The sequence below is a fragment of the Medicago sativa genome, chromosome 1 (assembly GCF_051527215.1).
Source record: "Medicago sativa cultivar Bolivia chromosome 1, Bolivia_mono, whole genome shotgun sequence".
Lineage (NCBI taxonomy): Eukaryota > Viridiplantae > Streptophyta > Magnoliopsida > Fabales > Fabaceae > Medicago > Medicago sativa.
In genome coordinates this window covers 30470453-30522985 of record NC_140749.1, presented here as the reverse complement: position 1 = coordinate 30522985, position 52533 = coordinate 30470453, and the positions used below count along the sequence as shown (strand labels likewise).

Here is a 52533-nt window from a genome sequence, read left to right as displayed (position 1 = left end):
TTTTTGTTCAATTTTATTATATTAAAATTACAAGAAATTAAATTAATTTTCTTGATGCATAGTGCACAAGATTTTACTCATTTCACAAGAATAGGATTTAATTACATTAATAGTGTCGGATGACATATACCGGAAAATATTTATTGGATCACTAAAGGTCTAATTACCTTTTTAGATCAATTGGAGTCAAAATATTGGTATATTTATAAGGACCAACGATAATTTTAATAAAACATTTTAGGCCATCGTTGAGCCTGCATGTGGATCTATAGTGTTAGTTTTGGAACAATGATGGTAAATATGCATTGTCACTGACCAATTATTATTATTATTATTATTATTATTATTATTATTATTATTATTATTATTATACATTGGATGCATGTGAGTGAATAATATGCACACTTGTGATAGATCAATTATTTGATCGATTGTTTTCACTATATATGTTCATCGTCCTTATCAAAAAAAAAAATTTTTTGCATTCTTCCTGCTATTACTCTAAGTGGGTTAATTTATTTTTGTTCAAGAACAACGTTTTACAATTAACGATTAGTCATGTGACCAATTTTAGCAACATTGGATGAGATGTTTAAAGGAAAGACAAGAAAATGGAGTTTTAAGACAGTTTACGTAAAAGATGTTGTAAGTGTATTTATTATTCCAATTTTTTACTTTAAGAATTATGTTCTTTAATTATTTTATATTAATAATCTCTTTGCATGTATTTTTTTTTTTTGGTTCACAACCTTATGGTGAGATAGATCCCCTATTTGTTTATAGTTTTGGTCAAGAACTTTTTAAAAATTGGTTGGTTTACAATGGTACTCATGAACATGTCTTGGTTTGGAATAGATCCATGGATAAACCACTTATAACAGATGGTTGAAGTGAGATTCAAGAATTTTATAATCTATCATACAAACATCATGAGATTGAGTTGAAATATTATGAGGATAGTAAGTTTATTTTGAAGGTTGATGTTGAGTGTGAAATGGATAGGAGGTTATTCCCAGATTATCATAGTGTTTCAATCCTCGATCATGATCCACTTACATTTCGTGTTGTTGTATTCGGTCTTGCTTCCGAAGATTCACGATTGACATTGATAGAAGATTTTAATTTATTAATTTTATTAATTTTAATTTTAATGTTTTTGATATTGATTATGATTCGATGTTGTTTGTATTGTTTATGCAGAAAATTCAGCCTTGGTATGGGGAGTTTATCTCTAAATATGAAAATGAATATTTAATCCTCTTTGGACCAAGCGATGAACAGTATAGACTACCCATAAGGCAGTCTGAATCATGCAAGGGAGCTGTTGAGTGTGAAATGGACAGGAGGTTATTCCTAGATTATCATAGTGTTTCAATCCCCGATCATGATCCACTTACATTTCGTGTTGTTGTATTCGGTCTTGCTTCCGAAGATTCACGTTTGACATTGATAGAAGATTTTAATTTATTAATTTTAATTTTAATGTTTTTGATATTGATTATGATTCGATGTTGTTTGTATTGTTTATGCAGAAAATCCAGCCTTGGTATGGGGAGTTTATCTCTAAATATGAAAATGAATATTTAATCCTCTTTAGACCAAGCGATGAACAGTATAGACTACCCATAAGGCAGTCTGAATCATGCAAGGGAGCTGTTGAGTTGACCATGCGATGGAGAACATTTTGTATTGGTAACAAATTTGCTGATGGAGATATACTTGAATTCACATTTAGAAACATTAGGAATAGTGGATGGGTTGACGCGGAAAAGGTTCACCGACCAAAAAAACCTTTTCACTTTTTATCTTCATTTTACCCCCTGCAATCTTAATTGATTTTTTTTTCTTCTAATAAATACTCATTTCCTTATGTCATTTCATATTTATTGGCTAATTCAACCACTAATTTTATCAAACACTACAAATTCAATCAGCTAGCATATCTGCTATCGACTATAAGTTCATCTGCTACAAGTTAGTTTAGCAGCCATCCTTTATTTTTCCCTTAATTTCATTCTTGCAACTTTATCCACGATTATTATGACTCGATTCACAAGGTCTTTTACTTTGATTTCTTTGAAACTATAGTTTCACACTTTATTTTCGAATTTATGGACTCAAAATTAGTATTTTTCATGTATCTTACGTTGATGATGCATGGGAAAAAATGTGACTCTTCATGGGTTCAAGAAAAGCTAACGGAAGTTTTTTGATGGATAAAAATGATCATGCAAAAAATTGTAGAGTAAAAATTTATTCTGGATTTTATTTTGTAAGGATTATTTACATAATTAATTAGATATTTAATATTTATTTGATAATATTGGATGATAATGTATAATTAAATTGCAAATTTTTAGGATATTCTACATCATTTTATAACGATGTACGCAACGGTTTGTAATTAGTATAAAGTCAACAATGTTATAAAACAGTAATTATACAGAATTTTAAAATTATTCGAACGTTTTAACAACGATCATGAATAGTATCTCAACAATAACAATAACGGTAACAATAACGGACATTTTACAAAATCTACTCTATATATATTCCACATTTAATTGTAATCTTCACATCACCCCCTCAAAATTTATCCATAAATTTAAAATGCCTAAATCTTTTCTTCTTTGCATCATCTTACTTGTCTTGATTTTGTTACTTATTGATTTTAATTTTGAAGAATTGAAAAATCTTTATATAGGAGTAATTATGTTGTTTGTTTTTCCATTACTAGGCTTTGCCTGGATGACTACTTTTTGTTGGTTTTGGAAAAATTAAATGATCGAGGGTTCTAAAATCTTTGTTGTCACTAGATACATTCGTTTTTTTTTTTTTGGTAAAGTGACAAAAGAAAAAGAAAAAAGAGAAAAAAAACCCTAAAAACAGGGCTCAGCCGGGGGCATCAAGCCTCAAGACTGACTTCAACTCCGATGGGGGAGCATGCCAAAAAGTCACACCTAATCTTGAAGAGCGCCCGAGCTTGGCCAAGAAATCTGCACAATGATTGCCCTCTCGAAGCACATGTTGGAAAGAAATGTTACGAATATGCTCCTTTAACCTAAAAATCTTCACCAACAAAGAGGCGTACACATGCATATGAGAGTGATCTGGATCTTGAAGAAGACGGAAGACTTCTAAAGAATCTGTTTCGTAAATAACTCGTTGAATAGAGTTGCTGATTACCAACATCAAACCATGGTAAACCCCAAATAGCTCAGCAAAAAACGCATCCCCTTGCCCATCATTAGAAGAGAATCTAGCTATCCAATTTCCCTTGTTATCACGAAGTAAACCTCCAGAACCGATATCACCAGAAGCACCACAACTTCCATCAATATTCAACTTAACACATCCATCTGGAGGTGGGGTCCAATTAACCATGTGACGATTAGTGTGGTGCTCAGAGGAGTGAATATTGATAGAAGTTAGGTCGGTACGCATAATGTTTATAAAATGAATGACATGTTGGGTTTTCCATTGTTTGTCACCAAGAATATGATTATTCCTGAAGCGCCAGATCCACCAAATAGTTATTGCAAACATTTACCAAACGCTCCTTTAGACATAGTTTGTAACCATGTTTTCCAGGATGTGAAGCTGAACAAATATTCGTTTTTAAATAAGTAATTAAATAATCTCTCAGTATTTATTTACGTAATTACTAGCGTCCAGACGGGCACTCCCGTGCCCGTCTGTCCGCTTTTTCTACTGCACTAAAGTGTGTAACTCATAAACAATATGATTTTATATAATGTTGGTTTACTTATATATTGGCAAAAATTATTAGAATTAAACGAAATATTTAACATGTAGTTGATATAAAAAATTGAACTTGATCAAAAAGAAGATATGATGTAGTAATCAAATATTGAATTTGATTAATCAACACTAAAAATAATTGTGACTGTCAAAAAAAATTATCAATGAAAATTTTATGTTGTCATAACTCAATAATTGTTAAATATTGATTAATCGTGCTTGTCAAGCACGATTAATCAATATATAAGCATGACAATGTTCATCTGCACGTTTGTGTTGTAGTAATGTTAATCATACTTTTGCTGCCATACCAGATTGTGTCATAATACTTATCATGAAAACTGCAATTATTGAGTTAACGAACTTAAAAACCTTTAATACATAGAGCAAGAGGAAGAAAATTAGTTACAAATAGATTTAAGATTGACTAAAAAAAATATGTTTGAAAGTAGAGGAATATAACTATGTTTTCAGAAGAAATTAAATATTGTGGTACCATTAAATCTTGGGAAGTTGCATTGAAAACAATAAGTAAATCCCTATCTCGGTCTCTGGTGGAACTCTTCCCCCTCCCTCATCTCGTATTGTTGCCATGGGATTTTACGTTTCGACTATCGTTAGAGGATGGCCTCGACGGTTATATATTTTCTTACCATTTTCCTTTCTTCTTCTCTTACCTTCCCTCCAATTGCTTATGACATGAATTTTGTCACGGTGGTTATCACTCACATCTTTCTCTACACTAACGTGGTCGCATCGTCTACTCTCCTCCCCCGCGGCTACGTCTTGATGTTATGTTACCATCACCATTGTAGCCCATTCACTCATCTCTTTTTTCTTAATTTCTCTCACAATTCTTCCATTTCCTTTATATTTCATCGGCGACGCATGAAAAACACCGTCCACACCTTGAAACAAATAGAAAAGAGGAGCAAAACTAATTCAAAATAAATCAAATTGATTAAACAATATATAAGTTTAATTTGTTTTTGAATAACCATGCGTAATTAGAAACAACAACAAAATGCACACAATTCTCCCATATTCAATCACTAAAAACAAAAGGCACAAATGCTTATCTATATACCCGTTATCCTTACTTTTTTTTTTCTGTAACCAAAATTTTGAAAATGCACCAATAGTAAAATGAGAGGAATTCTCAGTCCACTTTGTTTTTATTTTTTGTAACCACTGCCTTTGTTCTGTGAAATAGTGAAAATAGTGAAATAAAAGTTTATAAAACTGACATTTAAGGAAGGTTAACAGTGGAAACATAATAAAACCCCCACAAAAGGAACAAACTCCTGGGATTGAAGCCAATGAACCTTACAGGCAAACGCAATAACAAAAAGAATCATGGATTGCCTTTTCTTTGTCCCTAAAGATTTGACATTTGAATGAGTTGCTCTCCATTTTCTGTATAAATGACAAAAACAAATTAAAAACATACAAATTAGAATAGAAATGAATAAACCGTTGATCCTTTACAACCATTGAGTTACTAAGGTTGCATCGACTTTCGTCTACATCCTTTTTTCTTGTTTCTATTGCTGATGAATAGAGTAAATCAAACATGAGATAACAATAACATCATTGCTAAAACATGAGACAATGTCAATGTTTACAAACTTACCGTTAAGATAACATGAGATCCTTACAACCATTGTTATATCAGTTCCTCCCGTAACATTGAATCACACATGGAGGCTGCCTTTTCAGAATGGGTAAATCAACTTTTCCTTTCAATTTGAGCATTTTTTGTCTCCTCTTTTAATATCCTCCTCCTCTTTCATATTTGTGGCTTCTAAGATAAAAAGATACTGCAAGGTATCAAAAGAAAAAGAAAAAGAAAAAGAAAACTGCAAGGAAGTTATGGAATTGGCATGGGTGAGGATTAAACTATATAGGAAGTTGGTAACTGATAAGGGTAAAGTTGGAAGGTAAAAAAGGCTAATAAAAGTATAATTAGATGTTGCACACACCAAGTTTATAGTGGCAATAAAATTCGTAGAAGTATGTTTGGAGTAATATTAGTTTTACATTTTTCTTACCCAATAATTATCGTAGCAATACTTTACCTTATGATTATCAATTAAACTTCAAAAAGTGCACGACATTTGTGGTTAGTAAATGATGAAAGTCCTTTTCATTACGGAATGTTGTTTTTTGGATTTCCAAACTGTTAAATTTGAATTTCCAAATTCTATCATCTACCGAAGTTGTTACTAGGTTGAGTCACGACCAGGTCGCTCTCTTTAAGACGTTTCGTGGCACTACCCAAAGTTGTGCAAGGTAGACTATCAACCACGCCGCCTCCAGGATAAAACAAGCCCAGCTACAACTGTTCGATTAACTACTGCACTGTAGAAAAATCGTTCGAGAATTACACCCTCAAAATATGGCTCAATCGTTTGATCGAAGCCACTCGATACGGTACGTAACCGCTCTATTCGAAACCGTTCAAATTAATATGGTATTATTACCATTCTATTATGGTGCTGAGACCACTCAAATATGGTGTTACCACCATTCTAACTTCTCCAAAACATGAATATGGCACTACGACCACTCAAATATGGTGATACCACCATTTCTCTTTAAAATAATATATATATACTGTTAAGATCATTCTTTAATATGATCTTAATAGTACTCTATATTCCGAAGAATCATATATTATCGAAGGGACTATGAACTTAAGACCAAGGGACTATGGTCTTAAGAACACTCTTAATACCGAAGGGACAGAAAGGAGTAGAAGCAGAAGAAACTTGTTAAAAACAAGTCGGAGGGAGAAGAGAGGAAAAAAACACAGGAAGCATCGACTGTGAATTTTCGGTGTGAAGAATCAAATGGGGCGAGCTCTCCTTTTATAGGGAGAGTTTGTAACAAAAAACGAGTGACTTGGGGATTAAGTCTGCTTAATCCTTAAGCAAACGCGTTTTGTTTCTTAATTGGATATATCCGGAAGTTTCTGGATATGCTTTTAGATCGGGTCGGATCGTAAAAAATTTATTTGTTACGCGTAGCGCTTACGGATAATGATTAAATTAATTAATTAATTAATTTAACATTTTCAAGTGACAAAAAAATATATATCAATTTTTTTAAGCGTTCACCCGTTCACAAAATTGGGTACCCCAAGGGCACACCCTTGGAGGTCACTTTTCCCATATATAAACACTTACTAGTTGGGGTGACCCTCCAATGTGGGACATTTTTAAGTCACGCCTACACACTAGTTCTTTCATAGTGTTTTTCTTTCCAATTTTCTTCACTAGATTTAACTAGTGTTCCAACAATCCCCCACTTGACTTCAAAATGGTTTCATAAACTTTTCAATAAGATTTGCTAATTTACAAAGGTGTCGCCAACAACTTGAACCTTTGTATAGTGGAAGGTATTCTGATTTAACAAGAGTTGCTTACAGCATTGAACTCTATCTCAGACATAGAATCCACACACAAACCTTTTCATAGGTGTATTCTAAAAGCCCGTGCGTTTTAAGGCCCTGCACGTGTATCCCGGTTTTAACGAATGCTCTAGGAATTCTGCCTCGAAATTCCATAGGACCGGCCTAAGTTCCACATTCGTATAGGTGAGTCTATCAAGGGTACTCCTGTAGCTGTGTACCCCACTCAACATAGAGTATAGATCTCATTAAGAGTTACTATTACCTCATCCTTATTTCGCTGCAGGATCATGCTTTCTAAATTCTTTCTCTCATAGCATGTTCTACCACTTCATGACTTGTTTTTACCCATTGAACCTATTTCTTGGGATCTCCAGTCATGTAGGTCGGGTTACCATCACTTGTGGGCTATAGGCATTAGTCCCATCCTACTGTATGTTTCTTGGACTTTCTCTCTATTAAGTCCTTTCGTCAAAGGATCAGCTAAGTTTTCATTCGTACGTACAAAATCAACTCTAACCGCTCCATTTAGAGATACACTCTCTAATCGTGCTGTGTTTTCGCCATATCTGTCGTCTCTTACCATTGTAATAGCGATTCTTAATCTTTGCAATAGCCGCGGTACTATCGCAATGAATTAACACAGTAGGTAACGGTTTTTCCTATAGAGGGATCTCAGCTAGCAAGGATCTTAGCCAACTTGCTTCTTCACTAGTTTTCTCTAGTGTTCTCATCTCAGATTCATTCCATAGTGGACTGAGTCAATATCATTTGTTTTAACAAATAACTCCTCTAGTGATGCTCAATGTGCAAACACTAGTCGCTAAATATTCATCTGAAAGATGTTCTATTTTATATCTTGTACCATTTAAGTACAATATGTTACTCCTAGTGAAGTAATCTTAGAGTCATAGTCTTCTTAAGACACCTCATGACTCTTTCTATAGCATGGCAATGCTTCCCATCCGTCTACTAGTAAACTTGCACAAGAGTTTCACGACATCGACAATGTCAGATCTAATACATTCAGTGGCATACCTAAGTGCTGCCAATGATGCTCGTATATTCTGTTTTTCCATCTCAAGTGTTCTTACACTTGGATCATAATATGTGATTGCAAGTTTATGGTGAAATAATTACATTTCTTTAAGATCTTCTCAACTTTGTGAGATTTATCAAATAAGTTATCTTTTATGATCTAGTAATCTTGAAACCAAGAATTACTTCAATTTTTGTTTTGTTTTGGTCTTTCTTATCAATGTTGTTGATAAACAATGATTTCGCATAATTCATAACATGAATCTTTAAATCAAATATGAGCAAGTCGTCTTCATAGAGACATATGATCGTGCAAATATTATTTGTCACTTTCATTCACTTTATACTCATTCGATAACATTAGAATGTCAAATTTTTCATGCCATTCCTCAGGAGTTTATTTTAGACCATTCAAATAATTATCTAACTTACAGACCTTGTTTTCTTGTCCATGAATTGCAAACTTTTTCAGGTTGTTCCATATAGACTTGTTCTTCTAGTTCACCATAAAAAGGCAACTTTCACATCCATTTGGAGTACTTTCGAGTTATAAACGGCGGCTAAAGGGTCTGGTACTCTTATGGATATGATTTTCGTGACTGGTGAATGAATGTCGAAGAAGTGTATATTTTTCTCTTTGTTTAAAACCTTTGACTACAAGGAAAGCCTTGTATTCATCAACCGTACCATCAGGTTTTAGTTCCTTTTTTCAAAAATCCAAATACAACCGATTGGTTTTGCAACTATGAGACAAGTCAACCAAGTGTCATGTTTTGTTAGACTCTAGAAAATCCATTTCATCGTTTATTGTTTCTTGCCATAATTCAGCATCCAATGAGGATGTAACTTCTTTAAGCCTTAATGAATCTTCTTCCAATGTATAAACCAAGTTCATACTCTTTAGCAATTTTAGCTTTCTTACCTCCTTGAGGTTCTATAACATCTCGTATGATGTTTTCATAACTATTTCATAACTATTTCTGATGACATGAATGTGATAAGATTTAGTGCCCCCACTAGTTCTTAATTTTTAAAAGGGAAATTTAATTTGCCCCCACTAATGTCGTGCTCCCATTAGAGCCCCCACTAGTGCCCCCACTATTCTTTAGTTAAAGGGGTATATATTTACATAGAATTCGACATCTTTTAAATTCTATGATCACTTTAACATTTAGGTCATAAAACCTATATGTTTCGTTATTTATCGCATACCTGATGAATACATATTCATAGGCTCTACTAGTGAGTTCAACTCTCTTGGGGTCCAGGATCTAAATATAGTCCAGACAATCCCAAGTTCAAAAATAAGACAAATTGGATTGTCTTTTCTTCAAAAATTTCTTAATTAGAATTTTTGTTCTTAGACTTGGGTACTCTATAAATTTCAATTTTCGTTATAAAAAATTGAACATTCAAGCATATCAATTTTATTTTTCAAAGCTCACAGTCATCAATAAATATGATAAAAATATCATTTTATCATTTCTAATTTATGTGTCATCAAATTAACACATATCATTATGTTTAGAGATTCATATCCTCTAAGTTCTAATTTATATGAACTTTTGATTCATATATCTTGACTGCAATAAATAAAATTGTTTAATTATATAACTTTGGAATTAAGTCCAAGTTACTCAAGTTTAAAATTAAAGGCTTGTTCACATATTAAAATCACACAACTAGTAAAATAGAAGGAGGATTTTAATTTTGAATCTACCATTAAAGGTGCAATCTTTTTCCACAAGGATGCATAGAGTACAAGTCACTAGACCTGTTCTTATAGGATCAAAATCCTAAAATAATTGAGTGCTCAAATTTATATACGTCTACCCAAAATTGATGCTTCAGCTTATAGTTATATCAAATACGTATTCTTGCATTAATTTACCAAAATATTTAATTCATGTGTGCTGAACCGAATCAATTTTTGATAGCGCAGGCATACTGTTACGTGGTACACTCAACTTTCCATTATAACCTTAGCATCCTTTTTGTCATTGCATTCTACAAAAATTTTCAATACTTGACAATTTAATATTATCCTACTCGATCAGCTCTTTGTTATGCCGAATTGTCTTTGTCAATTGTCAAGGGTCAAAGTAGAAAATAAAAGACGATGCAGCAACACTTGAAGGTTATATTTACTTAACGGTTAAGAGTTTATTTATTCACGCTGCAGTTTTAATTTTTTGAAAATAAATTTCAAAGTCGCATATGTGAATTTCATAGTGTTGTTGTTTACAACAAACACTTCGTCGTGTTCAGTCATAAGATGTAATTCTATAACATGATTTATCCTTGTTGTATTTAGGGACAATTAAACCTCAATAAAGTAACTTCTTCGGTAGACATAGCAAATCGAAACGTCTTAAAATTGTTGTTTTTTGGATTTCCAAACTGTTAAATTTGAATTTCCAAATTCTATCATCTACCGAAGTTGTTACTAGGTTGAGTCACGACCAGGTCGCTCTCTTTAAGATGTTTCGTGGCACTACCCAAAGTTGTGCAAGGTAGACTATCAACCACGCCGCCTCCAGGATAAAACAAGCCCAGCTACAACTGTTCGATTAACTACTGCACTGTAGAAAAATCGTTCGAGAATTACACCCTCAAAATATGGCTCAATCGTTTGATCGAAGCCACTCGATACGGTACGTAACCGCTCTATTCGAAACCGTTCAAATTAATATGGTATTATTATCATTCTATTATGGTGCTGAGACCACTCAAATATGGTGTTACCACCATTCTAACTTCTCCAAAACATGAATATGGCACTACGACCACTCAAATATGGTGATACCACCATTTCTCTTTAAAATAATATATATATACTGTTAAGATCATTCTTTAATATGATCTTAATAGTACTCTATATTCCGAAGAATCATATATTATCGAAGGGACTATGAACTTAAGACCAAGGGACTATGGTCTTAAGAACACTCTTAATACCGAAGGGACAGAAAGGAGTAGAAGCAGAAGAAACTTGTTAAAAACAAGTCGGAGGGAGAAGAGAGGAAAAAACACAGGAAGCATCGACTGTGAATTTTCGGTGTGAAGAATCAAATGGGGCGAGCTCTCCTTTTATAGGGAGAGTTTGTAACAAAAAACGAGTGACTTGGGGATTAAGTCTGCTTAATCCTTAAGCAAACGCGTTTTGTTTCTTAATTGGATATATCCGGAAGTTTCTGGATATGCTTTTGGATCGGGTCGGATCGTAACAAATTTATTTGTTACGCGTAGTGCTTACGGATAATGATTAAATTAATTAATTAATTAATTTAACATTTTCAAGTGACAAAAAAATATATATCAATTTTTTTAAGCGTTCACCCGTTCACAAAATTGGGTACCCCAAGGGCACACCCTTGGAGGTCACTTTTCCCATATATAAACACTTACTAGTTGGGGTGACCCTCCAATGTGGGACATTTTTAAGTCACACCTACACACTAGTTCTTTCATAGTGTTTTTCTTTCCAATTTTCTTCACTAGAATTAACTAGTGTTCCAACACGGAAAAAATAGAAAATTGAAAGTGTGGGATGAATTCAGACACCATTGCGTCTGATAAGAATGCACAACTCCATCTATCATTTTCTGCATGAACAAATTGAAAGTTTAAACCAAATAAAGCCATTCTTTAAAGGATATTTCATTTCCTCTTGCCATACATCATCTGAGTTTTTTTAAGATACTTGAACAATCAATATAAATAGGATCAATGGTAAAACATTTGACAAAAGCCAACATGCGAAATATGAAAGAAACACCTTTATCCTTTCCTTTGCCTTTGCTTGGTTCACTTATGTCAAAGAATATAAAAAGAACCATAAAAACTCCCTCCCAAAAAAAAGAACCATAAAAACTAATTAAAATGAAAGAGAAAAGAGAAATAAAAAGGAAGATGTAATGCAATTGTTGTCCACTTTCACAAAGCACAAACCGTAGAAACTAAAACAACCTTGCGGTTATTGTTTCTAGAGGGCTAGAATGTAACAAAATATAAGAAATAATTACTCCTTTTTTTTACGGGAAAGAGAAAGGTAACAGTTATGTTTTTGTGAGTGTGATTAGTGGGTAAGTCAGATTTTTTTCAAAGAGAAAGCATGCGGTTATGTTTTGGTGTGTGGTAAGCCAGATTTTTTCTTTAATAAATAAATGCCACTGTGTGTGTTATTATTAGTGGGGAAGACATATTTTTTCTTTAATAACTGCCATCAAGTAAGGGTATTTTGGGATTTTTAAAAAAGGCTACACCAAAAAATAGAATTGCCTTTATTAATAGTTATAGATGTTATTATGCATTGTCGTAATGTATTATATGTTGTATGCTAAATTAACTCCATCCACGCATTTATTCAATAAATTAATACTGGATTGAGTAATAATTATTATATCATGGGTTAAATATGTTTTTGGTCCCTATAAATATGTCAACTATTCGTTTTAGTCCCTCTAATTTTTTTTTTCAACTTTAAGTCCCTAAATTTTTTTTCACCTTCACTTTTGGTTTCTCCTTTAAAGTAAACTCATATGTAGAAATCATATTTTTGAATAAAATTTTGCAGAAAAATTCATAATATTATAAGAATCTCTCCCAAAAAAATTAGAATTTTTTAACATAACATGAATTTAAATATTTATTACAGTTAAAAAATCATATTTAATTTATGTTTTGTTACAAAATTCTAATTTTTTTTTTGGCAATTCTTGTTCAAATTTTTTTTTTGGCAATTATTTTTGAAATATTCTACACATTTCATTAAAAAAATACAAAAATTAACTTAAAAATAGGGACCGAAAGTAGTGATTCAAAATTCTATAGGGACTAAAAGTTGAAGAAATTTTTTAGAGGGATTAAAACGAAAAGTCGGTATATTTATAGGGACCAAAAACATATTTAACCCTTATATTATTTATACTAATTTATCCCCATCCTAAAATAATCTTCTATATGTGTCTTTGCATGCTCTCCCGTGGCTTCTTCGTCAAATTTAAAAGGTATTGTTCTTGATCAAATTGTCCATGTATACTTTTCTCAATTATTTTTGATCCAATTGTAAATTCCATAAGGAATAATTTCTGTTCAGAAGAATTTGAAGATGTTAATAGAGAATATAAGTTGTGTTATATGAATCTAGAACTCATATTCTGTTTGCTTTTGTAGAGATGAAAAATGTTGCTCAGCAAAGATCAACAAGTTATTGGTTTTTTTTTATCGTTCTTACGAAGGATACGAAGGACCATAGGAAATTCCGATGTAGCTTCATATTATTTTTATGATGGTGGGGTTGTACTGGAAGAATACGTTGTTATTGATTTTCAGTCTCATATTCGTATAAGTGTTGATGAAGATTGTGTGTCATGTGAATGTATTGGTCATAAACACAGTCATAAAGTGGGAAGTATTAGGAATCTTATGTACGAAGAAGATTTTAAAAGTGTTTAATATTGGAAATGTTTTAGTTGTAGTTAGTAAGAAAGTCTTAGTGTTGTGAATTTGATGTTCCTCACTTTTGTTGAAAGTTTTGAAGCTCCATAGTTTTTTTTCCTTAATGATTAATTTCAATAGTAATTACTTTGAATATTTATGAATTATTTTATATTATGTATTTGTTGGGACGTGCTTCATCCGAAAATTGAGATGCGAATGCACGTTGTCAAGCATCGTGGTAAAATTGTACGTTATTCTGACTTGCGTTGTCCGAAGATAATTTTGCCCGTGCGTCTGTGCACGGGTCGCATACTAGTTATAATACAGTTATTAGTTAGGAAATTTGCAATTTTTTTTACGGAAATTTTATACACTTATTATAAATAAATACTCTACAAATTAACAATTATTTCCCTCTAAAAAAAACTAACAATTATTTCAACCTTTATTATATCATCACCAATACAATACAATACAATTAAAAAAATTTAGTTACATACAATTAAAATATTTGAAGTTTAATAAACAAATAAATAATTTCAAAAACAAAATGTATCTCACGCATAACACAAGTACACACTAGTTAGGCAACATAGTACATTGGATTTGGGAGTTTGAATGTCCTTCTAGGGCTTGGAATCCCCTCAATGCTGCTATATTGGTCCCCAAGAATGCCCCAAATGCGATAACCACCGTTCATTAGCTCTTTTCTTACATTCGACTTGTACTTTTCCACTGATACAAATTCATTAGCTATATCTCTGCAAATGAAAAAAATTATATTACAAGAAATAAAAATGGAACAAATTAGGACACATCTCTTTTGATCAAAATAAGTTGACGAATGTCTCGTGACCTTAACTCAGTTAGTAAGGACAATGCATAATATATGCACAGTCCAGGGTTCAAATCCCAAACACAAAAAAAAAAAAAAGTTGACGAAATAAAAAAGACATATTTAAAGTTTCTCTAAAAACATAGAACCAACTAAATAGACGTAAAAAAAAAAAACTAAAATAGATATTTTTGTCCATACCTTCAATTGCATATCAAAGGATATACTGAATGAAAGAGATAAATTATAGAGAAATTATTCTACTTACCTAAAGAAAATTTTAGTCCACCCATAATAACCAACATTGACAAGATTGTCAATTGTGGCTGATCTGAGATGTTCCCTCCTTGCAGTGATCAATATGATTTGAATACCTCTTGACTTAAGTTCATTGAAGAGCTTCAATGAGTGATCAAGAGCAGGTGCTTTACCCTTTCTCATCCATTCCTCAACAGATGTCACATTCAATTTATTTCCCCTATAGTCAATAAAAAAATCCATCATCATTCTTTAACTATTATTAGTAATCACAAGGTGGTCAAGATAGGAATTAAAAACCATATAAAGTTTCTAGACACTTTTTTTCGTGTAAATCGGGTATTTTATGTGAGCCAGAGACTAATCACTCAATCTGGTAGACCACAACGAACGACAAAACTCCGCCTCAAGTTTTAACGTTTTTGTATTATCAAGGTTTGATTCAAACTCAAAATTTAAAGTTAAAACGAAAGAGATCTGAATCATCTCATCCAACGATCTGGACGTAAATACTTAAGTTTAACCAAATAATTAACACATTATTAAAGAGTGAATTTATGATTTACCCGTATTGATTGTTCTTGTAGTAAGGAACAGTTGAAAGTAGAGTATCATCAATGTCAAAAATCCAAGCATCTCTTCCATCTTTCTTCAAATTGCAACTTGTGCTAAGATAAACCAAACATTCTTCAGTTGCCCTTTCTGAGTCCACTTTATATTGTGTAGACTTCATATATTTTCCAATGGATTCAATGCATTCTTCAGGCACAACTTCAAAATCTATAATGTTGTGTAACTCAACATTCATTCTCCAACTTTCACAATAGTTCTTTAAGCTAATCTTCAATCCATTACGTGATAGCTTCAATATGTTCCAATCTGCAACTACTAATGGAATTAAAAGGCATGTGCAAACCAAACACCACCCAAGTGCTTTCCTCATCTTTTTTCTTTTGGCAAAAGGAAATTGAAACGTGGGTAGTTATAGGTAGATATAGGATATAATGGAACCAACTACTTAATTTTATATGAAAATGACTAAGAAATTAAAGTCACATGGGTCTGATAGCTAGCCACAAACCTTGACATGCACCACACTCACATGATATATGGTTGTCAAAATAGTAAACAACTAGCGAAATGTCAATTATGAGGGGAAACGTGCCTACATGATTTCTGTGACTCTGTGAGGATCTTAAATTTTCACACAAGACAAAGAATATATGCTTGGTCTTACATTTGACAAATGGGGTTTATCACTTGATCATATACTCAGTTCCATATGACTCCTTTGATATAGTTTCTCATTCGTGAATTGCACGGTTATTTTAAAAATTAATTTTGGATATAAAATAAAACAAACGTATTTCTTGGGGTATACTAATTGTTGTTTTACATTATTTAAACCATAAAATATCAAAACATGTATGGTTAGGGAAGAAATAAAATTACAACTACTCAAATCAAAACATTTTCAAAATTACTAGCAACTCACTATAAAATCTCTATCTTGTTTTCAAATGCATAGAAATAAACTCCAAAACATAGCTAAAAACATCACATCATGAGACGTCATCAACCCATCAGTTTATGTAGGGACGAAGCTAGAAGGGGGCCAACAGAGATCACGATTCCCCACATTTAAATTTCTATAATGAATTTTTTCTTCGAATCAATATATTGGGTCTTAAACACTTAAATTTTTAGATTTAATTACTCTAATCCATAAAAGACACAAAGAATTTGAGATTTTGTCAGCAATTTACAAAAGTATCATAATGCTTAATGAGAATCTTGTTTTAGAATTTTTCGTTGCAATTTTGCTTTAAAATTTTGACTCATTGTATGTCATTATGATTGTGCATTCTCAGCCACCCCAAAGGATTCATTGCTCGCAATTTCATAGGGAATTCATTCTCATACGTTTGCATTTTTTTGTTGTTTCGGATTTTCTTCCTATGCTATTCAAAAATTACTTTAGTTATTCATTCTCAAAGAAAGCCTCGAGATACTCATCATTCTCATATTCTTGAAATTTCTTATAATTTTGAGTGTATTTTTACTTTGAATATATCTTATAATTTCTAATTAAATTGCTTATGTTGTGCATTTGAAAATTTATTTTTTCTTTACCAAATTATACTTTGAACATGCCCCCTTATAATTTCTAATTAAATTGCTTATGTTGTGCATTTGAAAATTTCTTTTTTTTTTACCAACTTATACTTTGAACATGCCCTCCCTAAGCGTAATTCCTGGTTCCGTCCCTGAGTTATGTAATGTGACGCATAAGTTGGTATCTAAAGTGCTTGTTAATCACATACGATCTATATGCTCAGTGATACCATCTCTCCCTTGTAAAGTAGTTCTATCCCTGCAGGGCCGTCTTAACAAATTCATAGGCTCAGTTTTAGTTTTACAAGGGATGCAAAAAAAAAGTTAAATTCTGGGCCCCAAAATAAATAAATAACTCATTTTAAAAAAAATCATTAAAAATCACACTTTGGTGAGGGTTGAACACATGACCTCTCTCTACAAAAACAAGGCGCACCGCTGAAGCAAGCTGAACGGATTGTATTTAATTGCTTTGAATAGCTATATAACCATTAATTATGTGTCTTGCATATAAAAAAAAATATTTTGGGCCCCAAAAAAATTGAGGCCCGGTGCCATAGCCCAGCCTCGACGGGCTATGGGCCGGCCCTGTATCCCTGGTCACATCACAATGGATAATGCTATCATTCTCCAAGAATTTATTTACCATATGCAGATTTCGAAGAAGAACAGTGATGATTTGATATACAAGCTAGATCTTGAGAAAGACGATGACAAAGTGGATTCTTATTTCCTACGGGGAACCCTATATTACTATGCCTTCCCGAGTTCTATGATTTCTTTGATCATGAGTATTAATTCAGCAACCTTTAAGGAATGGTACTAAAACATAACATTTTCATCCCCTCTGCGGTCTTCGTCAAAGTGATCCTCTCTCACCATATCTATTTGTTCTCTGCATGGATCATTTTGTTGACATGATCAAAAATCTATTAAAATCACTTATGAATTTATGATGGGTCAAAGAACTCCCATCATTGGTTGTGCTTTATGAACCTCTCCCAAGTCTCTCCTCCTTGATTTTGGCTGAAGCATTTGATGACTACTTTTTTTTAGATCTTTTTTTTTTTCGTGAACTGGATATCAGCTGCGTAACAAAACAAGAAGTTTTCTCTTTTGTCCCCCTATAATTCCTCAGTCTTTCAATTTGTATCTCTTGAACCTTGTTTTTTGTGTTTAAAAATGCTTCAATAAATAAATAACCACAAAACATTGTTTTCAAGATTTGTGAGCAATTAGGGAGGTCAAAATAGCAAAACTCACAAAATAAAGGTTTTGAATCTTAGCATGTTGGGCTGGACCCTCAACTACTAAAGCAGTACCCACCCATTTGATTTTAACTGGAACGGGTGCGCCTCCGTTATTATTCTCAAAACCCTAATCTGAACCCACGCTTGCTTCTTATAAATACTAGACCATCGACCCGTGCTCCGCACGGGTCCTACCAGCTTACACATGCACGTTTGAAGTTATGATTATTAGTCTCTTCCTATATTAATTGGTTATAACTGAATCGATATGTAAGTAATATTTTATAAAATTCCAATTACGATAAATATTAGTCTCATAATGGTGACTTTAGTAATATAATTTGTTGCTACCATTGGAATGCAATAAATCAAAATATCGTACAAAAATCATTGATTTTTAGCACAACTTATCTTACATTACGAAATACTTTTGGATATACTACATTTGAAGTCACATTGGCATCTTGAACATTTTCATCCATTGTAAGCATCTTCAATCCATCTCTTGAGGTAACTCTTGATATTGCAACATATAACTGACCATGTGAAAACACATGACTTGGCAAATATATCTCAACTTTCTTCAGAGATTGTTCTTGACTTTTGTTAATAGTCATTGCGAAAGAAACAACTATCGGAAACTGTCTCCGTTGAAATTTGAAAGGTATCATGACATCAGAAGGAGTAAGAGATAATCTTGGTATAAAAAATTTTCTTGCATATATTGCTTCGAAATATAACCTTTCCTTCAGGCACAAATTTACCCATTCTAGTTATGATTAGTCTTGTGCCATTGCATAATCCTGATCTTTGATCTGTATTCCTTAACAACATCACTGGAACACCAACCTTTAACCTGAGTTTGTGATTTGGAAGACCAGATGTATTAATTGTGTTGAGAAATTCAGGAGTGTGGACAACATCAATTGCATCGCCATTCGGGTTTGTTGCTAACGGCGAATCTTAACTCAGATACATTTTTGCTTCGCCTGGAATCAAATCCAATATATAATCGTTTATTTGTTTGACAATTGAATGCTTTGGAGTTAATATGGACTTGTCTTGAAAATAAGCTATATCAGTCATGCTATCTAATATATTTGGATAAGTGATCTTGACAATAGTCGCAATAGAATTCTTTGTGTTCATTATAACTTATAGTATTATTATTGCTTTCCATTAGTGATATCGGCAAAAGGAGTGCGCGAACTTATATTACGACTTTTTTACCTCATATGAATACAATGATTCTCTTTAGAGGATTCTTGTGAAACTTGTTGCCCATTTCATGCTCAGTTTGGTTTTTTTTCCTTCTATGCTTTAGATAACAAAGTCAATGGTTCATTTTTTGCAATGCTGATTAGTTGTCCATCAGTTAGGTATATACACACACACACACACGTGTGGAGTCCTCCCATACACATGCTCATATCATAAGTACTGCACAATTATAGATGTAAAACCAGTGCATGCTTGCTGATATATACGTGCTTTGTGTATCTCAATACAATAACAACTCTTCGTTTTATGCATGATTGCATTTTGGATCCACCAAAGTTACATAACGGTACAACTCATAACCAATGTCTTTTGTATGGTGTGTACCCAAAAACATATAATCATGCGACACATATTGCATAACAAAAAAATGCAATGTCAATTAAACTTCTCTAAATAGCGGCAAAAAGAGCATTGTAAACAAAGTGCATCAATAAACAATAAAAGCACAGAAACTAACAACAATATCTTATGACCTTAGTTTGTGAATCGATCTAAATAAATTTATTGCTTAAAAAAAACACGTCAATTAAACTTTTCTAAACAACGGCAAAAAAGAGCAATGTAAAGGAAGTGCATCAATAAACAAAAACACCACATAAACTAATGGAGAGCATTAGCATATGACCTTCATATGTGAATCAATCTAAAAGGCCCTAAGCCCCAAAATTTCTACAAATAAATTTTTTTACCGAAAAAAACTATTTTTAAAAAAAAAATTATTGGAAAAAAATTATCGGGATTTTTTTTTACTTGAAAAAAATATGAAAATTTTTTTTTACCGGGAATTTTTTTTTTACCGAATTTTTTTTTTAAAGTAAAAAAATATTTTACCGAAACTTTTTTACGAAAAAATATTTACTTGAAATCAACATTAAATGATGGTACCAAAGCTTGCATAACACACCAAGGAGACATTAATGATGACATGTCCACACTTGGGAGGGAAATTCAAATTTGAAAACTTGAAATCAACATTAAATGCATCATTAAATGATGGTACCAAAGCTTGCATAACACACCTAGGAGATGTGTTTGGGAGGGAAAACACAAAAGCAATTAGGGTTAAGCATTTGCTTGACCTAACTGGCTTTTATAATAAGTATGATTCCCAAAACACAAACCCTAATTTCACTCCTCGTTGCTGCACTCGTTCCAATTCCGATTTTATTTTGTCTTATCTTTCTTAGTGTTAATTTATTATGCTGAAAATCAGATTAATTTTTGCTGTTTTGCTTTTTGTTTTCATTATATTTGAATTTGAATTTTCAGTTTGCAGCATTGGGATATGATGATAAAATCTTTGGATGTTACATCCACTCTTACTGTGAATTTATTCATACTTGGTGATTCTACCATCGACCAACTGATCCCATCTCAAACATTTTTTATTTTAACTTTAGATAATTTTTATTAAATTTGTTTGAAAAAATTTCCCATATGAATTTTTATATAGCATATGTTAGTTTAATAATGGTTTAATTTAAAATATAGTTTGTTGGTATAAAATGCAAGGAAATATGATGATATTCATCCAATGGTTCTGTTATAGATGATGAAACAAACATGCACTACCATCTGATTTCTTGAATTTAGCCATCTAGATTTATTGATTGAATCATTTTTTTTTCCCCACTTTTTGTATTACTTTTATCTCTTAATTTCTTGAATGTTTTTGTCTCTGATGACCAAAATTCAGACTTTTTTGTTGTACCTATTCATTTTATTTTTTATTTTTGTATTGAGTCATTCTATATGTATCCAATTCTACTGTGTTTCGTCGTTGTGATGAATGACCCCTGTTTTACCATGACACTAAGATATGGCTCTGTTTTTGATATGACTCAGTTGTTCTAGTTGTTAGGCTATGGTATATGAAAGACATGGCTAAGGCCAAATTGCTTTAGTGTGTATGTTTTTCAATTTAACCTTGTTATTAATGTAATGTTCATTGTAAACCATAATTTATTATGTTCATTTTATCTTTTGCTAATTATATAGTATAGTACATCGGATTGAATTAGATGTCATTGCGTAGTTGAAAATGCTTTTGATATGAATGACATTCAATAAAAAATGAAGGTCTCATAATTGAATGAGAGGTAGGAGGTTTATACTATTACCAACTTAGTTGTTTCAACTAATGAAATAACTAATTTGTTTATAATATAAACCTTTCACTTCTCTTTCAACGATGAATTTTTTTGATTGAAATACCATTTTGATAATAAACCTTTTTCAACTACAACAAAACACGCCGGTGTCAACCAACTTACTTTTACTATCTTCAGAATTTGTATGGTTTAATTTTGAAATATACTCACCAAAGCCATTGAAAATATTAAGAACAAAATCTAATATAATAATAACACTAATAAAAAAGTATTAATCATATTTAAATAAGCAAGTAGACATAAAAAGAACATGTCTAGGATTGGTGTAGGCTTGGCTATAGGCATGTGGTGCTTGCCCTGGTCCCACCCATTATTTGTGGCGTCCAAAGAACTAAAATCATTTTTCCTTTCTTAGTTTTCTGTTAATCGGTTTTCTTTCTTAGTAAGACACATTTTATTTTGATTGTTACACTTATTGCTGCACAGCAGATGATTTCAAACCAATGTTATAATCCGTCTATCCTCACTCTTTCAATTCCAATCTTAGATCTGTGTGAAGGCGTATCTTTTCACTCTTTTAAATCTGCGTATTGAATTATAGAGTACATTCTTTGATGTTAATTCTTGAAGAGGATGTGATGATAGTAATTGTCGCCCCAGTCTTAATTTGCACTATAAAGTGTAACATGGTGACTGACTTCTTATCTGATCCTCTTATTTTATACATTTTTGTCAATTTCATTATACTGAACTGAATCAATTTTGACTATGTTTGTATGTTTTTTAATTTTTACTTTGCAACATTGATTGATACGTTGGGATATGAGGATAAAATCTTTAAATGTGACATCCAGTCTTACTGTGAATTTCATACTTGGTGAAACATCGACCATCTGATCCCATCTACCACATTTTCATTTGTCAATATAAAATCATTTTTGTTAAAAAAAAATTACTATTTATTTTGTTTTGTTTCGATATTGATGTTGGATTTAATAGCATGTTTTAATTTTTTATTTTTTTTGAGGGAATGTTTTAAATTTTTATTTAGCATATTTTTGCTAGTGATTTAATATAGAATATAGTTCGTAGGCATGGAATGCAAAGAGATATGATGATAATTATCCCAACAGTTCTGTTATAGATGATGAAACAAACATGCACTACCATCTGATCTCTTGGAAGTTTATGAAACCATTCATATTTCAAAATTTCTTTAATTAAGTCATTTTCCTCCTTAAATTTTGTCTAGTTTTATCATTTGTGCATAATTGCCTATGGTATCTGATGTCCAGAATTCAGACTTTTGTGTTGTAGCTGGACATTTCGTTTTTACGGGCATACAATGAACTTTTTACAGGTCTTGCGACACAGTGGTTTTCTTCATTATAAGCCTACTGTTACTAATTCCCTGTTTATATTTTACTTTTTTTTTTTGAACAAGGTTTATATTTTACTTTTATTTTAAAAATTGAAGTGTTAGGTTAATTTTGTTTTCTTTATTCTATTTCAGACTCACAACATTAATCTTGGTTATCTGTTTTAATATAATAAATGCATGAAATAAAGTTGTTGTGGTGGTATGAATATCTTTACAAAGTTGTTCACTTAACATTGTTGATCTTGTCGGTTTTACCCCTTTTGGGCTAATATTTTCATAATCTAATGAATGAAATGAAGTTGGTGTGGGTTGTATACTGGTTCTCTTTATTACTTTCTAAATCTACATGCATTCAGAAGCACATTTTGCTGGTTTAACAGTGTGTCATGATCCATGCTCATCCTATTGTTCATTGGGACAAAGTGTGTAATGATTTGATACTGGTTTCTATAACAAGCGTTATCAAGCCATATTATTGAATTTATCGAGTTGGATCTCTTCTAGGATCTTGCTTTCGACAATTCGATACATTACTTCCCCAGCTTTCTTATTATTTTTTGTTAGGTTTTACCATCAGTTGATATTTAATAAGAGGAACATAATGAAGTATGATATCTTTTTGAAAAAGTTTGCTGGTAATGTAGTGTGGAGATTTTTTTTATCCTCAGGTTTCTCTGCACTTCCCATGACCAGCTACATTAAAGATTTCAGCCTTACCCCTACCCGGATGATTTCTTTTGTGTATCATATCATCCCTGTCAAGGTTGAAACATTTTGGTTATCTTTGTATATGCTGATTTTATTTTTGATAAATCAGTGTCTATCGTGATTCAGTTCCTAGTCTGGAATTTTTTTTTGAACTAGTCTACTGTACTAGTCTGGAAAATTAAGTCCATTATTACAGAAGTGTATTGTTTTATTTCATTATTGTCCCTAGATCTTAATATCAGCCTTAATTTGAACCTGCCTCTTAGTTCTTGTAAATATTCCCAAAACACACCCCTAATTTAACTCCTCCTTGCTGTCAGGGCATGGTTTCAAACCTCATTGCCAGAATTCTTCTATCCTTTCTCGTACCAATGAGGTTTGAAATCAAAACTTTTCACTTTTTTACTTCTGCATATCAAATTATTATTTAATAATTGACTACATCCTTTGATATAGCTGGTGAAGATGAGGATGTGATGATAGTAATTGTCGCCCCAGTCTTAATTTGCACTATAATAATAGTGTAACATGGTGACTGACTTCTTATCTGATCCTCTTATTGTATCTTCCATATATCGTAGTGTTAATTTTTTTTATACCGAAAAGCAAATTATTTTTTTGTTGAGTTGCTTTTGTTTTTGTTATATTTCAATTTTCTCTTTGCAGCATATAAATTTTTTTAATGTGACATCCAGTCTTACTGTGTTTCATTCATACTTGGTGAAACATCGACCATCTGATCCAATCTACCAGATTTTAATTTTTTATTATCATTTATCACATTATTTTGTTTTTTTTTTTTTAAATTTTTTTTATTTCAATGTTGGATTTGATGGTGTTGATAGATGATTTTAATTTGTATAGGTCTACATTTAAGTCTCAATTAGTTGCTTTTAGAGACCTAATAAATCTCTCAGATTGATGAAATCAAAATAGGCTTTAGGATACAAAACCAACTTAACCTTGGATTGCAAGGAAAGGGGTCATTGAAGGTAAAACATCTGATTGGATTTTGGAGCCATTAGTGTTGTTTGATAATTTTGGAATATGTTATCTCAAAACCCAAATATGAACCCCGCTTCTTAGCTTGTTTAAATATTCCCAAAACACAGACCCAAATTTCACTTCTCGATGCAGCGCTGCACATGATTTCAAGCCTCGTTGGGAGAACTCCTCTATCCTCTCTGGTTGCGATGAGGTTTGCAACCACAACTCTACTCTTTTTTAATTCTACATTTCAAATTAATATTTAATTATAGAATACGTCATTTGATATAACATAATTATAAATTGGTGAAAAAGAGGATGTGATGATAGTAATTGTCGCCCCAGTCTTAATGTGCACTATAATAATAGTGTAACATGGTGACTGACTTCTTATCTGATCCTCTTATTATATCTTCCATATATCTTGGTGCCGAAAATCAAATTAATTTTTGTTCAGCCGCGTTTGTTTTATTATTTTTCAATTTTCTCTTTGAAGTATCGATACAGTGGGATATGAGGATAAAAATATTTAAATGTGACATCCAGTCTTACTGTGTATTTTATTCATACTTGGTGAAACATCGACCATCTGATCCCATTTTCCCGATTTTAATTGTTTATTATCATTTATCATATCATTCTTGTTTTAAATTTTTATTTTTATTTTTTGCTGTGTTTTTGTTTTGATTTGGACGTTGGATTTGATGGTGTTTGTCATATAGCATATGTTTTTTGAATGATGATTTAATTTCAAACTAATTTCAAACATAGTCTGTTGGCTTGAAATGCAACCAGATATGATGATGTTAATCCAACGGTTCTGTTGTAGAAGATGGCATGTGTTTTCCTTTATTTTATTTTTTGACGGCTAGGAATGATGATTGCAATATTACTTTCCTCGATTTAACAATGTTTTTGTGTTAGTAATATATAGGGAATGATGATTTGTTATATTTCATAATGATTGCTGTTAAATTTGTCTGGAGATTATTTTTAATAAAGGTTTTTCTGCACCTCCCATAACCTGCTACATGGTTTCCTTCTCCTTCTTTATCTTGGTTTTTGAAGTTCAGCTCATTTTGACAATTGAGTTTCTAATGTGGTACCTTCTTTTAAGTTTGATTATACCTTCTATTTTTATCTGCCATTATCTTTTATATAGGTGTTACTCCTTTACTCACGTACCATGCACAAGCACAAGGGCTTGACTATGTTTTCCGATCCCACATTTCGCGTCGACATGAACAAGATACTGTCAGATTGTTTCCATCATTGATTTTGGTGCTAAATGCGGTGGTTTTCGTAAGGCTTAATTGCATGTTTGATCCCTTGTGTTTATTTTAGTTTTCAAGTTGGTCCCTTACGTTTTAAAAGTTTCAAGTTGGTCCCTTACATTTTAAAAGTTTCAAGTTGGTCCCTTACGTTTTAAAAGTTTCAAGTTGGTCCAAAACGTTACTTACGTTGGAATAAGTTAGTCTCTTCCGTCACTTAAATTTAAAGATCCGGGTGATGGAACTTAACTTATTTAAAACATCAGTTTTAAAACATTTTTTTTAATTTTTTTTGTTTTATTAAACTCAATATCATGTCGCGGAAGGGACTAACTTACGTTTTCGACCAACTTGAAACTTTTAAAACGTAAGGGACCAACTTGAAACTTTTAAAACATAAGCGACCAACTTGAAAACTAAAATAAACATAAGGGATCAAACATGCAATTAAGCCTTTTCATAATGACAACTAATTCGCTTCTTTGTTTTTTTTTTTGTATTTTTATTTGAGTTTGTTTGATAATTTTTCAATTGATCAAATAATGCTTCCTTTTAATATTTGAGCATAATATAATGTTGAGATTCATAACTTACAAAATGTAAGGACATTTCATTGCTTTGTTAATCTTTTTTTTATGAAACATTGCTTTGTTAATCTTAAGAAAGAGAAGGTGGCAGTTTTTGTAAATGTCTTACATTTTACAAGCTATAATTCTTAATACAATGCTATGCTCAAATTTTAAAAAGAAACACTTTGATCAATTAAATTGAAATAGTGAACCAACAATGTCATAGATACTCAAATAAAAGATAAAAGGGAAATAATTACATGTGTGTAACTCAAGTGGTTTGAGCCAAGGGAAAATGGAGGTCCTGGTTCAATCCCGTGTGTCATTTTGAAAACCATCGCCTTTGGCGCGAAAATCAGTTATGGAAAGAATTTAGCTGAATCTAGTTCGAGTCGACCCGGAACGTGAGTCGGTGAGGGAGTCAAGCCTTTATGGTTGTGCACTTTAAGTGAGTAAAGGAGTAACAACTATATTGAAGATGATAATATTAATATAGATTGAAATAGAAGAAGACATCGCTGTCTCTGGAACAGATAGAACCTGACTATCTGCTAATTCTTAGAACACTTTCTTATTTGTAATAGTTTTGTGTCAAATGTGTTTATTTATAATCTACGAGCCTTGCACAATAATTTAACATGATAAATACAATATTAGTACTAATTGATACTAATCAACCTAAAATCTGTCCTCTCAAGTTTGATATGTTTGGAGGTATTTGTAATATTCCAGTTCAGAAGAAATTCAGAGAAGTTAAAAGCTCTCCAACACAAGAAATTATTAATATGTTTGGGATGAAGTACATTGATACTGTTTCATGTATCCAGCTATAAGAAGCCGTATTATTGAATAGATTGAGCTGGATCTCTCGTGGGTTCTTGCTTTACGAAATTCGATACACTATTTTTCCCAGTTTTCTTATTCTTTTATTAATTCTCTTCAATCAACTATGTTTTTACTATCAGTTGATATTTAATAAGAGGTTTTTCTAGAGTATGATATTTTTCCACAAGAGTAGTGCTAGCAACATTCTTTTCAACACTCTCCAACACCCACTTTTCTATTGGCTTAAATCATGGTGGGTCTCACTTTAAAAATGGTTTCCATTTGAAATTGTGGGTCATACAATGGTTTCACCCAATAAGAGAATTAGTGTTGAATGGAGTGTTGAAAAGAGTGTCCCTAGCATTCCTCTTTTCCACAAATATTGCTGGTAATGTAGTATGGAGATATTTTTTTCCTAGGCTTCTCTGCACTTCCCTTGACCAGCTACATTACCCGGATGATTTCTTTTCTGTATCATATCACCCTTGTCAAGGCTTGAACATTTTGGTTATCTTTGTACATCCATTATTTTTAGCAGTTAAGTTTATTTTGAAAAATCAGGGCTTCTTATGGATATGATGAAACCTGTCTGGATAAATAGCCTGTTTTATTTTCTTTTATATTTAAGTTTTTTGTTCTCTTGTAGATATCTATTGCCTCCAGACATATGTCCTCCTCAACATCTCATTCAAGTATATTCTTTTTGCAAATAAAGCCAATCTAATTGTAAACTCCAAGGGTTGAAAGGTAATAATTAAAATTGTCCTTTTAAATTTTGTAATGTGCTGAACCGTGGCTTAGAACAACGATTAATTGGTCTTTTTGGCTTGAAACATTTTTTGATTGAAAATGTGGATCCCACTTTGTGGAATAAGACTTGATTGTTGTTGCCTTAAAATAATTTAGTATGCTATTTTCTTAAAAGAGAAATGAAATATTGTCATCAATTTTGATCTCAAATACTTCCGTCTTGATTTTAATGTATATTTTTGAAACGTGTAATTTGTAGAAAATAAACAGTGAAAGAGATATAGATACATGTTTACAGCATCACATGCTTTGCTTGTATTTGATGTTCAAATAATGAATTCTGTTATTCTTTATTACATAATTCTCACCCTCTTTTTTCTTCTATTTATCTTTCGTTGATCTCTCGTCTAAACATAAATTTTGAACATTTGGATGAGACATTGACAATTTTTATAAAAAAATAACCCTACAAATGGGTGGTGCTCTATATATTGTGCTGGTAAGATTCATTGTTGTCTGGGCAATGATTACAAAGAGAGAGGTCTTTAGTGGGAAATACCAAATTCAATCGGGAAATCAGAACCCAACTTCTATCAGAGTTAGGTTCTTCTCCATTTATCAATATCAACAGACAAATGAAAAGAAAAAGAAAACAACGTTGTTAAGAACTTGAAGGTGCTGCCACATCATTTTCACCAAATGGGTTCGGCTTTGGTATCTCAGATTCTGTCTTAGTCTTCTTTCCCCTCTTCCTCTTTCTCTTACTGTCCCTTCATATTGAATTGGGTTTTTTTTTTCTTTCCCACTGTGACAGAGCTTTCATAATTGACACTTGATATGAGCCCAACACCTAAGAAATTGTACTGGCATCAATATTTTGATGTTCAAGCATCATTTCATGAATCAAGCCTTTTTCCTCTCACTTTTTTGGCTTGGTTTTATCATCGTGTTTGTTTTACTATGGTATCTTATCCACAATTCAAAATTGTCCAGGCTTTGTAAAAATGCATGCAATGAAGTGGGCGTGGTATGAATTTCGTTACAATGTTGATCTCTTAACAGTTGAAGATCTTGTTGATTTCACCCCGTTTTGGTTAATATTTTCATTATCTAATGCATGCAAGCAAGTTGGCGTGGTTTGAATACTGGTTCTCTTTTCTTCCTGAATCAAGTTGCATTCAGAAGATGCATATTTTGCTGGTTTAGCAGTGTGTCATGATACGTGCACATCCCTCTATTCATCGGGATGAAGTGCGTAATGATTTGATACTGGTTTATGTAGCCAGCTATATCAAGCCATATTATCAAATATATCGAGTTGGATCTCTTGTGGGATCTTTCTTTTCGCAATTTGATACAATTCATTTTTAATATTAGTTGATATTTAAGCGATTGTCTACGATATATTTTTCACAATGTGGTAACGTGGTGTGGTGATTTTAGTTGTTTAAAGATATCTCTGTTCCTCTCATGACCAGCAAAATTAGTGCGTCCAATCTTACCATACCCAGGTGATTTCTCTTATCTATCATATCATCCCTGTCTAATTTTAGCGATGAATTTGATAAATATAATATTGTTTGAAAACACTGTCTTTTTTATCTTTTTGTTTTTCATTTTTTATTTTTGTACGTTTTTGGCTCTCAACTAGATAGTTATTGCCTCCAGACATTAGTCATGTGTCCTCCACATACAATGGTTTGACACAGTTACATGTCTGGAAAATTAACGAGTCCATCGTTACAGAAGTGACAGTTTTTTTGGTGCTCGCTTCTGCTCCATTTGGACTCTACACATCTATGTCCTGAATTATGTTTGCTTGTCATTACAAGTTCAAACATTTTGCTGTGCAAGTCAAAAGTTGTTTTATACTGTTACTGTCTCCAGACGTTAGTCAGGTATCTTCTTCAACAGACTATGGTTGATACCGTTACATGTCTGGAAAATTATCTGAGTCCATCGTTACAGGTGTGATGGTTTTAGTGCTCACATCTGCTCCATTGGAACTCCACATACATAGTGCATTTTGCCACATTTCTCTTCACTTTTAAACAGCAGCATTGAATACTAGGATTATGTTCAATTTGTTGTTTCTATGTCAATTAAAATGTTTTTGCTATCTGACAGATGTTTCAAAATTTTAAGAAATTTATAATGCAACGTAATTAAATTTTATAAATTCAATTTACGCTATGTGCGAATTTCTGAATAGAAATTTATAATGCAACGTAATTAAAATTTTATAAATTCAATTTACGCTATGTGCGAATTTCTGAATAGAAATTTATAATGCAACGTAATTAAATTTTATAAATTCAATTTACGCTATGTGCGAATTTCTGAATTATAATTGTTCTTGTTGTTTGTAACATTGATGAACAATGGTTTTGATATGATCTAACAGGTTGGCCTTATTTTGATACTTGTAATTTGGAAAATATTTCGAAATTGAAACTTTTTATTGTCCCTACGTTTAGTATTTGAAATGCTAGGTATATACTTGTTGTCCCTACTTGTTTCTGATCCTTTGTTTCTCAACCTTTTAAACAAAAAGTTAGGTTTTTTAATTCTACACACACACACACACACACACACACACACACACACACACGATTTGAAAATATTCTCTTTGCAGATGGTGCCACTGTTTTTTTTGGTAACAAGTAGATGATGCTAGTTTATTATAACCTCAAGGGAGAAACGACAGGTACTAATTAAATTTGTAATTCTCTTTTGTAAATTGTTGGGATGTGCTGATCTTTAGCCTAAACTAGTATCTTAAAAGTAAAAAGTTGCTTATAATTGAGACTGGAAGGAGTATATAACAATTATTATGATATTGTTGCTCCAAAAGAATGCATAAACTTACAAACATTGAAAATTAAAGATATACACCAACATAGCGATCTTGTGTTTGCTCCATTTATCTTTCCTCCATTTATTGTTCATTTATGAGAGAGACAGACACAAGTGAAAGATTAGTATCTTTCCCTTGTACGTCTCTCTCATAATTGGCCAATAAATGGAGGCTAGACAAATGCGGCAAACTCAGACTCTCCTATAAAACGTATTCATAACATGATTGTTGCATTTCTAACATAAATACTAAAGTTAGGATAAACAGTTTTACTTTAAACACATGTAGTATATCGCTAACATTTGGGGTTAATATCCAATTACCCATATGATGACAATTTGTGGTATACTGTCTGTGTATGCAGCAAACCTGTTTTTTCAAACTCTAATATGATGACATATTGTTTGAATGTATTTTGTAGGTATATAGATGTTTCTTTAATTTCGGTGTTTTAGTTACTGCATAACTTTTTGATTAAAGCAATAATCATAGTTGTTTGCTTTTACGTATATCCAGATCTTCGAAATTCTTTGTATTTCAGCAATGCTAAAACTTTATCTTCAACATTCTCAATCCAATCAATAAACACTTCTGTGCAAAAGTCAAAGTGTTTTCCTAGGGACAACCCAAACCAAATTTATGTTGCCCATGTGCAATTTTTGAAACAATGATCTACTACATTTTCAATTGAATCTTGGGCATAGGACGTTGCAATTGATTGCTCTTTTGTTTAAGTTCTAGTATTGAACGACGTTGTTAAGGATACGCCAAATCAGATTCTTTTGTCTAGGCGGAACTTGTACTTTCCAAACTTTTTTCTAGTACTCTTTATCATCAGGATATGATTTATGCCCATGTTTGCATCTTTTCCCACTATTTAATCATGAAGTACCTAGATTTTACATTTATAATAATTGATTGATGTCTCAGTTTTCCATCCACATAGCATGGTCATCTTCATCTTGGTTAACTATAGGAATCTGCTTGATTGTCTCTCTACCTATTGGAAGAATCGAGCTTGAATTTGTAACTAAGGTGATTTCATATAGAAGCATGGACAAGATTCTTATTTGGAAAATATGTAGCCTTCATACATCTGACCATTCAGGTTGAGTCTCTGGCCTTGCTTGTCTCTGAATGTTTTGAAACCAGCACCCCTTTAGCAGAACACGCTAAAGCAATGTCAATGATGCATTCTCAGAGTACCATGATAGTGTGGGGATAGAAATGTGCTTATGAGATGAATTTGAAATGTTCTTAGGCGCGAAGACATTGTGGTTGCAACCACTCACAACAGTTGATGTTGGAGAAGCACTTGGATTGTTAGCAGCGATGGAGTGAGCTAGAGAGGTTTCTTTTGACAAAGACGTCTATTGTTTAAACTTGAAAAAAGTGGTGTATTCTTTGAATTCAGCTGTGCGTGATGACACAATTAGGTGAAGTCTTAGCTAGGAGCTAGTTTATCAGAGTTTTATTACTTTTAATGTATATGGTTGCCCATAATCTTGCAAAGGCGGCAATATATAATGTCAGATATTTGCTTTTGTTTTGACATGCTCAACTATATTTGATCCTTTGGTTTTTATTGGAATGAATTAGTTCTCCTTCATAATTTTTTTTCCTTCAAACTGAAATGTTTATCCTATTCAATTGCTCTATCCGTATAGCAATGTTTAGGCCGAAGAGAAGGATTCTGCGAGTGAATATTCGCCACTGCAATGGAAAAAGATTTTGTAGTGCAGAAAAGGGACGTTTAAAATGAACATAATATAAGCCATCATTGATACTCATCATCCTCAAGGTAGAACATAAATTTCTGGAATCCTACAATTAGAAAAGTACAATAATCTCATTGTTTAATACAGATAATTGCCTTTTGTTAAACAAACATGGAAAAATGCGTACAAGATTCATGCAAACTAAAGAACATTCAAGAAAAGCTTTTACAAAGAAGATAAACAATGGAAATTCTAAAAAACTTGTGTAGGACTAGGAGTTGATTTCAATTTATGAGATAAATCGTTGATTTCAGTCACTTCTGTTTTTTTATTTTATTTTTAATTATTATTAGCGTCTACATTGCTGTGTTGTGTCTGGTTCATGTATTTGTGTCGGTGCTTTATGAACTAATGAGTGAAAACGGTTCAGACAAAACTCAATGAAACTGAAAAGCCAAACCGAAAATTATCCGATCTTTAATGATTTAGTTCAAAAATCGAACCAAACCGAAGGAAACCGAGCTGAATTTGTCGGGTTCTCGGTTTTCAATTTTAAAATCCATTAACTGATGAATTGACCGATATGGTTATTAAGGTTACCCAGTCCACTTCGACTTAGCTCAGACTCAACATTTTACTAATACATTCTACCACCAAAAGTACAAACAACACGAGTAAAACCACAAACCCTAAACTTGGTAGTCATTTCTAACACATTCATCAATACAATACATTTCAATATTTCACTTCTCACACTTAACAACACAACAAACCCTAAGTTTTTTCTCACTACTGCCGTTGTTCTGCTCTTCGTGCTTCAAGTTTATGCTTCTTAGATTTATCCTTTTCCTCCTAAAAAATTGTGTACTTTAAAAATTTAATTTTTTTTTGACACAACTTTAAAAATTTAATGGAAACAAACTTTGGTTTATTTTCTATATAAAATAAGTAAAATTGAAGTGATCTTTCAACAATTCGTGATTTTGTATGAGCTAAACAATTCTCTAGAATGTGCTAACCATTCATTAGTTTCCTCATGTAATATTTTGTATAAGAATCTTATACTAATACTAGCATAGCACTGCCACTAAGAATTATTTTCAGCTTTTCTATATCCAAAAAAAAAAAAAACTCTTAACTCTAAGCCTATGAGGCACCGATACACACAGACATCAGACACGACACGAACACTGACACATTAATACCGCTAATAATTTGAGAAAATCACATAATTCATTGTAATTATATGTATCTGCGTCGTATCGGTGTCAGAAACGACACATATCCGATACCGAAACACGTCTAATCTGAAGATTGTCTCTGCTTCATAGCTCTAAGCAGCTCAAAGAGGACAAGGAAAAACTATATTGAAGGGTTAACTAACCTGAGAAACTATATCAAGTGTATTGCAGTCTCCATGCACATCTTCTTGGAACAGAACCTCCCCATCACCAAGTCTTCTGTGGAATACAGTTAAGGGACATCCCTCATCCCAACCACCACAATCACAGCATCCACCAGACTTCCATCTATCTATAAGACTAGATGTCCCACCATCTCTAGTTTTAGGTCCACCATGAATCCCACCTGGAATAACAATGCTCATTATTTTTTCCACTATAACATTCACTAGGCTATTTGTTGAGAAATTTTGATCCCCAACCTCCTACTTTTTCAAGACAATTTAATGGAACATGTTCTTTGACAACAATAGCTGCAACCTCAAAATTTGTTGGAACATTTTTTTCCTAATAAATTGTTCTCACTTAGACCATATGAACATGTTCTCAACACTTTCCCTACTTGCTTAGAAAAACCCTTTTTCTTCTTTGAAATGTGCATTTCTTTGTCATGAATTTGAATGTCACCAAATAACACAAAATGTGTTTCCATCATTATATAATTGTTAGAGCAAAGAGTGAAAATTGTTGATACATTCAGCTTACCAACAAGTTGTTGCAAATCACTATTAAAATCTTATTTCCCTTTTTACTCCCTTTGGTCAAATAAATCTAGTAGACATAATCCAAAGATTCATCATCTTTTGGCTCTTTCATTCAATTTGGCTACATAAATTTCATTCTTATCAGCACAAAATACAAAATGAGGGATACTTTGATTCCAAGTGCATTGAAACATTCCTTTAGATAGACCCAAAGAGACACCAAAACCAAAGGAAAAACAACTAAAACAACTACTTAAGTTATGGTTTTGCATCTTTGGTGGTTCCATTTCTAATTGATATGTTGAAGAGACACCAAAACCACCAGAAGACTCTATTGAATCATAACATATCAAATTGTTAAGATTGTCATTTTTTTCTGAAGCACCAAATTCATAAGAACTACATTGGTCACCCCCAATAAATTTTGCTACATTCAAAGTTTTTTCCGAAGTTAACATGGTTTCCAATGAACTTTTATGTGCTAATTCCAAGCAGTGACAAGCATATATTTCATCAGCATTTGCCATATACTTCGGAATCCTATTGTGACCATGAAACATTAGGAAAAATAAACTCTTCAATAAAAAACTATTATTTTGTGGTTGGACAATGTTACTAATGACTGCACGATGAACCAACATTTTTAACTTAGATGGTGAATTTTCTTTGGACAATGTATCCTTCTCATCATGGCCCTTACAATGATTAATTTCCATCTACTATATATCAATCAAACTATTTTTAATCGTTGTGTCTTCTTGTAGTCCAGCCTAACGGCCTCCGTTGAATCAAACAAAAAGGTAGAAACCTCTCTTAGATTAAATCTTCCTTCAACTAAAAACTACAAGAAGCATTATAAGATTAATATACATATCATGATAACTCGTCTAGACATATATATCATCACAAAAACTAAAATAAAAATACATGTATTTGAAAATAAATTTAGAAGAAGTGAAAAGTGAGTCAAACTATGAAATATGCTATTATTGCATTCCTAGTACATGAAACATGGTAAATAATAAAAAGAAATAAAGAACTTGGAGAGAAAACTTACATGTTATATTTTTTTTTTGAACAAGTCAAAATGGAATATATTAAATCACCATAGGTGATTCATCTCGCACAAGGTGTGCAAAAGAGAACCACCCACCAAAAAAAAAAAATACAGCTAATTGTCTGGTGCCATAAAAGAAAACTTACATGTTATATGAATCACACTTCAGAAAATTTCTTGAGTTATGGAACATTTTTTTTTTTTGTTGAAAGGTTGAGTTATGGAACTTGAAACATATACTTTTTTTTACTTGTATTCTAATATTGACTCAAATATACGAAAGAATCTTCACTCCAATCATCTGGCTGGCATCTTAGTATCTAGATAAGGAAGGTCAATTAAAATCTTAAAAAAAAGGGAATAAAAATTAAAGAAAAATGCTACATGTCCCGAAAAAATGCTTCCCGAGAGCATCCCGATTGATATGGTATGGGCACTCTTGCGTTTTTTTATGTCCCTTTTTTCTACCACTTTCATCACTCTGTTATTTAGCACTCTTTTTTCTTCTACAACCTTCACCCTTTCCATAACATTCATCAGTAGCGACAAAAATTGCCTCTTCACCAACTTTTCATCACAAAGTTTACAATCAAGTGCCACAGTCCCAACCAATCATGGTAGAATAGTTGTGTCTAGTTCAGAAGAGTATCAATTGATATTAGAAGCTGTGCTGGACTTGTGGCTCTATTATTTTATAATACTTTTAAGAAAGAAGGATGAAAATAACTTTTCGTGAATTTTTCGGGAGCATATGTCTTCGTGACATATAGCATTCCTGAAAATTAAATATTTGACCCAAAAAATATCAATTTTTAAATAAGGATATACAATTCAGGAATTTTAGCACAAAATTACAAGTATTAATTAAAGATGCAACTTTATATTACCATATAAATAGTAGCTGAGAAAGGAAGATAAAAATTACCTCAATCAAATAGTCACAGACACAAGTAGCTGAAATTTTTACATGCCAAAACTTCTTAAAAAAAATAAATAGAAGACGAGTGCTTATAAACCGAAATGAAGAAAAAGTTGATGGATAGGCAAATGGAAAGTGAAGAAGACCAAATAGTGGGAAAAGTGGGAAGCAAAAGATCAATACACGTAGTGACCACTTCATTTTTTTTTTGGTACAATTTCTTTTTTTTTAATTATTATTTTGGCGGAACATATTATTATTATTATGATATTTAATTTGTATTTTTTTTAACAAGCCAAAATGGAATCTATTAATACAAGTGATTCATCTCGCACAAGACGTGCAAAAGAGAATCACCTAAAACAATTACAACGTCAAGTCACCGGTGCCGCAATAAAGATCACCGCCATATAAAAAACTAAATAATAAGAAAATTACACCATAACACCCATACATAAAAAAGGGTGTTGCCATCAGTCATGATAACTTACAAGTGATTCATCTCGCACAAGACGTGCAAAAGAGAATCACCCAAAACAATTACAACGTCAAGTCACCGGTGCCGCAATAAAGATCACCACCATATAAAAAACTAAATAATAAGAAAATTACACCATAACACCCATACATAAAAAGGGTGTTGCCATCAGTCATGATAACTGAAGACAAAAGTGAACATATTAGAGTTTAGCCACATAAAAGATAACAATTTAACCTTGTTTTCGATTTAATTTGTATACATTAAGAGTATACTTTTATTTTTTACACATACACTTGATCACATCTAAAATTCTAAATATTAGTATGTACATCTTTAAAAAATATTATGAGAAGTTATTGATTATGTCTTAAATTGAAAAGTTATTAATATGATATGTTTTAAATGATGTGATATTTTTTGTGGTGATGCCAAAAAAGATTAACATCGAAAAAATTGTATTAAAAATTTCTTTTAAAACATGTTAATATATAACAATATTTTACATCAAATATTTGATGGATGAACTAAAACTATCAAAGTTTACAATGATATTGTGTGAAAAATATACATAAACTTGCTGTGTGTGTAAATTATTTACCATAGAAAAATATTTGTATAACTTCTACCAAAAAAATAATGTGTGTAAATTACTCTATTCAAATTCATTTTATCAAAAATATATTTAACCTTTTTTTTTGACAAAAAAAAACATATTTAACCTTAAAATGTAATATTTCACTATTCAAATTCATTTTATCTAAATTACACATGTTTTTTTCTTTCTTGACGAATGGTAATTTAACTAAATTTCTCAAATGTTTTTCTCTTGATGAATGATGAGAGATTCAGAGACCACATTTTATTCTATCGCGTGTGAAATTACACATGAGAAGATTCATTCCCAAAAATCTCACATGAATTTGCATGAATGACGAAACTGTATACCCACCGTTTGGATGATTTTCTTTCCGTGTGTTTTCAATTCGCTCTAAAAGAATTTGTGCTATATATATTGGACAACTTATTCTTAAGTTTTTAGTCAGAAATACGCAAATTAAAATATACAAATCTATTAGAATAGAAGTACAACTGTATCATCCCGTGAGCTTAGTATTAGTGTGTAATTCAAACTCAGTGCTTTGCATTATGTTAGGGCTAGTTTACTTGTTTCTTAAGTAACAAACTGTTTTCCCTATTTTTAGCTAGTTAGCTTCAGTTTTTGTTTGGTTACTTGATACACAAGTAACAAGGATACACTCTTGTATATATACATTGTTTCCCTCTCTCATAAACAATGCTTTTCACACAATTCATTATTTTCCTTCTTTAACTCTTGCAAACCCTAACCCTTCATAACAGATTCTATTTTCTGTTTTCTTCCTCACAAAGAAACCCTCACAAAATCTTAACACAACACTGTTTTACCCCAACAATTGGTATCCAGAGCATAGTTCGATCCAAGAAGAAGATCAATCATGAATTCCAATGGGAATATTGTTGCGCACTTGCCAGTTCTTGATGGAAAGAAGAACTGGGACAGATGGGTAAAGCAGATGAAAGTGATGTTTGGGTTTCAAGATGTTCTTGAAATTGTTAACAATGGATTCGAGCCACTTCCAGAAAATCCCACTGATGTTCAGAGAAACACACACAGAGAAGCAAAGAAGAAAGATTGCAAGGCTCTATTCAACATTCATCAATGTGTTGACAACAAGGTGTTTGAGAAAATTGCTGATGCAGAAAGTTCCAAGGAAGCATGAGATACGCTTGTGAAGTACTTCAGTGGAGATGGTAAGGTGAAGAAGATAAAGTTACAAGCTTTGAGAAGACAGTATGAGTTGCTGCAAATGAAGGATGAAGAAAAGATTGAGGATTATTTCTCATCTGTTCTAACAATCACAAATCAGATGAAGCTTTGTGGTGAAACTCTTTCTGACAAGTCAGTTATGGAGAAGATTATGAGGACTCTCCCATCTCAATTTGATCACTTGGTGATAACGTATGAGGAAACTAAGGATCTGAATGAAGTGAAGATTGAAGAACTTCAAGAAGCATTAGAAGCTCATGAGATGAAAATAACTGGCAGAAAGGTGGAGAAAGATGAGGAACAGGCATTGCTTGCAAGATTCAAGCAAGAAGAGTCAAAGAAAGATTTGTGGAAGAAAAGAAAGGGAAAGAATAACCAGAAACAAGGTGATAAACCTGAATCTTCAAAGAATGGAGCTGAATCTTCTTCCAAGAATCAAGGGAAGAAAGATAAAAGAAAGGTACAATGTTACTGTTGTGAAAAATATGGACATTATGCTTCTGAATGCTGGTTCAATAGAGATAGAAAGGGAAAGAACAAAGAGCAAGAAGCTAATGTGGCTCAAGAAGATTCACATTCTGATAATGATACAGTCATGTCAATGGCTACTACAAGTGATAAAGAGTCAGAAGCAATATCAGATACTTGGTATCTTGATATTGGATGCTCAAATCATATGACTGGTAAGAAGGAATGGCTGGGTGAATTTGATGATAGCAAGAAAACCAGTGTGAGATTGGTAGACTGCAGAAGTATGAAAGCAGAAGGTATGGGAAATGTGACCATACAAGGAAGTGATGGAAAAAGAGCAGTGATAGAAGAGGTACTCTATGTTCCTGGAATGAAGTGCAATCTCATGAGTGTAGGTCAACTTATAGAGAAAGGTTATTCAGTAACAATGGAGGATGAAACCTTTAAGCTGTACAATCCAATGAAGAAGCTCATACTGCAGTCAAGGCTTACAAGGAACAGAACCTTCAAAACCAACATAGTGACTAAGGAGCAAATATGTTATAAAGCTTCAGTGAAGAATGATGAATCTGAACTCTGGCATAAAAGGTATGGACACTTGAACTATATGAGCTTATGTTTACTGAAAACAAATAATATGGTGATTGGGGAGTTAAATGTGAAGATCCCTGAAAAATCATGTAGCATATGTCTAGTAGGAAAGCATTCTAGGTCAGCTTTCAAGTTTGATTTGAAGATGAGAGCAAAGCATGTGTTGAATGTGGTGCATTCAGATATATGTGGACCTATAGAAATTCCTACATACAGTGGAAATAGATATTTCATCACATTTGTGGATGAATATTTAAGGATGCTGTGGTTATACCTGATAAAACTCAAGAGTGAAGCTCTAGAAGTTTTTAAGAAGTTCAAAGTGTTAGTTGAAAAACAGAGTGGTATGAAGCTGAAGATTCTAAGAACAGATGGGGGTGGTGAATATACCTCTAGAGATTTTGAATCATACTGCTCAAATTAGGGCATCATCCATGAAGTCACAACTTCTTACACTCCTCGACATAATGGACTTGCTGAAAGAAGAAATAGGAGTCTGCTTGATATGGCCAGAAGTATGTTGAAGGAGAAGAAGTTACCTCATGAATTCTGGGGTGAAGCAGTCAATACTGCAGCCTATATTCTTAACAAGTGTCCTACTAAGAAGATGAAGGATAAGGTACCTGAAGAGATATGGTCAGGAAGGAAACCATCAATCAGTCACTTGAAGGTTTTTGGCTTAATCTGTTATAAGCATGTCCCTGATTCTAGAAGAAAGAAGTTGGAGGACAAAAGTGAAGCAATGATACTGGTTGGATATCACAACACTGGAGCATATAGGTTTCTTGATCCACACTCTAAGAAAATTGCAATAAGTAGAGATGTGAAAGTGTTTGAAGAGGAATTTTGGGATTGGATTTCAAACAAGTGCAGTGTATCTGAGAAGCAGGTTATCATTGAAGATAACAGAGAGTCTGATGAGCTCATTACAGATGAAGAAGCTATAGTTGAAGAAGCATCCGATGAGCTCATTACAGACAGATTCCAAGAAGGCTGCAGGACTGTGAAGTAACTGGTGATGATGAAGTGAATCCCGATGGAGAGCTAGTGTACTTTGCAATGTTTGCAGACACTGAACCTGTAGACTATAAAGCTGCTTTGAGTGATGAAAACTGGAAAGAAGCTATGCAGGATGAACTGAATTCTATTGAAAATAATCAGACATGGGATTTGGTCAAGCTGCCTGATGGAAATAAGGCAATAGATGTTAAATGGATTTTCAAGTTGAAAGTAGTAAAGTACAAGGCCAGACTTGTAGCTAGAGGTTTCCTGCAGAAGGAGGGTTTTGATTACACTGAAGTATTTTCACCAGTTGCCAGGCATGAAACTATCAGGTTAGTGATAGCAGCAGCAACCAGTAAAGCTTGGCCTCTATATCATCTGGATGTTAAATCAGCTTTTTTGAATGGTACATTAGAAGAGACTGTGTATGTTACACAACCTCCAGGATTCATAATCAAAGGGAAAGAAGATAGGGTGTTCAAACTAAACAAGGCTTTATATGGTTTGAAGCAGGCACCCAGAGTCTGGAACAAAAGAATTGATAAGTTTTTTGTTGATCAAGGCTTTAAGAAATGCATAGCTGAACATGGTGTTTATGTGAAAGGAAGCTCATAAACAAAGTTACTGATCATATGCCTATATGTGGATGACCTCTTGGTAACTGGAAGCAACATAAAAGACATTGAAGAGTTCAAATTAGTCATGAAGTCTGAGTTTGAAATGACAGATTTGGGAAAGCTTGCTTACTTCCTGGGAATGGAGTTTCTGAGAACCTCAAAGGGATTGATACTTCATCAAGCAAAGTATGCTACAGAGATATTGAAGAAATTCAATATGTTAGACTGCAATTCATCAATCACTCTTGCAGATCCAAACATAAGAAATGAAGTCATAGAAGATGATGAAGATGTTGATCCAACTATGTTCAGAAGTCTTATTGGCTCACTAAAATACTTATGTCAAAGCAGGCCAGACATAAGCTATTCAGTTGGAATTGTTAGCAGGTTCATGAGTAACTCTAGTAAAACTCATTTCATAGCAGCTAAGAAGATTTTGAGATACATAAATGGTACTTTACAGTATGGAATCTTATTTCCTAAAGCACAAGAAACTGAGCAGCTCAGCATGACAGGCTACTCTGATGCAGATTGGTGTGGAGATAAGATAGACAGGAGGAGCACTACATGCTTTGTATTCATGCTACAGGGAGCACCTGTGTCATGGACTTCAAAGAAGCAGTCAATTGTGGCTCTCTCTAGCTGTGAGGCAGAATATGTTGCAGGCTCAGCAACAGCTTGTCAAGCAAACTGGTTGGAGAATGTTCTTGAGGATCTGATGATCAACATTCAGCAACCTATCAAGCTTCTGATAGACAATAAATCTGCAATAAATCTAGCTAAAAATCCTATTGCACATGGTAAAAGCAAACACATAGAGACTAGATTCCACTACTTGAGGGATCAAGTGAACAGATGCAAGATCAAGGTTGAATACTGCTCAACATTGAACCAAGTTGCTGACATCTTCACTAAACCTGTGAAAAGAGCCCAGTTTCTGAAGCTTAGAAGAGAGTTGGGTGTGTTTTGCTTTGATGGTTTGAATTAAGGAGGAGTATTAGTGTGTAAGTCAAATTCAGTGCATGCTTTGCATTATGTTAGGGCTAGTTTACTTGTTTCTTAAGTAAAAAACTGTTTTCCCTATTTTTAGCTAGTTAGTTTCAGTTTTTGTTTGGTTACTTGATACACAAGTAACAAGGATGCACTCTTGTATATATACATTGTATCCCTCTCTCATAAACAATGCTTTTCACACAATTCATTATTTTCCTTCTTTAACTCTTGCAAACCCTAACCCTTCATAACAAATTCAGTTTTATGTTTTCTTCCTCACAAAGAAACCCTCACAAAATCTTAACACAACACTGTTTTACCCCAACACTTAGCTCAGTTGGTATGAATATTACATATTTTATGCAGGGGTCGGGGTTCGAACCCGGACACCCCATTTCTCCACAATTAAATTGTGTGGGTTATAACCACTAGACTATTTAACCAAAATTTACGGTATTTGTTATGCGCAAATGTATAGATTAATCTATTTGAGAATTCAGAGCATGTTACATTTAAGAGCTGCTTTTTTTAATAGTAAAGTTTTATATTTACTAGTTAGTGATTAAACTCATGATCACATACTTAAAATTAAAAGATTTGAGTTGCTTTTCACTCAGAACATACCAATTTGGTACCGTCGATTCAATTTACATATAAAAGTGTTTAATCATGTTTAATCAATTTGGTATTGTTGAAATTGCTTTTCTCTCATCAAGTTTTGCTTAAAAACACATGGAAAATACCATTTTACCCCCAATTGTAGTTAACTAGTGTTCAGTGAGCGAGATGTAGTTAACTATCACTGAGTCAACTGCAGTTGGGTCAGTTGCACTTAAGTGCAGTTTCTGGCAAAACATCAATTACAATTTTGCGCGTTTCGGTTAAAAAATCAAAATAATTTGAGGCTTATTCAGAATACTATGGAACTTTACAGATTCTATATATGTAGATTTATAGGGATGTTGATAGAGCCAAACCGCAAGCGCACGGCCTATCGAAGTAATAGTAGTAAGTAGAGTATCGTTCCGCTAGGGAGTTGGTCAATTTAATTAACTTTCAATGAATGATTAGAGGAGAGAAAGTTGGTTAGAAAGGGTTTGATTGCTGAAGGTAAAAACAATAATAATAAAAGGGTCTTAGGATCATTGGTTCATCTTAATAACTAATCCTTCACTTGACAAAACCTAAACTTCTAATTTCATGGTTTACACACTAATTTCTAAAGACCGGTTTCCCTTAGCCCCTCACCTTTCCGATGAAAGTCCGGTGAGAGTTTACTTCTAGCAACCAAGCCTATTTCACTGACATGATTACTAGAAGATGCATAGAGGATTGAAACTACTCTTTGTCTCAATAGTTGCAAAGACTATTTCACTGTTTTGCAACTATTGTCTAGATTCACTTGTTCCAACATCAAAGCTCCGCTCTCGCTTTATGAATTGATGTTTGGGATGATGGATTAACGATTATCAAACCCTCCGCTTTCGCTTCCACAGTTTGATAATTGTTAATCCACGTTAAGACGGTGAATCTAGATTAGAAATTAGGGTTACATGGAAATTAGGGTTTAGACATGTTTTGTTTAGGATTGAGTCATTAGACTCCCCAATAATCCTAAGACTAAGAAGTCTACTCACTCATGTTCATCGTAGACATGGAGGAAGAAGAGAGAAATACGGTAAAATAAATTGCAAAGAAAGTAAAAGGAAAATAAAGACTTTTATTAAAATAGCAATTGAAATAAACAAAGGTAAAGATGATTGTTCATGGTGGAGAGCTACTCTATTTATAGCTTTACAATCGACTTAGAAACTAAGCAACTAAAAGGGTAAAACAGTAACGCTGCAACAGGGTAACTTGGCCTTGAAGAAAAAGCAGCAAAAGAGACTCCTGGAGGTGGCACGGCCGTGCCACATGTTGGCACTGGCCGTGCCAAGCTTCTGACTTGGTGGGAACATATTTTTGTCCCGTATCTTCGTATTCTTGTGCTGTATTTGCTCCAGTCCTCTTTCTTTTGCTCCAAGACACCTTCCACCATATATTTATTCCTAAAATAAAATAAAACATAATTTGAAGTAAAATATTCTAATATAAAATAAAATGCAATAAAACTAAATCAAATCTAAAATAAAACTAAACTAAATAAGGCAATAATTAATACTATCTATGACTCATCAAACTCCCCCACACTTGAATCTTTGCTTGTCCTCAAGCAAAAGGCAGCAAACATAGTAGCAACAAAAGATTTGATTATGGCAATATTAAGAACAAATGTCTCTAGAGAAAGGCCTTGCCTCAAGTACACTAATTACAATTTCAAATACTTCTCATGAACCTATTCTTCCCAACATCAAGTCTCAAGTGAGTGTGTGTGTGCAGTCCAACCCTTTTCTTGCTCCTGTATAAGACAGATATTATGAGGAATAGGTTCTATCCTTAGTGCTAAAGTAACCGAGAAAAGTCCTTTCTTCATTTCATATAAGAGTGATGGGAATTCGAGTTAAAATTAAATTAGATATAACAATTAAGCACAAGGGGCTGCAGATGCTTAGGGGCTATCTATCCTCGTAGGGAGTCTTCTCGGATGTAATTGTCCTTTCCCCCTAGATTCAAAATCACCCTAAGTAGTGCTGCAAATTTATTGTTTGTTTCATCTCCGCGTAGGAAGTCTTTTTGGATGTAATTGTCCTTTCCCCCTAGCATTGATGAATTTGTTTGACTTTAGGTTCAAATTAGGGAGTCACCACCACAATTAGGAAGTTAGGGATTGTCCTTTCCCCCACATGTTGGTGCCATTCTCCCGCCCCATTATAACTTTAACAATTTAGAATATAACAATAAGGCACAATTGATTAATTTCCCACACAAACTTATACTACTTTTACTCTTAAGACTTTAAAGGGTCTAAGTTAACACTAAAGATAGAACGTGTTCCTTAAAATACCTATTCATACATTTACTCAAGGATTGCAACCGGGTGCTTTTCTCATTGGAGAATTTTCACAATAAAACATGATATGGGTATAGCAAGAACATAAGAAACACAAGAAACTATTTTCATGTACAAGAGGCGACCTAAAGAAGAGACAAAACAAAAAATTTCATGCCATATTTACATTAAAAACAAGCTACTAGTCATGCCTCTTGTTATAAAAACAAAACAAAAGAATAGAGTTCAAGGGAGTTTGGACACTACGACTCTAGACACTTTATTAGGCCCCCCCCCCCCCCCCCCCCCACTTAGGGGAAGCATTGTCCTCAATGATTCAAAAAGAAAAAGAAATTAAAAGAAGAAGAAGAAGAAGAAGTAGAAGAAGATGAAAGAAGGAGATGAGTAGAAGAATGAGAGAGATAGGGAGAAGAAGAAGGGAAGAGAGGAAGAGGAAAGCTCACATTTGTTTATTGAGGTCCGTAAGGAGGACTTTGAAGTTGGAGGTGTTGCATCATCCGACGGAGCATCTCATTATTTTCATCATTGACACGGTTGCCCCTTTGAACTTCATTGCGAAGGCCGGAGATCTCAACACCTTGCCGTTGTTGCTCGGTGCTCATCCTCTCGATTTCATTGTGAATCCATGTCCATCTTTGATTTTCATGAAGCTCACCGGTTTCATGGCCATGGTGCCCCTCTTCATGGTGCAAGTGAGCACCTTCTCCTTCATCACGGTGCAAGTTAGCACCTTCTCCCTCATCATCATCTTGCTCACCAAGAACCTGCACATCATTAACATACAACCAATTTTCTTCCACCTCGGTGGTAGTCCGAGATGGGTTAGGCAATAAAAACATGATTGGCACGTTTAGCTTAAGTTGGTAATGGAGGGGTGGACGATGTTTGATGAAATTCATAGCAATAAGGGTCTCTATGTTAAGCCTATTGTTTCCCTCAATTGGTTTGATCCCCTCATCTTCACCCACTCCAAAACACCTAGCTATATATGTAATGATGCCACCCACCACTATGTCTCCTCTACCGGCCGGTCTAGTACCGACAAAGTCTAGGTGATCAATCAAATAAAAACAGGTATTGACGGGGTGGTTATGGAGCATTGCCCATAGCATGAACAACTCATCGGTTCTAGTGTTTCCTAGCTCGGTTCTACCCCAAATAGTGCAAGCCATTACCCTCTGAAGGTACCTAAGTACTGGGTTGTGAATATTGCTAGCTTTGTTCGCCCTAGGGACGTATTTGTTAAGACCGGTGATTTGTTTCCAAAAGGCAGCTGGGTCATAGTTAGCCGGTTTTAGACTTGGATCCCAATGATCATGAATATATCCTTCATTTTCAAAACCTAAGGCTTCACAAAAGTGCTGAAGTGACATGTCATAATCAATATTCATTAACCGGAAAACAACTCTATGGTTCGGGTTATCAAAATTCAACTTATCTTTAGTAAAATTTATTGAGCTCAAGAATTCATAAGTGAAATTTTCATAACCCCTCATAGGTTTCAGTAATTCAGTCCAACCTAACTTTCCTATCAACCTAGAAACATCATCAAACAGCTCTAGCATATCTAAAGTATTGGGATCAGGATAACGAGAAGGGTGCAAATGTTTAGAGATTAGATTTTTATACCTGTCCCTTTGCTTGTTATTTTTGAACTGGATCCCATGATTCTTCACTTGGGCTTGCTTCTTTGGGGGAGGTCCTCCTTGAGAGCTTGCTGGTTCTTTACCACTTCTTCTTGAAGCCATTGACCTTTGTTAGAATTGGTTTTGAAGGTTTAGGGTTTGGGAAAATTTTTGGTGGAAAAGATTGGTTTAGGGTTGGGGTTGATGTTTAAGGAAGTTTTGTTGGTTTGGATATGGAGATTGGTTAAGGTTTTGTGATGTTTTGGGTAGGTTTTGAAAGATTAGGGTTTTGGTGAATTGTGGGTTTGGATGGGTGAAAGATGTTTTTGATTGGTGGTTTTTGTTTTGGGTGAAGTTTGTGGTTGATTGGTGAAAGAATGGAGTGATTTGGTTAAGAATTGAGGGAGATATGGTGGTTTGAAGTTTTGAAGGTTATGGAGGTTTAGAGAGAAGTTTGAAAGTAGAGAGAGATTTGTGGTTTGAGAATGAGGAAGAAGAAGAGAAAAATTTTTTGTATATAGGCACAAGAGGTCGGGCACGGCCGTGCCACCTATTGGCACGGGCCGTGCCATCTTTCTGACTTCAACATCATGTTTTTCTTTAAAAACTTGGCACGGCCGTGCCATACCTAGCACGGGCCGTGCCACCTTTCTGGTCCTGGGGGCTTCAGAATTTTTCAAATTCTTGATTTTTTTTCGAATCACACTTGGACAATTACCTACAAAACAACTTAAAACAAAGAAAAACAAAACAAAAGCGATTAAATGCGTGGGTTGCCTCCCACGAAGCGCTCTTTTAATGTCATTAGCTTGACGGTTAGAAAGAGTCCTTAGAATGGATCAAAGATATCATATTGTGTAGATGACGCTATAAAACGTTCTTTCACAACATGATCGTTAAGCATGCAACAAGAGTAAAGAGCGGGACCCTTCATAACATTTTCCAACTCGTATCCTACCATTTTATCACTCACTTGAAAGACTATCCTACCAAGTTTCACATCAATGAGAGCTCCCGCAGTTGCGAGGAAAGGTCTACCTAGGATTATAGGGACGTCGTCATCTTCTTCAATGTCAACGACTACAAAATCAGTGGGGATGTATATCCCCTCTATCTTAATAGGTATGTCCTCGACAAATCCTACAAGTTTCATGGTAGAACGATCAGCTATCTTTAGTTCCATTTCGGTAGGTTTCAATTCTCCTATCCCTATCCTTTTAAGAAGAGACAAAGGCAGCAAACTAACACTAGCTCCTAAGTCACATAAGGCTTTGTTTATGGTTTCATTCCCAATTTCACATGGTATGGCAAAGCTACCTGGATCTCTAAGCTTAGGGGGTGCTTCTTGGATGATTGCACTAGTTTCCTTAGCCAAGGCTATTGTCTCATTATGCTCTATAGCCCTTTTCTTTGAAAAAATTTTCTTTAAAAACTTGGCATAAAGAGGCATCCTAGACAAAGCTTCAGCAAAGGGAAGTTTAATGCAAATTTTCCTAAGTATGTTAACAAATTTTTCAAATTTACCCTCTAATTTAAGCTTTTCGGGATTTAAGGGGGATGGAGTTTTGTTTTCTTCAAGTGGTTTAGCTTCTTCTATCACAACTTTATCACCTAAGGGCTTGACATTTTCTTTCCCAATGTTTTTAACCTTAGCAAAAGTTTCGCCTAACTTACTACCCCTAAAAGATATGACATTAACTTGGGCTTTGGGGTTGGCTTCGGTTTGACCAGGAAAGACTCCCGGTGTTTGGGAAGATGTAGCCACTTGTTGGGCTATTTGAGCGATTTGAGTTTCAAGCATTTTAGAGTGAGTAGCAATAGAATCAACCTTGGTATTGAGCTTGGAAAGAGAATCATTCAGAAATCCAGTTTGGTTTTTAAGTTCTTGAAGTTGTTTGTTTTGGTTGGCAATAGAATTTTCCAACAAAATTTCCAAATTGGATTTTTGAGTGAATCTTTGGTTGTTTGCATAACCGGGTGGTGCTACTTGTCCATAGGGATTTTGGTTTTTATAAAAATTTTGATTTTGTCGCATCCCTTGGTTGTATTGAGCATAATTCATTTGCTCAACACCATTAATAGCACTACCTAGTTGGCAATCAACACCAGCATGACCAGCTATACCACATATTTCACAAGAAGGAGTAGATGCAGAATTGATAGCACTAACGTTGAATTTTTCAAGTTTTTCAGTTAGTGTATCAATTTTAGAAGCAAGGTGATCATAGTTAGAGACTTCGTGTATACCTGCCTCCTTTTTGGAGGGTGAAGAACTAGAGATGTCTCTCTCGTCGGTCCATTTGTAATGATTCTGAGCCATGTCTTCAATCAAGGCATACGCCTCCGTGTAATTCTTGTTCATAAGTGCTCCACCTGCAGCTGCATCAACAGACATCTTAGTGGTATAAGACAAGCCATTATAAAAAGTGTGGACTATAAGCCACTTCTCTAGGCCATGGTGGGGACAAAGTCTTAGCATTTCCTTGAAACGCTCCCACGCCTCATAGAGAGATTCCCCATCTTTTTGATTGAACCGCGTGATTTGGTCTCTAAGTTTAGCGGTTTTAGATGGTGGAAAGAAACGGGCAAGGAATGCTTGCCTCATCTGATCCCATGAAGTAATGGAACCGACTTCGAGGGAATGGAACCAAGCGCTAGCTCTATCCCTTAAGGAAAAGGGAAAGAGATGAAGTCTTACGGCTTCTTGGTTCTCCTTCATGGTTCCACTAATTCGTAGGAAAACAGAGATGTGAAGATTGGGATCCTCAGTGGGGGATCCCGAGAATTGGTTTTGCTGCACCAAGTTAAGTAGGGCAGGCTTGATTTCAAAGTTGTCATCCTCAACCGTTGGGTACACGATAACAGCTTGTGGCTCAGCCGTAGACGGCGTTGCATACTCTTTGAGAGTGCGATTGGCCATGGCGGTGTTATTTTGTGCGTCTCTCTTTCGTCTATGCAAATACCTTTCGATCTCGTTGATTATTACAACTCGATTTCTGGTTTTTCGCATAAAAAAAATTGAGAACCCAAGAAGTTAATAATGACAGAAAAATAAAAAGTTAAAAAAAAAAAAAAGAGAAAAGAGAAAGAAGAAGAGAGAATTCTAATCACTAAGAAAAAGCTAATTAAATTAGTTAACTCCCCGGCAACGGCGCCAAAAACTTGATAGAGCCAAACCGCAAGCGCACGGCCTATCGAAGTAATAGTAGTAAGTAGAGTATCGTTCCGCTAGGGAGTTGGTCAATTTAATTAACTTTCAATGAATGATTAGAGGAGAGAAAGTTGGTTAGAAAGGGTTTGATTGCTGAAGGTAAAAACAATAATAATAAAAGGGTCTTAGGATCATTGGTTCATCTTAATAACTAATCCTTCACTTGACAAAACCTAAACTTCTAATTTCATGGTTTACACACTAATTTCTAAAGACCGGTTTCCCTTATCCCCTCACCTTTCCGATGAAAGTCCGGTGAGAGTTTACTTCTAGCAACCAAGCCTATTTCACTGACATGATTACTAGAAGATGCATAGAGGATTGAAACTACTCTTTGTCTCAATAGTTGCAAAGACTATTTCACTGTTTTGCAACTATTGTCTAGATTCACTTGTTCCAACATCAAAGCTCCGCTCTCGCTTTATGAATTGATGTTTGGGATGATGGATTAACGATTATCAAACCCTCCGCTTTCGCTTCCACAGTTTGATAATTGTTAATCCACGTTAAGACGGTGAATCTAGATTAGAAATTAGGGTTACATGGAAATTAGGGTTTAGACATGTTTTGTTTAGGATTGAGTCATTAGACTCCCCAATAATCCTAAGACTAAGAAGTCTACTCACTCATGTTCATCGTAGACATGGAGGAAGAAGAGAGAAATACGGTAAAATAAATTGCAAAGAAAGTAAAAGGAAAATAAAGACTTTTATTAAAATAGCAATTGAAATAAACAAAGGTAAAGATGATTGTTCATGGTGGAGAGCTACTCTATTTATAGCTTTACAATCGACTTAGAAACTAAGCAACTAAAAGGGTAAAACAGTAAAGCTGCAACAGGGTAACTTGGCCTTGAAGAAAAAGCAGCAAAAGAGACTCCTGGAGGTGGCACGGCCGTGCCACATGTTGGCACTGGCCGTGCCAAGCTTCTGACTTGGTGGGAACATATTTTTGTCCCGTATCTTCGTATTCTTGTGCTGTATTTGCTCCAGTCCTCTTTCTTTTGCTCCAAGACACCTTCCACCATATATTTATTCCTAAAATAAAATAAAACATAATTTGAAGTAAAATATTCTAATATAAAATAAAATGCAATAAAACTAAATCAAATCTAAAATAAAACTAAACTAAATAAGGCAATAATTAATACTATCTATGACTCATCAGATGTCTGCAAAAAACCAGCTCAAAATTCGATTTTTAGGTCAATGTTTTAATGTTTTGGTTCCTTGGGTTTTTGGCCTATTAAAAATTCACATTTAATCTGACCCTTGTTGGAAAATTCTAATTTTTAGTGGGAGATGTTGTTTTTATATACTAAACATGAGTGCAAAAAATCGTGAAAAAATTCAACATCTGGATCACTTTTCTAGACGCGCACTTGGGAAAAAGTTGCGATTTTGCGTGTTGTCGAAAAATCAAAATAAATCAAAGCTTAGTTAGAATTCTACAGATTTTTTTCCAGATTCTCTATATTTATTTTTATAGAGGTTTCTGCAAAAATACAACTCAAAATTCGATTTATAGGTCGAAGTTTTGATGTTTTGGTTTCTTGAGTTTTAGGTGCATTAATAAGTAATATTTAATCCCCCCCTTGTCGGAAAATTCAAATTTTTTGTGGGAAATGTTTTTTATGTCCTAAACATGCGTGCAAAAATTCATGAAAAATATCAACATCTAGACCACTTTTCCAGACGCGCACTTGGGAAAAAATTGCAAATTTGTTCGTTACAGTCAAAAAATCAAAATAAATCGAGATTTAGTCGGTATGCTACGGAACTTTGCAGACACCTCTATAAAAAATACATATAGAGGATCTGCAAAGTTCTGTAGCATTCTGACTAAGCCTCAATTTATTTTGTTTTTTCGACTGAAACACGCAAAATCACAATTGATACTCAGCAGGAACTGCACTTAGGCGCAGCTAAGCCAACTGCAGCTTGCTCAACGGTAGTTAACTACAACTCGCTTAACAAACGGTAGTCAACTGCAGTTGAAGGCAAAATGGTATTTTCCATGTGTTTTTAAACAAAACTTGACGTCAAAAAACCAATTTTCAAAAAATTAGGTATGGAACCATATCCAAAACCAAATAGAGTGGGCCCCACGAGAAACATGTTAGGCCAACAAATTGAAGAAAAAATGATTGATTGTTTTTTTTTCAACTCTATTGATTTCTTGCACGTCCAATGAATTTCAGACTATATAATTCAAAAAGCATAAAACCATCCTTTAAAACACGTTAAAACACCCTCCAAAACATACCATTTTTTTTTCCAGATTTTATAATCCAA

The 52533-nt window shown here is 33.6% G+C and overlaps 1 protein-coding gene, 2 long non-coding RNA genes, 6 other non-coding genes and 1 pseudogene across 11 annotated transcripts; 7 read left to right on the top strand and 3 right to left on the bottom strand.

The window, feature by feature from the left end:
- Positions 1 to 14081: 14081 nt before the first annotated feature.
- On the bottom strand, positions 14082 to 15718 carry LOC146954204 (acid phosphatase 1-like). Its single transcript, XM_085715143.1, has 3 exons — positions 15314 to 15718; positions 14758 to 14967; positions 14082 to 14415 (listed from the first exon to the last, which is right to left on the bottom strand). Exons 1-3 carry the CDS (start codon positions 15688 to 15690, stop codon positions 14238 to 14240), a joined length of 765 nt encoding a protein of 254 aa, XP_085571269.1. The 5' UTR covers positions 15691 to 15718; the 3' UTR covers positions 14082 to 14237.
- Positions 15719 to 18381: 2663 nt separating this feature from the next.
- LOC146954203 (uncharacterized) lies at positions 18382 to 20493 on the bottom strand. Its single transcript, XR_015012269.1, has 2 exons — positions 19343 to 20493; positions 18382 to 19101 (listed from the first exon to the last, which is right to left on the bottom strand). It is a non-coding gene; the product is annotated as an uncharacterized LOC146954203 (long non-coding RNA).
- Positions 20494 to 20503: 10 nt separating this feature from the next.
- On the top strand, positions 20504 to 32464 carry LOC146954197 (uncharacterized). Of its 2 annotated transcripts, XR_015012267.1 has the most exons (3): positions 20504 to 24791; positions 27892 to 27992; positions 28989 to 32464. It is a non-coding gene; the product is annotated as an uncharacterized LOC146954197 (long non-coding RNA). The 2 variants fall into 2 exon arrangements; XR_015012266.1 differs by having other exon boundaries at positions 27892 to 32464.
- On the top strand, positions 20904 to 20978 carry LOC146954202 (small nucleolar RNA Z195/SNORD33/SNORD32 family). The gene has a single exon (XR_015025318.1). It is a non-coding gene; the product is annotated as a small nucleolar RNA Z195/SNORD33/SNORD32 family (small nucleolar RNA).
- On the top strand, positions 22136 to 22216 carry LOC146954201 (small nucleolar RNA U31b). The gene has a single exon (XR_015025329.1). It is a non-coding gene; the product is annotated as a small nucleolar RNA U31b (small nucleolar RNA).
- LOC146954200 (small nucleolar RNA Z195/SNORD33/SNORD32 family) lies at positions 22609 to 22684 on the top strand. Its single transcript, XR_015025317.1, has one exon. It is a non-coding gene; the product is annotated as a small nucleolar RNA Z195/SNORD33/SNORD32 family (small nucleolar RNA).
- On the top strand, positions 24063 to 24147 carry LOC146954199 (small nucleolar RNA U31b). Its single transcript, XR_015025328.1, has one exon. It is a non-coding gene; the product is annotated as a small nucleolar RNA U31b (small nucleolar RNA).
- LOC146954198 (small nucleolar RNA U31b) lies at positions 24897 to 24981 on the top strand. Its single transcript, XR_015025327.1, has one exon. It is a non-coding gene; the product is annotated as a small nucleolar RNA U31b (small nucleolar RNA).
- A 403-nt stretch (positions 32465 to 32867) lies between the features above and the next one.
- On the bottom strand, positions 32868 to 36603 carry LOC146954196 (uncharacterized; annotated as a pseudogene). The gene is made up of 2 exons (XR_015012262.1): positions 36498 to 36603; positions 32868 to 35356 (listed from the first exon to the last, which is right to left on the bottom strand). The product of XR_015012262.1 is annotated as an uncharacterized LOC146954196 (transcript).
- Positions 36604 to 49478: 12875 nt separating this feature from the next.
- LOC146954195 (small nucleolar RNA R71) lies at positions 49479 to 49585 on the top strand. Its single transcript, XR_015025112.1, has one exon. It is a non-coding gene; the product is annotated as a small nucleolar RNA R71 (small nucleolar RNA).
- Positions 49586 to 52533: the final 2948 nt, after the last annotated feature.

What these genes read in the sequence shown, in the direction of transcription:
- LOC146954204 (XM_085715143.1), bottom strand. Translation starts at nt 15,690, where the DNA reads ATGAGGAAAGCACTTGGGTGGTGTTTGGTTTGCACATGCCTTTTAATT. An exon ending in TACAAGAACAATCAATACGG is followed by an intron (nt 14,968 to 15,313) that starts GTAAATCATAAA and finishes TATTGACTATAG; the next exon opens with GGGAAATAAATTGAATGTGA. An exon ending in TGGACTAAAATTTTCTTTAG is followed by an intron (nt 14,416 to 14,757) that starts GTAAGTAGAATA and finishes TTTCATTTGCAG; the next exon opens with AGATATAGCTAATGAATTTG.